This window comes from Arvicola amphibius, chromosome 5 (assembly GCF_903992535.2).
Source record: "Arvicola amphibius chromosome 5, mArvAmp1.2, whole genome shotgun sequence".
In the NCBI taxonomy this organism is placed as follows: domain Eukaryota; kingdom Metazoa; phylum Chordata; class Mammalia; order Rodentia; family Cricetidae; genus Arvicola; species Arvicola amphibius.
In genome coordinates this window covers 25,557,324-25,610,078 of record NC_052051.1, presented here as the reverse complement: position 1 = coordinate 25,610,078, position 52,755 = coordinate 25,557,324, and the positions used below count along the sequence as shown (strand labels likewise).

The window sequence follows — 52,755 nt, the reverse complement described above, 5'->3', positions numbered from 1 at the left end:
GAACTACATCACCTTGTCACCTCCGTCAGAAGGATGGACAGCATTCCTGGAAAACAGTGAGCAGAATATATCCCTGTGACCTTTAAAAAAATGTTATTCCAAGTCAGGTTTGAAAACGCAGGCTGCGCCATCCCATGGTCAGCACCAACAGTAAAGAATGTGCTTCAACAGCAGCTTTGGATGAAGGCTTCCGTGAGTCCACGCCGTTGTCTTCCTTGGTGCCATTAAGGACAGTAGTCCCTGCCTCAGAGCACAGGGCTCCTTAACCACAAACTCAATCTGAACAATGAATGAATCTGACAGATTGGCTGCTTCTCATTCCTACTGTAACTGAAACCACAGCCCAGGATTTAACGTCCTTTATTTTGTGCTTAAAATATACATAGAAAAGAGGGGTGGAGGGAGATTAGGAGAGAAATGATTATTAGACTGTGCTAAAGTAAGCACTTGAAGTTCTAGTCAGAGCTAAGCCCAATGGTAAAGGACCAATTGATGTTGGAAGGAAGACAGCTACAAGAAGTCTATTAAAGCCTAAATGAGCTGTGTCTCATTAGCTCAAAACTGTGTACAATGATCTCAAGAAAACTGGCATCCACAGTTGTCAGGTCCACTGCCACGCAGGGGTGGCCTGAGAAAAGGCGGCCGTCTCTACGCCCGGCGTGATGCAGAGCGTCTACTGGAATCGGGTGGAGAACTTAGGAGACACGGGCACAGTCAGCGGCAACTCACTGGACTTCACCTCCACGGCTGTGTACTTGCGGATCGGATTTGCCTTGTGCACCTGAGGAGGAGGAGAGCAAAACTCCGCTGAGAAGGATGCTGCAGAACTGCGCAGTCGCTTGCTTTGTCTTTTAGAGGAAACTGGTTGGAAAGCTTGATAGAGCCCAATTACAAATTTAAGGAAGGAGCACACATCAAATGGAGAAGCAGGATGTCCTAACAGGTTCCTACTGTCGCTTACCGGGTCCCTCACTAAGAATGTCAAACTCACCCTCAGTGTAGCTTACTAGGGAGAGTAATAGAGCCTTTCTCAACCATGGCAGACAAAGTCACAAGGTAAAAAATTGTGCCAGAGCCTGGAGCAATGGCTCAGGGATTAAGTGAGTGCACTGATTGCTCTTCTAGAGGACCCAGGTTCAATTCCCAGCACCTACAACCATCTGTAACTCTAATCCCAGGGCATCTGTCACCCTCCTCTGACCTCAGAGGACACCAACCAAGCACACACAGGGTGGATATGCATACATGCAAGCAAAACACTTATATAATAAATCTTAAAATTAAAAAAAATAGATGTAATATTTTAAAAAAGGATACCTAATGCCCCCCCCTTTTTAATATTTATTTATTTATTATGTATACAATATTCTGTCTGTGTGTATGTCTGCAGGCCAGAAGAGGGCCTCATTACAGATGGTTGTGAGTCACCATGTGGTTGCCAGGAATTGAACTCAGGACCTTTGGAAGAGCAGGCAATGCTTTTAACCACTGAGCTATCTCTCCAGCCCTCTAATGCCCCCTTTTTTAGCTTCCATGGGTACTCCATGCAAGTGGCACACAGAAGTATGTAGTCAAAACACTCATATCTAAAAATAAAAATAAAAATATTTTTAAAAATCACCAGAGTAAAGTTTTAAGCTTATTTGATTGACTTTCAGTAGTCAACAAAATCAGTCCAAACCTAAAGGCAGAAGAGCAATAATCAAGAAGGCTGCTGGAGTGAGAAGGTGCCAGCCACCTCATGAAGAGTATAAGATTGGGCTGGAGAGATGGCTCAGAGGTTAAGAGCATTGCCTGCTCTTCCAAAGGTCCTGAGTTCAATTCCCAGCAACCACATGGTGGCTCACAACCATCTGTAATGGGGTATGGTGCCCTCTTCTGGCCTGCAGGCATACACACATATATAGAATATTGTATACATAATAAATAAATAAATATTTAAAAAAAAGAGTATAAGATCAATCTTAGAGTTAGCCAGTTTAATGCAGCAACAAGCGGCAGTGACTAATTGTGCTTAGGGTGCTGCAATGACCTACACTGAGAATTGTTATAGAGACAGATTTATACTGGGAACAAACTCAGGTACCTGAAAAAGAGAAAAAAAGAAAAAAGAAAAAGGAAAAAAAATAACATGACGAAGCAGAGGCTGATTTTCGGGGTGTACATAGGAGAGATGGTACTGTTCCCCTCACTCGGCTGTCGGGTAGATATGGGATAGCTTGCCCCAGCTCTACCAGAAAACACAACAGAGATGAGCCAGGGTTTGGCAGTGCACACGCTGCCCAGTCGATTACCAGTTCTCTCCGTAGCCTGGCCAGCTCCTCCTTTTGCTGCTGCTCTTCCTGTTGCCTGGCCTCCTCCAACTGCTGCATTTTCCAGGCTTCCATTTCAGCCGTCCTCTTCTCCAGCTCCTGCCGCTCCTTGGCTCTCCTCTCGGTGGCCAGTTGAAAGGGTTCCTGAACTAGAGAACCGGAAAGGTTCTCTGAGTGCAGAAACAGAGACAATATTGATACACATGCAGTACTTCATAAACCTAGTCCCCCAGGACTAGGCCAAGTGGAGAGGAGAGACTTGGCTAGCACCCAAAAGCCACTGAGGAAGAAGCGTGGAGTAAAGTCACATTACAGACTTGCAATGCTGAGTAGCTGGGAAGGCTTACTGAAATAATTTAGTGTAAATGAGACAAAAGCAAGACCCAGAGAGGTGAACTAGCTTGTTCAACCCTGTGAGCTAAGTAGAAGAATCCCAACTTCCTGCCATGTTGCCAGCTGCCTAAGAAATCACACCCTTCCCTCCTCCACTGGCTCTCTTCCTGGGTGTGACTAGCCTGTGACTATCACTGAAAGGCCAGCTGTGTCTCCCACGACTCCTGTTCTACCAGTTGCCCCAACACAAGACAACTTAAGGGTGCTACTTGGTCCAACAAGAGCAAAAGGCCGGGTCTGAGGGAAGAAAACTGCCATCCTCTCAGGTAAGAATTTCTTGTTGGCATAGCAAGTCCTAGCAACCCATTCTGGCCCAGCCCCCGGTAACACATAAAATACTACCAGCAACTGATTTCTTCTCCTTCTTGGGAACAAAGGGCTCTTGGAAGATGACGGTGTTTGGACGAGCCTTGAAGCAAGCTGCTTCCTTCTGCTGCTTCTGCTCTTCCTCCAGCTGTTAAAAGGAAAGCCCGTGAGACAGCAGCACACAGTGGCTCCTGACTACTGCAGCAGCAGCGCACATTCCGGAGGTTCCGGCTGCCTCGTTAAAAAGCTAGCCCTTCCTGTCCCTTATCTCCTGTGAGTGAGTGGTCAGACCCAGAGGCTCAATTAAATCAGGGTTAGTTTTTGTTTTAAGGAGAGAAAGAGAATAGTGATAGTAGCAAGATTAGTTGACAATTATACCAGCCTATAAGCAATCAATCAATCAATCATGCCTTTAATCGCCTATCACGATATATAAAGATCAATTATATCACATACCATGCTGAGAAAACAGCCTGTCTTATTGAGAACCAATTCTCTCAGCATGATTTTTTACCAAAGCACCAACTTAAGGAAATAGATGAGAAAGGAGTTACAGAAACTCTTAACTAAGGAGTCCTGCACCACCAGGTGACTGCCAACACAGAAGTAAGCAAAATTCAGCCTTCTGGCCAAATGCAACTTGAACTAAGAATAGTCTTTACATGTTCAAATATACATATGGGGCAAATAGGGAGAGAAATTATTTGACAGAAGTCATACATAACCTATTAAACCTAAAATAAACATTACCCGACCTTTTACGTAAAAACCGATGTGACTCCTGGTTTACACAGAATATATTAAAGTAATCAAATCTCTCATCCCAGATGATTTCAAGAGATAGTGGATCTACCTATCCAACCTCTAGTCCCGCCCACTCACTACACACCCATTAACCAACCAGCATTCAGCTGCTCCCTATTCCTACCTGGTGCTTCCACAGCTCCGTCTTATAGGCGCCTCTCTTGTCTGTCTCCAGCAAGAAAGGCTCAGCTTGAGTCACATTCTTTACCTTTTTCTCTGGCAAATTAATGGTGTCAAAATGGGGCAAAGGAAGTGCCTTGAACTTGGGCACCTAATGGAAAAGCAAACAAAAGAGTAATATAAGGATCCTTCGATCAATGCGGAAGTCAGGAAAGCCTATCCCACAGAGGACATCAGAATCTGTTGACAACTTCGGTACCTTCCCACCTTCAAATTTCTGAATAAAATAAACACAAAAACTTCCAAGGAACTCTTGCCAGACATGGCAATGCACACCTATATGTCCAGACCTCCGGGAGCTGATGAAGCAGGATTAGGAGAGCAACGCATCTGCCTAGACTACATAGTGAGACATTTATCTCAAAAGTCAAACAGAACCAAAAAAAAAAAAAGCCTCTTAGCAAGTATGCTGGTCAGCATTTTGCCAGTTTGACACAGCCAGGGTTATCTGAAAGGGGAAAACTTCAACTGAGAAAACATGGCCAAACAAGAACCTTCTTCCCAAGTTGCTTTTGGTTGTGGTATTTTATCATAGCAATAGAAAGCAAACTGAGACAGAGAGAAAGCAATATTTGTTCCTAAGTATGTGCACAAACCTGAAAGACAGGAAGGTAAGTCAGTTCTCAAAGCCACGTGGTCTAGCAGAAAAGCAATTGACCTTTCTATACCCCAAAGAAAACCTAGGTTTTCCTCTTAATCTTTACAGAACTGACTGTCCTTAGCCTCCTTGTGCCAGGCACAAGTTACTTGTCCAAAACAGATTTCCAAAGGGGTCTTGCAAGCATCAGTGGAAAGCAATGGTTTTAATAGTAATTTCATATAAAAGGCATACATATACATTTTTTATTAGAAACTATATTTTCATATACTTAGTAAAAGTTCCCTGAATGCCAAGCAGTGTTGGCGCACACCTTTAATCTCTGCACTCAGGAGGCAGAGGCATATCTAACTCTGTGAGTACGAGGCCAGCCTGTTCTACAGAGCAAGTACCAGGACAGGCTCCAAAGTTATACAGAGAAACCCTGTATTAAAAACCAAAAAAAAAAAAAAAAAAAAAATTCCCTGAGTGAGGTGTGGTGATACATCCCTATAATTCCAGTACGTAGGAGGCAGAGGCAGGACAACCACAGATTCAAAGCTAGTCTGGTCTACACAGCACGACACTGCCTCAAAACAAAAAATAAATAGAGGAGGGAAAAGCTTCCCTTTAAGAGATCAAAGAATAGTATTTTGCAAAATAAAATACCTACCTCCCCTTTCTGCATTTCTTTTATTTTCTTCTCCTTCTGCAACTGGCGCTCTTTGTCGCGGGTATCGAAGGAGAAAGGGCACACCTCCACGTTTCGGGCCTCTGGGATGTGGGGCTTGTATGGCACCCCATAATGTGGCACAGGCTGAGCTCGTATCACGACTGGCTTGTCCTCTTCCTGAGAGAAACTACAGTTTAGAAACAAGACTCCTCCAGACTCCCTGCCCACCCAGAATGGGAACTCAGAAGGCACTGTATGAGATAAGCCACTAACCAATGCAAGTCACTCAGCCTTAGATGTGACTACAGAAACCTAGCTCCCTTTCCTATCAAAGATGGACAATGCCAACTCAGCTGCCACACCACAGGTCACTGCAACGCAGAAACATTTGGTAAATGACAACACAGGTACTCTAAAAATCTCAAGTTCCTCACAGGGATGCTGGAATAACTAATGAGATCCGGCAGGCAAAATGAGGAGCAGAAGAAAGTACTAAGTAAGCATACTTCCACCTTAGACTCTGACTCAGACTGTAGACTCCACTAAAACATGTGACTGGAATTAATGGTTGCCAAACCCAGAATAGGACCAAGTTAGTTGTTTGGGTTCAAGCTAGTAACATAAGATTACCGTGTATTTTAGTTTCCACTGAACCTATAAAAAGGTTTATGCTGAGGTTTGCTATAAAATTACCCTAACTCTGGATATATATAGATAAAACAGGAGATGTAATAAGAAGCCAGCATGATCAATGACGGTTCACATTTTATAGTCCCATGAATCATCACTCTCAGACACCTTTGTGACCCTTGTGTATCAAGGACAATACAATGTAACTGCTTTTTTAAAAGTCCCTCACTGAGCAGTGACAATAATTCAGGGAACTCTTGACCATGTTACAAAGACAGCATGACCAATGCTAGAGGAATGGACAAGCCTCTAGTGCTTAACTTGCCTGCTGTTTTCATAGATTGCAACCCGTTATCACAAAACAGATCAAACATTCATATCATTCTTACAGACTAGAGCTGATTGCCTTTGGGCCCCATTAATTGTAAAAACTCAGATTGATGATGCAGAAGAAAAAGGAAACATCCTCCTCCCAAGCAATCACCTCATCTTCTCTGGGGGGCAATCGAATTCTGTTCTTCAATGCAAAAACTGGTGACTTGGGGACAGTGGCTGGAATCACCTTCTTTTCAGGAACACCCTAGGAGAGCACACAGTTCAATTAAATATTCCAGAACAATTTCCAGTACACAACAAGAAATACTAGAACCTAGGCCTAGAAAATAAAACCCAGATGAGCAGACACTTGCCAACAAGCCTGACCTGCATTTGATCCCTTTACCCATGGTGGAAGGAGAAAACCAACTCCCAAAATTATCCCAATCTCTACATGAGTATGCAAGGACTAACACTCTCATACAAACATCACACACACACACACACACACACACACACACACACACACACACACACACACACAAAAAAAAGGGAAATTAAATGTCTTCAAGTGTTCATGTGCCGAGACAGCAGAGGCCTCCCTCCACTGTGAGCAGTGTCAGGGCCTCCAGGAGCCTCACTCACGGAAACCAAAACTGACCGTGTATAAATCCCGTATATAAAATGGTGCAGTATTTGCATTTAATCGATGTACATCCTCTCATATAGTTTATGTCATTATTATATTACTCATAATACCTAACATGATGAAAATGTGTTAAATATATTTACGTTTTTATTATGTGAATTTATTACATCATACAATGTAGGGAATAGTAGCCAAGGAAAGAAGTTTGCACATGATCAGTACAAATATATTTTTTTCCTAAATATTTTTCCATCCATGCTTAGTTGAATTCACAGATGCAGAACCCATTAATTACAGTTGATTGTACATGCAGAAGTTTATTGTACCTATTTATTTTTTATTTTATGTGTATGAGTATTTGGTTGTACCATGTGATGCCTGGTATCAGAGAGGTCAGAAGAGGGCACTGGGTACTTAGGACTGGAGTGATGGATAGCAGTACACCACCACCTTATGGGAGCTGGAAACCAACCCAGGTCCTCCGAGAGTCACGAGTGCTCGTAACTGCTGAGTCATCTTTCTAGAAAGCCCCAGATTTTTGTTTTCTGAAGATTTCTATCTTCACAGGAAATTCAGTCTGCAGACTTTGTCATTAATATGCTTTCACATTTTTAAAAAATGTGTATTAGTGTTTTGCCATGGGTTTCAGGTCCCCTGGAGCTGAAGTTACAATTCTTACAACAAATCTGATGTTCGGCTACATCCAGAACAGATGGACAGACAGCACCACTGCGTGGTGAACTGCACTAGGATTGTGACATGGGAAGAAAGCCCAGAAGCCAGAGTTCTGCTCCAGCCCAGCTCTGCTTCCCACCTGCATGAAGGCACATCAACAGCTTCCTAGGCCAGAAATTTCCACAAAACAAAGCAATTCAATATCTAAGGACTCATTTAGTTTGGAAATATCCCCTCCCCTTTCATTTTTTTACCTTTCTCTGCATCCAGCCCGGGATACAGGAAGAGTGGTCTGCTTACAAATAAAAAGAAGCAATGAAACCCCTAACAGCAGCCACACAGACAGTTCGCAGAGAAACCGATCCCCATAATTTCAGAAAGGAAGAGGTGTTCTGTAAGAAATGATCTGGAGTCCAGCATCCCTATCAGTAGTTTACAAATCCCTGCAACTCCCATGAATCATACAACCCCTTGGACCTCCATAAAAATAAAACGAACTTTTAAGAAAGAAGAAAGAAGTTTTGGGGGAACCAGTCAGATGGCTTGGGGGTAGAAGTGCTCGCTGCCAAGAATGGTGGCCAGAGAGTTCCATTCTTGGAACTCCCAAATAAACACAAAAAAGTTATGGTTAGCCAGGAATAGTGGTGTACAACTTTAATCCCAGACTTATCTCTGTGAATTCAAAGCCAGCTTGGACTACAAAGCCAGTTTCAGGCTAGCCAGGGCTACACGAGTGGTCCCCGCCCCCGCCAAAAAAAAAAGAAAAAAAGAAAAAAGTTAGTCAAAGCCAATGAGGGCCTCTATTAGACACAAAGAAAAAGCCAGGCGATGGTGCTCACACCTTTAATCCTGGCAGCAGAGTTCGGGGTCAGCCTGGTCTACAAAGTCCGTTCCAGGACAGTCAGGGCTTGTTACACAGAGAACCCCATCTCAGAAAACAAAACAAAACAAGAAAGAAATACAATTTCCACAAACAGAAGTTTCCTTTTTGTTATTTTTACATTTCAATTTCAAATTCCTTGAGGCCCAGGAATGTTGCCATTTGCGTCTGTCTGCCTTCTCTATAGTGTAGGGCAGTGGTCCTCAACTCTCGTAATGCCGTGTGACCCCCTCAATACAGTTTCTCATATTATGGTGACAGCAACCATAAAATTATTTCCTACTGCTACTTCTAAACTATAGTTTTGCTACTGTTATGAATCATAATGCAAATATCTGTGTTCTTTAACAGTCTTAAGCAATCCCTAGCAAATGGGTTGTGACCCACAGGTTGAGAACCTTTGGTGTAGTAACGGTTAGTGATCCAAATTCACTTCCTGGCTTGAAAATCCACCAATCCCTAGGCTTGCCTTGAAATTCCACCAATCCCCACCCTAGAAAGCTCTATCCTGAAAAGCTCCTCTCCCAAGAAACCCTATATAAGCCTGTTTCCTGCTCAGTTCTTTGCTGCTTCTCAACTGAGCACAGGCAGCTACCCAATAAATCTCTTGTGTGAGGTTTGTTGTGCAGTGTGACTTTGTGGTATTCCTTGGCTCCCCACAGCCAAGAAACCCCTCTCAGAGCTGTAATACGTGTAGAGGAGAAACCTCTCCCTCCAGAGCTGTACACTTCCACACAGCACCTACAGGAAGATCTGGGGGTGAGAGCACGCACTCTTCTACCAGGCTCTGACAGCTTTGAGGACAAATGCCTGTCTTATTCCCCCTTTGAGCTCCCAGTGTCTAGCACAGATTATAGATACGAGCTAGTACACATCAGCTTATAATGTCACTCACGGGCTATCTAATGTTAGTGTTATGAGTACTACGAGTCACTAGGTCAGGCACCAGGTAGGATAGAAAGTGAACAATATGACATACAAGTTCCCTGTTCGACTTTCCAGTAGAACAAAAAAGAGACAATAAACAAGTAGTAATTGAAATACATCTTAGTCTTCATCAGTGCTCTAGAGAAACCCAGTGAATGCTACAGCTCAGAGTAAATTAGGGAAAGTCTCCCTTGTAGGAGGTTTGGGAAGGTGATGTGTGGTTAGAAGTGGACAATGTGCATGGACAGATGGCACATGTACAAAGGGCAGCACGGTGGGAGATGAGGCAGGAAATGCCCCAAGTATCCTGGGATGAGCTCTCAGGCCAGTCTCAGGACTCTAGGATCTCACCAGTGACATCATTTCAACATGGACACAACAACTACACAAAACTAAACAAAAAGAACCTGGACAGGAGCTGGAGGGATGGCTCAGCGGTTAAGAGCATTGTCTGTTCTTCCAAAGGTCCTGAGTTCAATTCCCAGCAACCACATGGTGGCTCACAACCATCTGTAATGAGGTCTGGTGCCCTCTTCTGGCCTGCAGGCACACACGCAGACTGAATATTGTATATATAATAAATAAATAAATATTTTAAAAAACAAGAACCTGGACAATCTGCTGCTGGCCCTGGGCCTTTCCAAAAACAGCAGATAAATCCTCTTCCTAGCTGCGCTGACACTGCAACCCGCTCCATGGTATGCCATCCCCGACCAGGTAGCAGCAGCAAGTTCCCATTCCACACCCGCATGTCACGCCCAAGGCTTCCACCACACGACCTCTGCCCCAAGAGCCATTTTCATTTCCGCCTTATGCGCTCTGCTCCTCACGACCATCTTTTCACTGACTTTACCATCACAGGGGTGGAACAAAGAAAAGAAGTCCCCTCTCTAATGTCTTACAGAACAACTTTCCCTTTCCCAAATTATGAGGAGGTTCCCACTGCCAACTGTCTCCTCGGGAGCTGCTCCTCTCTGCACACAGGCAGCACATCGTGCTCACTCTGTCCCCCACAGCCCTGACGGCCACCAGAGGCAGAGCTCCCGCACTGCTGCAGGCTCTGAGAGGCAGGCAGGCTCTTCAGCTGTGCTTCAAAATGCTAGGGCTAAAGTTAAGAAAGCACATCTTGGGTAACAAACAACTTGTTAAAAGGTTGTTATGGGTAAGGCACATATCCTTTTTAAAGCTGAGTTTTCTGAAAAAAGGAGGCTAGAAATAAAATACACCTAAGCCAGTGTAGTGGCCCATGCCTTTAACCCCAACACGTGGGAGGCAAAAGCAGGTCAACCTCTGTTCTCTTTTGAGTACTGGACCGGCCTGGTATCCACAACGAATTTCAGGATAGCTAAGACTACACTGAGACACGGGGGAGAGGGAGGGAACGAGGGTGCCATATTTTTTTAAAAAAAGGCTTTCGGTTAAAGAGGAAATGATGATTATTCCTAGGTAGATCATGGTTTCTATAAAGCCTTGCAAGTATAACTTGAGGTCGCACGGCGACACACAGTAAGTTGCACAATGGCATGAAATCTGTAGTACCGATACCAGGAGACTGATACAAGGACATCTCTGCATTCTAGACGTTTAAGACAAGACTGAGCTACAAAGCAAGACCCTACCTCAAAGGAAAGAATAATTATTTCAACAGTGCGTTGTGTGTTAGTTTATATTTTATCAACTTGAGCTTTTACAGATCCTGGTTATCTATGCAAGGTTCAGAAACCAACCTTGTAGATCCTGAGGGAGGACGCCATATGAAAGGGGGCATGTGTCAGCATCACAGCCAGCACAAGGATGTCACCTCTACTATGTGTCACCAAAGCTTGCCCCTCTACAGAGCACTCTCTGAAGTTTCCCTCCCTCTTCTCGAGTTCTGCAGCCCATTAACTACATCTCTTCCCCAGGCATGGTGGTGAACACCTTTACTCAACACTCGGAGGCAGAGGCAGGTGGGTCTCCGGTGAGTTTAAGGTCAGTCAGTCAGGCCTACAAAGTGAGTTCCATGGCAGTTAGGGCTACACAGAGAAACCCTGTCTTGAAAAGTTACCCCAGAAACCCAAACCCCAGAAAAGTTACATCTCTTTTCAGAACACATCCACCTATGAGTCTGTAACTTTTTTTTGAGTATTATTTACTCACTCGTTGCCTCTTACTAGACTTGAAGTTTTTTGGGTTTTGTTTTTTTTTTTTTTTTTGGTTTTTTGAGACAGGGTTTCTCTGTGGCTTTTGAGCCTGTCCTGGAACTAGCTCTTGTAGACCAGGCTGGCCTTGAACTCACAGAGATCCGCCTGCCTCTGCCTCCCGAGTGCTGGGATTAAAGGCGTGCGCCACCACCGCCCGGCTAGACTTGAAGTTTTAAGACCAACTTCAATCCTGCTGGATCTTTTTGTCATTCTCCAGACTGATACAATGACACCCCGCTCATGTACCAACATGAACATTTGTGAGTGGGTGGATCTTTACTCATGTGCAGAACACTTCTGCCTACACCCACACCTAAAGTATTCTTACCACAACATCTTCCAGGATCTTAGTCGGGCACGGTCTGGAATGAAACTCAAAGTGTTCATCCTCTGATTTTTTCTTTGATTCTCTCTCCTGAATTCGTTTCTCAATTTCCAAATCAAAACCAACAGGCTGAGTGGGAGGTTTAACAGGTATCTTGGGCAAGACAGGGCCATTTTCAAAAATTCTGGGATCAAGTTCCCGAGCTTTGAATTTGTATCTGTAAAGAGGGAATTTAAATAATAAACAAAAAAATGCTTTTTTTTTTTTTGGTTTTTCGAGACAGGGTTTCCCTGTAGTTTTTAGAGCCTGTCCTGGAACTAGCTCTTGTAGACCAGGCTGGCCTCGAACTCAGAGATCCGCCTGCCTCTGCCTCCCGAGTGCTGGGATTAAAGGCGTGCGCCACCACCGCCCGGCTAAAAAAATGCTTTTTAAATTAAATAAAAACTACACAAAGTAGAACAAAACCTATAAATAAGCAATAAGATGATCTACCATGTACAGCAAAATCTCTCCTCTCCATCTCCTCTTCACCTCCTGAGAAAAGTAAACAAGGCAGGTGGGACTATGGAGGCTTGGGACGCCACAATGGCAAGCACCTGTAATCCTAGCATTCAGGAGGTGGAGACAGGGGACCAGAAACTCAAGTTTGGGGCTGGCGAGCTGGCTCAGAGGTTAAGAGCTTTGCCTGCTCTTCCAAAGGTCCTGAGTTCAATTCCCAGCAACCACATGGCGGCTCACAACCATCTGTAATGGGGTCTGATACCCTCTTCTGGCCTGCAGGCAGACACACAAACAGAATATTATATACGTAATAAATAAATAAATAAATAAATATTTTTTTAAAAAAAAAAAAACACTGGCTGCTACTCCAAAAAGCCTCAGTTCCCAACACCCCCAGAGAACAACCATCTCCAACCATCCCCAGTTCCAGAGGCTCTGACATCCTCTTCTGGTTTCACTGGGCACCAAGCACGCCAGTACTGCAGACACTGCATGAAGGCAAAACTCCCATAAATATAAAATTAAATTAAAAAAAAAATCAAAGTCATCCTTGGTAATAGCAACTTTGAGGTCAGCTAGAAATACATAAAACCCTTGTCTAAAAAAAAAAAAAAAAGTAGGGGCAAGCAAGGCTGGTGACATGGTCTGTAATCCCAGCAACTCAGGCTGAGGCAAGAGAATTGGATAATTAGACATACCTGAGCTACAGAGCCAGCCCAAGCAACTCAGTGAGCTCGACTTGAAAAGTTAAAAAGGACTGGGACATAGCTCAACAGTAGTGTTTGTCTTACGTGCACAAAGGCCCTGGGTTCACCCCAATACCATAATGATCGGGGAAGATGTAGGCAGACAAGTTCCAGCCTTTTCTAAGAGGAGAGCTATAAAAAATCCTTTGACAGCCAGGAAGGTAAGGTCTACCTAGACTAGGAATCCAAAATTAAGTTCCACTACTCGCACTTTGGCATTGGATTTTTACCAGCTTGTGCTCCAGGGAACCTCCACATTCCCACCTCAGTCATAGACAGGAGCAGTCTACAGAGCCACCATGAGAAGGAAAACAGCAACCGCTGCCCCCATAGGGCCGAAAGCAAACAGGCAGGCTTTGCTAGCCTTCCTCAGACAAGCCAGCAGGACTCACTGCTGCAGCTTCTCAAGCTCCTCGGCTTCCTGTTCTGCTGCACTTTTGCAGGTCACAACTCTCGCACGGTATTTAGTTTGCAGTATGGGAGTCTGGGGGTCTCTTGAGATCTTGGTCACAGGTCTGGAGGGTAACAAGTCTGTAAAGCAAAATCAAAGACATTTGCTTAGTTCTCCAAAACCCAACTGACCTGTAAATGCTACCCCAACCAGATAGAAAATGGACAAAGCAGAGTGCCTGGCTCTGTGTGCTCAACTCAGCTGATGCCACTCAACCCACACATGTTCCCTCCCTTCTTATCAAAGGGTAAATTCTTCTGCCATCTTTGCACTGGAAACTTAGCTATGCCGATGGAGGTCTCGGCCACTGCGCATGCCTTTCGACAGACAGCAAACTACTTTGCTTGTTGACAATGTTTTATTACAGTTTTCAGACCTTTACAAACCAATGAGAATTCCCAACTTTATAAATTTCACAACAAACATCCGTATCACTTATAGCAAGTCAATGGTAAAGTCAGGCATGATGGTACATGCCTGTAATACCAGCAATTAGAAAGCTGAGGAAGGAGAATCAATACTTGATGCCTAACCTAGGCTACATTTCAACTTCCAAACTGACCTCACTATATAGCTACACCGAGCAGGGAGGCAAAGAAAAGAAAAGTCAGATAGTAACTGGGGAAAGTCAGAGGTAGAGACAGACAGAAAGAGCAAGAGCAACTATCCCGACACATCAGTATTTAGAGCCGCAGTTCTCAACCCTCCTGATGCTGCAACGCTTTAATATAATTCCTCATGTTGGAGGCCCCCAACTATAAAATTACTTTCGGTGCTACCGCATAACTGTAATTTTGCTACTGTTATTCGCCGTTAAGCATGTATCTTTGCTTTCCGACAGTCTCAGGTGGTCCCTGTGAAGGGGTCATTTGACCCCGAAAGAGGTTATGAGCCACAGGTTGAAAACAGCTGATTTAGAGCATTAACAATGCTCACAGAGGGTATTTCCCTGGTCAGTAACAAGCCTGACAATTTTCAATCTAGACCTTATATAACAGTGAGAAAAATTATTATCTGACTCATTTACTCTTTGGAAACAGAATCTGACTATGAAGGTATGGCTAGAAGAAAACAATGTCATGAAGATAAAAAAAAGTCATTATTTTCATAATATAAAATGTCAGGATATAGTAGCAATCTTAAGGAACACTGTAGTTAGGGTTGAGAATGTAATACTTCAGTAGAGTGATTGACTAGCATACACAAGGCCTTAGGCTGAATCCCCAGCACTGAAAAAGAAAACAGAAAACTGCATTTAAAGTAAGTAACTCATGTGGTCACCTACAACAAAGTGCTAAATAATGCCTAATAGGAAGAGAAAATTTACAGATAAGCTCAAAAGCGCACCTTGTTTTGCCCAAAATATTAGCCATATTTGTTTTTGAGTCTGGGTTCTTTGTAGTCCATGCTAGCCTTGAAATCACTATTTAGACCAAGTTGGCCTTGAGCCCCCACCGCCCCCACCTCCCAAATGCTGAGATTAGAAGCATACACCACCAACCCCCCCTTGGCCACATCTCCTGGTAAGTTATTTTACAGTACTGTTTTCTTTTTCTTTTTTGGTTTCTCAAGATAGGGCTTCTCGCTGTCCTGGAACTCACTTTGTAGACCAGGCTGGCCTCGAACTCACAAAGATCAGCCTACCTCTGCCTCCCGAGTACCGGGACTAACAGCGTATGCCACCACACCCAGCAACTATTTTCAACCTGTAGACTTTGTCTTCTTGTAGAAATTTCTTTCATAAAGACAGAAACAAATAAAAGCCTCTCATCTGTCCACCACCGAGCCGGTACAAATGCATCAGCATTTGCACCCGTTCCCCTCACTCTCCGACTATCCCTTTAAACAACCATGGCTGCTGTCCTGAGAGGAAACTTACTCTCGTCCTTCTTATTCCTCAGGTGGTATCTACTAGGGGTTCGTTTGTGGAAGGCTTCGACCTGCTGTGCAATGGGCACATAGGTAGAAACTGCTTCGTCAAATGTTCTTTTCTTTCCTTTGGACAGATTGAAGGGCTTAACAATGGTGCATCCTTTAGTCACTCGGGCCTGTGAAGGGAAGAGCGATTGAGCAAATTAAATGAGATCACAGCCACATACTCAGCCCAGCTGTGGAGCTAGAAACCTTACACTATGAGTCCTTCAGCAAGGGTTACATCAGTCTGTGCAATCATGTTTCTTCTTTTGAAAATCTAGCACTTAGCAAATTGTTTTGCTATAATAGTACTTATGTAGTTTTCCCCAAGTATAGAATGCTTTGAACCAATCAAGAGCAAGTTTTCTTGGAATTCAAAGGGAAAGCATCAGGTCAAGGAGAGGCCTAACTTAGCTCTCTTCACATATACCCTCAACTGATTGACACAAAAGTCTACCCACTGTGGATCATTAACTTCTCATCTACTTTCAGTGAGTTTTTTGGTCAGGTCTCTCTGCATAGCCTTGGCTGGTCTGGAACTCACTATGTAGACCAGGTGGCCTTTAACTCACAAGAGATTCACCTATCTGCCTTCCCAGTGCTGGGATTAAAGTCATGCACCACTAGGCCTGGCTGAATCATTAATTTTGAATGGAAGCAAAATTCAAGGGCACATTTCTAATGAGGCAGCAACAAATTCAGGACTTAAGGCTGACTCGAGCAGTGACAGAGTATGATCTCATCTCAAATAAAAGACAAAGATGACTATAAATGTGAGCAGCTCACTACCTGCAGAATGTTGATTTAGGATCATTGCTTCTGGTGGTGCTCTGCTAATAAAACTAGACACGTTTTCGCACCAGTCATACATATGATGTATGGACACTCATGCAGACAAAACACATGTACACATTAAATAAATAAATAATTTGGGGGAGGCTGGAGAGGTGGCTAAATGGTTAAGAACACCTATTGTTCCTCCAGAGAACCTCGAGTTCAATTCCCAGCGCGCACATCAGGTAGCTCTGACAACCACCTAATTCCAGCTGTCAGGTAGTGATCCCACTTCCTCCTCTAAACTCCGCTATTACCCACACATACATGACACACACTCACAAGACACACAGGTATATACATAAATAAAGAAAAAGAAATATTAAAAGTATTTAAAAATAAAACTTTGCCTGAAGTCAGAAGTGGTGGTATACACCCAGCATCCCATTATTGGGGAGGGGAAGGCAGGAGGGCCAGGAATCACCCTCAGCACACAGTGAGTTTGAGGCAAGCCTGAACAAAATAGAACTCTGTTGTTTAGAAGAAAAATCAAACAGCTGGCTGGAGAGTGGTTCCACAGTTAAGAGTGCCTATTACTCTTTTTAAAAATTAAAAAAAAAAAAAAAAAAAGGAGCAGAACAGTGGTCATGAATTCCTTTAATCCTAGACTTGGGGAGGCAGAGGCAGGAGGATTTCTACGAGTTCAAAGATAGCCTGGTCTACAGAGCAAGTTCCAGGACAGCCAGGGCTACACAGAGAAACTTAACCTCTAAGACCAACAACCCCCACCACAAAACAAAAATAAATAAATAAATAAATAAATAAACAAACAAACTGAGAACAATGAGGTCTGCTCCAGCTTCAGTTTTCACGTGGGCTCTGTCAGATCTTGAACTCAACACTGTAGCAACAAGCTTTTTTTTTTTAAGATTTTTTTTCCCTTCAGATTTGATGTTTATTAAGGTTTTGAAAGAACAGGTCCTAAAACCTTTATGTAAATAACTGACCTCTGGTTCTACCCCAATCTCCTTTATCAATTAGCAAATTTGTCCTGCAGGCTAAACTAGGTGTCAACTATGCTCACATGACCCTAGGTTTATGTCTTTATTTCTGACATTATAATTACATCGTTTTCCCCTTTTCTTTTCTTCCTCCAAAGTCTCCCATATCATCACCAGCCCCATTTCAGATTTATGGACTCTTTTGTTATTAATATTTTGTTACATACATATATATTCCTATATATAACCCACTCAGTCTGTGTTCTGGCTAGTCTCATGTCAACTTGACACAAGCTAGAATTATCTAAAAGGAGGGAACCTGAATTAAGAAAATGCCTCCATTAGATCTAGCTGTTTTTATCTTAATGATTGATGGGGGAGAGCCCAGACCACTGTGAGTGGTGTCATCCCTGGGCTGGTGGTCCTAGGTTCTATAAAAACAAAACAAAACAGGCTAAGCAAGCCATGGGGAGAAAGCCACTAAGCAGCACTCCTCCATGGCCTCCAAATCAGCTCCTGCCTCCGGAATCCTGCCCCGTGTGAGCTCCTGTCCTGACTTCCTTCAATGATGAATAGTGCTGTGGGAGTGTGAGCCAAATAAACCCTTTCCTCCCAAGATTTCTGTGGTCACGGTGTTCTATCACACCAACAGTCACCCTAGCTAAGACAGCCTGCACAATGTAACTCGCATGTACGTTCAGGGCTGACCCTTCTCTTAAAGGGCCAAGGCAGTTTTCTTTATTAATTAACCAATGAAAGAAACATAGACAGATAACTCTCCTCCATCACCTTTGTACTGAATAACCAATGGATGTGCTCGTCCCTGGGAAAACTATTTCTCTAGCTCTCGGCACTCCTTAGTTACCTGTAGTTCTCTGAATAGGACTGAGGCCTGCTGAGCTTTCCCCATCCATGTTAGCATGTCTACTGTGTTGTCCTTGTTCGGCTCATGTTTAGGCAGTCACGTGGGTGAGACTGAATGCATTGTAGCTTCTGACATTCCTAGGAGACACAATCTCACAGCAAGCTCCCTGACCCAACTGGGGTCGGGGCAGCCCTCTCACGCTGTATCCAGTTTCATCAGCAGAGCACCACCAGAAGCAATCATGGCCCCATCTTCACATCTGCTGTCATCATTGTCTTTTATTTGAGATGAGGTCATACTTCCCACACCCTCTTCTACACCTGAGCCTTCAGGTGCTGGACGGAGAAAGCCTCTACAAATTTGCCACACATAATTTTATGTGCTTCCTATTCCATCTTAATTTTTACACCAACTTGGTAGCATGCTTTCCCAGGAGTGATTTGTTGACAGTCACAGTTCACAGGGAATTTGTATCTACTTGATTCAAAAGTAAGCCTCCTTCAATCATCTTATTGTAAATAATGACCACAAATGCTACAGCTGAATCCTACTCAATTAGTAATAAGAATGCTGTTGCCTGGCAACTTACAGGTGATGCAGGATGCTTTCGAAGTTCAGACATGAAATTCATTTCTTTATACTCTTCCTGGTTCTTGGGATTTTGTTTGATTCGCTCATCTGTGAGGAAGTGAAAGTCAACTGTTTTGGTGACTTGGCTCACGGATTTCTTCACGGGTTGCACTGAGGAACAGAGTAACACAGTTAGCATTAAGAACAGAGAACACTAACCCTTTCCACATCTCTTACTATGGATCGAGGTTTTATGTTCGCTGAGTTCTAGTGGGCTTGACGTTCTTTGCTCAGATGCAAACTAGGTAAGGAAGAAGAGCCGGCTACTAGGATGCAGTCACAGCTTGGAGAAAGATAGTCACTCCAATTGCTTTGATAAAGTCATGACCTCACCCCCTTTGTGAAGTGGTGCTAGAGATGGAACCCAGGGCCTCACTAATTCTAGTCAAACACCCCATACCACTGAGAATCCAAGCTTATCGACTGACTTTAAAGGCAAAATTTAACTCATAATCTTTAATACTGGGACCCTATAAACTCCAAAGTCCTTATCCAATAAAGTAAGCAGGAATCTCTAGCTTTGATGCCATCAATACCATTATGCCAGAACAATGCAAAGTCATACTTTCCCTTCTAAATGTAACTGAATTTGACAGAACTATTTTTGTCTTCCACCTTTAAGATGAGATGGATATGACAGGCTAGCAGGCTGACTGAATCTTAGTCCTTTTGCTGACACACAAGAGAAGAAGAGCATGCTCTGAGAACGCACTGGTGTAAGTGGTAAGGTTGAGAAAGAAATCCTGGGATGCAGCCAGTTTAAAATAAATACATGTCTTATGCTGGCTACTCAAACTGGTTTGGTTTTGTTTTGGTTTTGTTTTAGAGACCTCAAAAAATGCTACCAAAATTCCAAGAAGCACCCTTCTAGTTAAGGCCCAGTGAGGCGCAAACAGACCTGGCCCTGCCAGAGCAAGCTTCTTGAACTCCTCATTCTTCTTCCGCATCTCCACCACCTCCTGCTGCATCTTCTGTCTTTTCTCCAGCTCCTGCTCCTCGGTGCTTTTAAGAACCTTCTGCCTAGAAACAAGAATCAGTAAGAGAAGAAAGGCAAAAAGGGTTAAGTGATTCAGAGGATGCAAAAGCTGCTGGGTATAACCTATGATACCTATCAAACCAAAGTCTATCTACTAGAAACCAATGTAGCCTTAATTAAGTAACATTATGAGAAGATGGGTACTTTCCATGAATACACTATAAAATTTTCAGAGAACAACGCAAAACACTAGACACCACCAAAGACTCATGCATTTGTCTATACCAATAATAAGCTTTTGTGCCACATGAAAAACTAAGCTAAAAAGTCAGAAGAGCCACAAAAGAATTCCAGCACTTGGAAGATTAAAACCAGAGAACTGTAAACCAGCCCAGGTAACCTAGCTAGTTCCAGGTCCAGCAGTGTAAGAAGGAAAGAAAAAGCCAGCCAGTGGTGGTATATGGCTTTAATCCCAGCACTGGGGGAGAGATAGGCAGATCTCTAGGTGTTCCTGGCCAGCCCGGTCTACAGAGAGAGATTCAGGGCAGCCAGATCTACACAGAGAAGCCCCATCTCAAAAGACAAAAAATAAAATGCTATAAATAGTCTATCAGCTAGATCTGAAGCAATGTAAAATTAAAGAAGCAGATAAGGGGCTCAGGATGTAGCTTTATAGTCAGAGTACTTACTAACATAAGCAAAATTTAATCTCCAGGACCACACACCAGGAGTGTGGTGGATATCTACATCACCCGCACTAGGGATGTGGAGACTAAAAGAGCAGAAGTTCAAGGTCATCCTTGGCTACTCATCTAGTACGGGTCAGCTTATGCTACAAAAACAACAAAAAGGTGTGACACTGCAAATCTTTTTAATTTTAAAATAAAATTTGTAATAAATATCAACACCCATAAAACCATTATCTATTATTAAACCAGTGGTTTCAAATGTTACGACCCTTGAAGACAGTCCTTTGAGTTGTGGTAACTCCAATCACAAAATTATTTTCATTGTTACTTCATAACTGTGATTCTGCTATTACTATGAATGTCACTATAAATATTTTTAAAAATAGAGGTTTGTCAAAGTGGTTGTGAGCCATAGGTTGAGAACTATTGTATTAAAATATGAATGAAGGGCTGGAGAGATGGCTCAGTGGTTAAGAACATTGCCTGCTCTTCCAAAGGTCCTGAGTTCAATTCCCAGCAACCACATGGAGGCTCACAACCATCTATAGTGAGGTCTGGTGCCCTCTTCTGGCCTGCAGGCACACACACAGACAGAATATTGTATACATAATAAATAAATAAATATTTAAAAAAAAAAAAAAAAAAAAAAAAATAAAATATGAATGAAATTTTCCAGAAAAAAAAACTGAAATAATCTCTTGGCAAATGAATAAAACTGACCCCCCCCTCCCCCAAGTTGATTACTGACTGTAAAACCACGTATATTTACTGGGTAAAGGATAGGAAGCTCAAGGAGGCCTGTCCACTGAGATGGTAGGAACTGGTGCTGGTCTTGGCCTGTGAGGGTTTTTTGTTTTGTTTGTTTTTTAGCCCTGATTTTCTTGGCACTCTGTGAACCAGGCTGGCCTTGAACTCAGAGATCTGCCTGCCTCTGCCTCTGCCTCTGCCTCCCAAGGGCTGAGATTAAGGGCGTGCATGTTTAAACCAGCATCTGTGTGAACATCTGCTTTCCATCTCGGCATCCTGCGGGTCAGACAGCTTCCAGGGGTTTCCCCAAATAGCAGGTATGTACTGTACTTACTCTAAAGTTTACACTGGGGAAAGAGATTTACCTTGCAGGTGGAATAGCAGGCACAGTACGTCTGCCCTTGGCTTTCTCTAGACTTTCTCTCTCCTTCTTTCTGGAAGTACTGCCTTCTTCCTCTTCCTCTGGTTTCTTTTTATGAGACCTTGAGTTCAAAATGAATAAAAACAAATAAATTCCAGCTTCCTAAAGCACACCCTCACTTGGGGACTAACAACTGAAGCACAAGGCTCTTCGGTCCATCCTCAGATCACACACAGCACCAGCTCCCACAGAGGTCGGAGACCGACAGTGACAGCAGTCAACCTTCCTGACGGCTAGGATCTGTTTCTTAGTAAACTCAGAAGTAGAAACAATGTAGCCAGCTATAAGTAAGCCTTGTACTTGCCTTGGCAGCCCCCCACTGCAACTGGGAGATCCAAGTGACAATCTGAACAACTAAGATAAAATTTAAGATACAGTCTCTGGAGAAGACCTCACTTTCCTGAGTGAGTGACATCCTGCTCCCTTTACAATCTACCCTCTTGAACATGGATGTACCGTCCACAAACACAGCAGCTGCTTTCTGGCAACAGCTCAAGCAGAATGAAAAAAGCTAGGATGTAAGAGCTAAAAATCAACACAGAGACATCTGTGAAGCAAAAAATTTAGTCACTTTAGAATTTTCCTTGTGGTGACACACATTCCCAAATAAATAAATCATAATAATAAGCATGAACATCATATATTCTGGTCAGTCTTTGCCATAGAAGAGCACTGGGATCAAACCTGTAAACTAAGATTTGAGCATCTCCAGAGGGGACACAGGAAACAGCTTAGGAGTTTCCCAATCTATAGCCAGCCGACTGTAGATGGACCCATGGGTAACTTTAATAACTCAGCACTCTCTGCTCAGGAGAGAGACCTACTGCACAGGACAGAGGTCTACAAGGCCAACGGTAAAGCCTTGGTGACTTACATTTTCATTCTTTTGGGAGGTGGTAGGTCACGGGCAGGAGTGGTGCATCTCTTGGCTTTCATTTCAACAGGGGCATGTTTTTTGTCTTTGTGCTCCAAATCCTTCTGAGCAGAGAGTCTAAGGGATCTCCTATGATGGAATTGACACAATTTATCTTATGATGAATACATTTACTACAGATATACAAATGTTCTTCAGACAGTAAAAGTTTGTCATACTGCAAAGCCAATAAAACATTTATTATCCATTCTCTAGTAACCTAATGTTAGTGAGAATTTGCTATTTCCAACCATAAAAATTCTGGTATTCAAATTTGCTGGTGGTTTATAAATTAGTCCTCAATAAAACCGACATTTAAAAACACCAGCAAAACAGACTAAATAGGGTCATGCTGTTGTAATCTCAGCACTCAGGAAAGCTAATATAGCAGGATGGCAAGACCTTGTAAAGATAAACCTGAAATCAGAGCCCTGGGTATGGAGGTAGATGCCTTTAATCCCAGGGTTGAAGAGGTGAGGAGGGGAGCTTTGAGGTTAGCCTAGTCTACAAATTGAGTTCCAGAACAATCTTAGCTATACAGTGAAAGCCTGTCTCAAATTTTAAAAAATACTAACTCTATTTGAATGAGGCTGGGATGGTTCAGTGGGAGAAGACTTGGTTAGAAGGACAAGAAGGAAAGATCTAGGTTCACTTCCCAAGGGAGATGGGGAAAGAGCACAGAGAAAGTGGGACGGTTAAGATTAAAATATAAACCATAGGAAAAGGGAAATAGAATAACAACATCAACAACAAAAGACAGTAACCAGAAAATAAAGCAGTGACAGATCTAACCAGATTAATAGTTATAATATAGTAATATAAATACAAGCTGACAACATTTCAAATAAAATAAAAATTAATGAGACCAGGTTTTTTGAGGGGATTTTTGATTTTTTGTTTTGTTTTGTTTTTTCAGGACAGAGTTTCTCTGTGTAGCTTTGGTGCCTGTCCTGGAATCAAAGGCGTACACCACCACTGCCTGGCCCCCGAGACCAGGTTTTTGTTTTTTTTTTGGTTTTTCGAGACAGGGTTTCACTGTAGTTTTAGAGCCTGTCCTGGAACTAGCTCTTGTAGACCAGGCTGACTTCGAACTCGCAGAGATCCGCCTGCCTCTGCCTCCCAAGTGCTGGGATTAAAGGCGTGCGCCACCACCGCCCGGCTTGGTTGCTTTTTTTCTGTTTGGGTTTTTTATTTTGTTTTTGAGACAGGGTTTCTCTGTGTAGCCCTGTCTATCCTGGAACTCACTATGCAGACCAGGCTGGCCTCAAACTCAGAGATTCACCAGTCTCTGGCTTCCAAGTGCTGGGATTAAAGGCAAGTGTCATCATCTCCAAACTGGGATTTTTGTGGGGTATTTATTTATTTTTGGTTTTTCGAGACAGGGTTTCCCTGTAGTTTCTAGAGCCTGTCCTGGATCTAGCTCTTGTAGACCAGGCTGGCCTCGAACTCAGAGATCCGCCTGCCTCTGCCTCCCGAGTGCTGGGATTAGAGGCGTGCACCACCACCGCCTGGCTTGTGGTTTGTTTTTTTTTTTTAAAGCAAGAGTCCACTAACTGCCATCTACAAAACGTTAACTGTTTGTGATTCTTTAGTTACTTTAAAAGTTCCATATGAACGGCAGGGTTGGGGAGGCAGTCAGATGATTCAGTGAACAGAAAAGCTTGTGTCCAAGCCTGACCCCAAGTTCCTGTTCCAGGAACCACACCATTGAAGGAGAGAACTAACTCGAACTACTATCCATATGCATAATGGCATACATATACAACATATGTGTGAGTGTGTATGTGTAATTTTAAATTTTTAAAAAAGTTTTTAAAGATTTATTTATTTTTATTTGCTTTGCATTGGTGTTTTGCCTGTATGCACGTCTGTATGAGGGTGTTGAATCCCCTGAACTGGAGTTACAGACAGCTGTGACCCGCCATGTGGATTCTGGGAATTGAACCCATGTCCTATGGAAGAACAGCCAGTACTCTTAACCACTGAGCCATCTCTCCAGCCCCATAATTATAAAATTTTAAATAAAAGCTGGGCATGTAATCCGCAATAGAAAGTATGCTTAGCACAAATGAGAGTGGTTCAAATTCTAATGTTACAAAATATTAAGAATAAATAATAAAAGGCAATAATAGAATAAAAGTAAAAGAATAGACGATATATATAAACCTGATCATGAGAAAGCTTCTGTAATATTCAGAAACAAAGAAAGGCATTTGAGGGCTGAAAAGACGGACTCAGTGGTTACAAGCAGTGGCTGCTCTTCCAAATGCTACAGGGTCAATTCCCAGTACCCATATGAGGGCTCACAACTGTGTATAACTCCAGTTCCAGAAGATCTGGCATCCTTCTGACCAGGTGCCATAAATGAACATGATACACATAAATAAATGTAAGCAAAACACCCAGACACATAAAATAAAATAAATGAAATCTTTTAAAAAGAGAGGAAGGTAACTGACATCAGAAAAACATAACCTGTCAGGAGGGGGTGGCGCACACCTTTAATCCCAGCACTCCAGAGGCAGAGCCAGAGGCAGAGGCAGGTGGATCTCTGTGAGTTCAAGGTTAGCCTGGTCTACAGAATGAGTTCCATGACAGCTAGGACTGCACAGAGAAACCCTGTCTCAAAAAAAAAAAAAACAAAAAAGAAAAAATAAGAAAGAAAATCATTTTATTCATACAAAGCTTTTAAAATCAAACTGACGAGTTTGAATCTGGCTTTGAGACGAACTTGCCTTGAGCAGGCAGCTAAGTACATATGAGCTCCTACCTACAAATTAAACCTACAAGCTCCAATCCACCAGCACTGAACGAACACAGCAGTCTAACAGCACTGGCACAGGCATCGATCGCAGTTACTTTACTGCTTGAGCAGTCCAGTAAGACCCACAACTTTCGTGCCCACTCTTACCTCTGAGGCTGGACAGGAGTTTTTCCTGATACAGTACCCTCTGCAATCACGGAAGAACACACATCTGATGGAACGGAATGGTTTTGAAGATTTTCCTTTTCTGCCTCGTTATAGTAAGTGTTGTCAACTATGAGAGACCAAAAACCTAGTTAGACTACTGCAGAAGTGTCCTAAAATACCCACTTATAAATATATTAAAAGGGCTGGGCGGTGGTGGCACACGCCTTTAATCCCAGCACTCAGGAGGCAGGGGCAGGCGGATCTCTATGAGTTTGAGGCCAGCCTGGTCTACAAGAGCTAGTTCCAGGACAGGCTCCAAAGCTACAGAGAAACCCTGTCTCGAGAAACAAAACAACAACAACAACAACAACAAATCATATGGGGCTGGACAGATGGCTCAATGGTTAGGCACATTTGTTGTTCTTTGGGAACCTGAGTTCGAGTCCCTGTACCTACATGGTGGTTCACAACCACCTGTAACTCCAGTTCCAGGGTTTCTGACGCCCTCTTCTGACCTCCATGGGCACCAGGCATTCAAGTGATGCACATATGTGTGTGTGTGTGTGTGTGTGTGTGTGTAGGCAAAATACTCAGACATTTAAAAAAAATCTAATTTTTTAAAAAAAAGCATGCCTGCGTGAATTCAAACAATAAATATTTTTATTTTTTAATTTTAATATTTTAATTAACACCCCACAATCAATACTTAAATCTCAAGAAAAACAAATACATGTGTATATATGTGAGTATGTGTGCATAAGCATGTTTGTGATGATACAGAATTCTAAATTAAAATCATATGTATGCCATACAAAAATATCATTCCAAAGCATGAAAGCTTTAACTTAGGTAAAGTTATGCAGAAGGCCTGCTTATAAAAGCTATTTTGCTTATACAACACATACATGCATCAAATTATCACACTGTACCCTATGCTTATCAATTAAAAAACAATTTTTAGGTTGGCTATGATGACCTAAAGACAGTCTGAACTACATGAAACCATGTTTAAAAATTTTAGAAACTAAAGGTCTGGGATGCAGCCCAGTAGTAAAGCATTTGTTCACCATACTCAAGGCCCTACATTCAATCACCAGCTTAGCAAAAAGGAAAAGAAAAAACAAACAAATGCCAGGAAACACACACACACACACACACACACACACACACACACACAAGAAAGGAAGCTTATACACTATCATTATTCATGAACCTTAGTGCCAAATTCTTTTAAAAATGTAGCACTCAATTATTAGCACTTATCAACCATGCATAAGGTCCTAGACTTAATACCCAGTAGTAGGGAAAAAAAATCTCCCAAATGAATCCTAAATGCATATAAAAAGAAAGCTACAGTCGGGTATGATAGTACCTACAATGTCAGCACGCAAGAGGTGAGGCAAGAAGAGCACAAGTCTGAAGCCAGCTTAAGCTACACGCAGACCTCTTCTCAGGTAAAAGAACGGCACATGGTGAGCTGTACATCCACAATGAACTGACTCCACCCACTCACTGGCAAACCAACAGTCTCTGCTGACTCCCTCAGAGCCACAGCACTAATCCCCACCGGCTGTGGTCCAGGCTCTTGTCTAAGCAGGTTCTCCTTACCTGCCTTCAAAGGTGTGACACGGCCTTGCTGAACTTTGGCTTTTCTCATTCCCTGAAAAAGCTCTCCAATTCCATTCTTCCCAAGAAATTTGTTCTCCAAGCTGGCCTTCTCATCTGTGAAATAATCAGTAAGGAAGCAAAACAAAGAAGAATCAAGCATTAAAATGGGGAGTAAAGTCCATTGCCAGCACCTTTAGCGCAAACACAATTCTAGCAACTAAAGGAAAGGAATTTGCAGTCAGGGACAGACTGCAAATTCTCCCCAAAGCACCTGCAACATCCAACAACATCTCACAGTTAAGAAGAAGATTTTGTACTCCTTTATCTTTGTTAAGATACACAAGTTAGGGCCACACCAATATTATCTGGCCCTATCTACCACTTAAATGCATCACATTCTCCTTGAAGAAAACTTGTAGCCACCAGGGACTGTAAAATTACAAAGAACAGATTCTATTCCCAGAGCGTGGGGTGTGTGAGAATGGAGCAGAGCAAAGTTTTCTCAAGGAGTTTTATCTTGAGTTCTGCTGTGACTAAAGCTGGTACAAAAACAATCTGTTCCAGCAACAGGAGCTCAGGGAGCCCCTGAATAACTACACTGTGCACGGACATTCTGATTATAACCACTGGAAAGATGGGGCAAGATGAAAGAAAACAAGAAAGAAATACACTATAGCTAAGGTGATTTTCTAAGTACGGGATTATTTTTTTTCTTTTAAATTTTGCATTTAAACTTAATGCTATGCTAATATTCCCTTTCTGTGGATATGGGGAGGATAAAGAAAAACTTGTAAAAAGAAATCTTTGGACAGTCTGGGTGTTACCTCGGGGTTGCAGTGCTATGGGGATGGTAAAGACCGCTCTAAGACAGCAGGCCAGACTATCTGTTCTTCCTTCCAACAGAGCCCTCTGCTGAGAGTAACACCGAATCCCTTCCCCAGGAGAATACCAGACACCACCTTATTTGGACTCTGCATTTTAAGTGGTAAATGAAGTTGCACTCAAACACACATACCCATGTAGGGGACAGTCTATGCCCAAAGGAGGGGGAGGGAATCTAGTTATTTCTTTAGAGTCTCTTGCTTTTTAATTTGTTTAATTTTATTAATTTATTTTTATGTGCATGGGTTCTTTTGCACACACGTGCATGCCTGGAGCCTATGGTGGCCTGAAGAGGGGATCGGATCACTGGGGACTGGAGACATGGACTGCTACTATAGCAGTTAGTTAGGAAGAATAGCCAGTGCTCCTAATGCTGAGCCATCTCTCCCAGCCCTTCTACCCTTGAAGAGTCCTCAGTGCAAACAAGACACTCACCCTTAAATAAACCGGCAGAGAAAGCAGCAACTTACCAAACCAAGAGTCTATATTTTCAGTATCTTCTTCGGCATCCAAAGATGAAAAGTTGATAAAGTTGGTGGGGGCATCAAAAGAGTAAGTAGTTTTAACCTGTGACATTGCCCCCACTTAACGCAGAAGAATCAGCTTTTCCCAGGAGTGTGACACTCTACTCAACAGATCGACTTCTGAGGAAAGAAATGGTTGCAAAAGATTGGTTGTTCATCGATATTAATTATTGCTCTCTACCAACTACTTTGGTTTAATATTTTCGATTTAGAAAATCATCTGGGGAGCTGGAGAGATAGCTCAGCAGTTAAGAGCACTTCTAGAGGACCCAGATTCAATTCCCAGCCCCCAAATGGCAGCTCACAACTGTCTGTAACTCCAAGATCTAACACCCTCATACAGACATACAGGAAGGCAAAACAACAATGCACATAAAATAAAAATAAATAAACTATAAAAAAAGAAGAGGAAGAAAAAGAAGAAGGAGGAGGAGGAAGAGAAGGAGAAGAAGAAGAGGAAAAGGAAAAAGAAGGAAGAGGAGGAAGAAGAGGAGGAGGAGGAAAATAAATCACTTGGCTGGAATTGGGCATGGCAGTACAGCCTTTAATCCCAGGATTTGAAAGGCAGAGAGGCAGGAGAATCTCTGAGTTCAAGACCAGCCTGGTCTACATAATACATTCCAGGTCAGCCAGGGATACATAGTGAGACCCTGTCTCAAAACATCCCCCCCCCCACACACACACACACAACACCCCCCCACACACACACACACACACAGCATCTGAAAAATAGACCTCACTTTGTCAAATCCACCTACAAGTTAGTTGCTTGTTAGATTGTGAGATACTTGTTTTTGGAATTAGAAAGTCATTTTGGGACTATTGAGATGATTCAGTAGGTAAAGGTACATGCCACCAAGCCTGATGACCTAGTTTGATCTCTAAAAGCCACTTGGTGGCAAAATAGAAAACTGACTCCTGCAAGTTGTCCTCCATGCACACGCTGTGGCATGCATGCACACCCAAAAGATAAATAAATGTACATTTTTTTCCTTTTTAAAGAAAGGCCAAGTTTGATGAGTGCCTACATCCGCCATTCACTGTTGGATGTTGCACTCATTAATTTTCCCTCTGTTTCATTTTCTTGTTTCTAAGCCTTTCTCCCCTTTTCTCTCTGTGCCTGATAACCTAATGTCTGAAACACATCATTAACTTTTACACCTATCGACAAAAATCTTTACCCAAGTCAAACTAAATCTCTAGAAAATGTTATGCAAAACCACAGAGTTTTAGTTCTTCTAGGATAATGAGCATCTAACTGTGTATCAGCTGACTTCATAAACATTTCTGGTACACTGCAGGTTTTGAAGACTAAAGCCAATCTAACTTGCATATCAGGGTGTTTAGCAGAGAACCTTATGTATAGAAGAGAGAAACATGGTTTTCCCAAGTACTGGTTTTCATTCCTTAAAAATATTTTAAGAAATAGAAATATTGTACTCCTGGGTTGGAGGTGTAGCTCAGTGGTGGAAAGCAAATTTAGTATGTATGAAGAAGTGAGTTTGGTCTCTAATACAGAAGGGGAAAAACGAAATTCCCTAGGCATGAAGAAAATGAGTTAATACACATCAAAGCCACAACATGCATAAGTAAACAATACAGACCTAGGCCGGGCGGTGGTGGCACATACCTTTAATCCCAGCATTCGGGAAGCAGAGGCAGGTGGATCTTCGTGAGTTCGAGACCAGCCTGAGCTAGACCAACAAGAGCTAGTTCCAGGACAGGCTCCAAAGCTACAGAGAAACCCTGTCTTGAAAAACCAAAAAAAAAAAAAAAACAAAAAAACAAAAAAACTTCTGCATTCCACTGTGTGCAAACCCACTCTAGTCCTATCTATGTAACGAAATAGTTGAAAGTAGTCTGAAAAATAATCACTGACAACTAATTGCCTATAAATCCCATTAAACTGTTTGTCCTAGAAAGCATTCTGAGACAGGCCATCAGGGCACAACATCTGTAAAGCCAGCACTGCTTACTGAGTCCATGCCAGAGCTATATAGGGAGACCTGGTCTAAGGAAAACAAAACAACAGCAACAAAAACCTCTCTAAACTCCTATAAAAACTAATTAAAACTTCATGCTTGCCAGGCACGATGGCACTTGTCTTTAGTCCACCAGTCAGAAGGCAGAAGCAGGTAGATCTCTGTGAGTTTGAGGCCAGCCTGCAGTTGCAGGACAGGATCCAAAGCTACAGAGAAACCCTGTCTGGGGAGAGGGAAAAATTGAACCAGTGCCAGATGTAGTGGCACACACATGTAATCTCAGTATTGAGTAGGTAGAGGCCAAGGCTAATGTGTACTGTGAAATAATCCTTCTGTATACTGTGAAAATGTTGTTCTCATTGTTAGTAAAAAAGGTGATTTCTACTAGGCAGGATTTTCGGGGGAGAGAAAATGCTGGGAAGAAGGGCAGAGTCTGAGGAGTCTTGAGACAGACACAGAAGAAGGTTGAGAGATATCAAAATACAGTTTGGGATCATAATGCAAGTTATGATAGAAAGTAAATTAGGTACAAGACTTTGGACTCACCAAGATAAGATGCATAATGGAGTATGTTCTCTGAATTCATCAAATGCAAATGGACTAGACATTGTTGATGTACTTATTGCCTATATATATTATATATAGTTATTGTACTTATTGTATATAGTTTTTCTTATATTAGCTATAACCTTTTTTAAAAAATAATTTATTTCTATTTTATGTACATTGGTGTTTTGATATGGGTGTCGGGTCCCCTGAAACGAGTTGTGAGCTGCCATGTGGGTGTTGAGAATTGAACCCAGGTCCTCTGGAAGAAGCACTGAGTCATCTCTCCAGCCCCTATAACCTTCTACTAGACAAAAAAGGGGAAATATAGTGACATTTTGTTTATGATCTAACAAATAAAGCTTCCTGAAGATCAGAGTGCAAGAAGCCTCACTAGTCAGCCGTACAGGCCAGGCAGAGATGGCACACACCTTTAGTCCCAGCAGATACACTAGTTAGCCATAGAGGCTGGGCGGTGGTGGTGCACACCTTTCGAACCAGCACTAGTGAGGAATATAAGGTGCGATGAAATAGGAATTTGCTCTTTTTCAGTTTGAAGCTTTCATAGAGGTAGAGCTCGCTAGTGGTTGGCTGCTTTGCTTCTCTGATCTCTCAGCTTGAACCCCAATATCTGTTTCTGGGTTTTTATTAGTAGTGCTATAAGAAGCAACATGGGAAGTTTACTAATGAGGTAAACGAGCCTCAGGGCAGCACATAGATGAATAGAAATGGATTAATCTAAGTTGTAAGAGCTGCCTGGAGACAAGCCTAAGCTATCAGCCGAGCACTTATAACTAATATTAAGTTTCTTTATGTTGATTTGGGAGCTATTGCCGGGACAGAGAGAAACTTCACACAAAGACCCTGTTCCAAAGTACACACACACACACACACACACACACACACGGAGCAGGTCTGGTAGCTTACACCTAGAATCCCATCACCCAGGAGGCAAAGACAGGAGGACTTACAAGTTCAAAGTCAGACTGGTCTACATAGTGAGCAAGCAAACATTACAGTCATATAGCTGCTATCCCAACACAACTTGAATCTGCTTCACATATTTTACACAATACTCCATGGCAATAAATTTGAGCAGATACCATCACGTAATCATGTGTAAAAATTATACTCCATTTTTAGAATTTTCCCCAATATTTTCACTTTAAGAATACTTCTAACTGGGCAGTGGTGGCATGCACCTTTAATCCCAGTTCCAGGACAGGCTCCAAAGCTACAGAGAAACCCTGTCTCAAAAAAAAAAAAAAATCAAAAACAAACAAACAAACAAATTTCTAGGAGAACATTTTTATAGCTAATATTCTATACATATTTGTTACTTTTTCTCTAAAATAATACTCAAGAGGTAAAGGTGCTGAGTCAAGGGATGTTAATGCAGACTATTAAAATGTTCCTCAGAAGAGGAGGGGAGTGTGCCAGGTCCTTAGCCCCATCCACCACCAACTCTATGCACTGGCAACTTGCATATTGGAGGTCTGCAAACTACACCACTGCCCCATACTCTGAATTTAGCCACCCAACCTTCATTACTGCTCAATGGTTTGGCCAGCATTTCCTTAACTTCTCAGTGACCTGAGTAATGAGAAAAATATTTCTGGGTTTTATAGTGTCTCAGAAATAATTGTTATAACAAATAACATAGTCAGACGTAGTGGCACACACCTTTAATTCCAGCACTTGGGAGGCAGAAGCAGGCATATTTCTGTGAGTTTGAGGTCAGTCTGGTCTACATAGTGAGTTCCAGGACAGCCAGAGCTACATAATGAAATCCTGTCTTGAAAAAATAATAGGCCCAGGTAGTGGTGGCACACACCTTTAATCCCAGCACTCAGGAGGCAGAGGTAGGTGAATCTCAGTGAGTTCAAGACCAGCCTGGTCTACAAGAGCTAGTTCCAAGACAGCTCAGACTGTTATAGAGAAAAACCCTGTCTTGAAAAACCAAAAGAATAAATGAAAGAATGAATGAATGAATGACAGGATTTTGTTTGTTTTTGGAAACAGTTCCTGGCTGTACTGGAACTCACTCTGTAGAACATTCTGGCCTCAAACTCAAAGAAATCCACATGCCTCTGCCTCCTGAGTGCTGGGATTAAATTGTGTATCACCACTGCCAAACAGGCTCCTGCAGTAACATCATTATATACACCATACAGTTTCTTCTCATGAACCTGAACTCTTTTTCTCACCCCTTATAGTTTTTTGAGACAGGGTTTCTCTGTGTAACTTTGGAGTCTGTCCTGGAACTCACTTTGTAGACCAGGCTGGCCTCAAACTCACAAGAGATCCACCTGTTTCTCCCTCCCAAATGCTAGGATTAAGGGCGTGCTCCACCACTGCCTGGCACAGCTTTAATTCTTTTTTTTTTTAAGATTTATTTTATCTAGTTTACAGTATTCTGTCTGTGTGTATGCCTGCACACCAGAAGAGGGCACCAGATTTCATTACAGATGGTTGTGAGCCACCATGTGTTGCTGGGAATTGAACTCAGGACCTCTGGAAAAGCAGCCAGTGCTCTTAACCTCTGAGCCATCTCCCCAGCCCCAGCTTTAATTCTTTATAACAACATTCTCTTTGAGGACTTAAGAGTAGAAGAAACATGATAGTCTCAATTAAAAAGAACTATAGGTAACATCTGACTTTTGTAGTTTATAGATAATGATTAATTAAAACAAACAAGGGTAGGGCTGGAGAGATGGCTCAGTGGTTAAGAGCACTGGTTGCTTTTCCAGAGAACATGAGTTCAATTCCCAGCAACACATGGTGGCTCACACTGCCCTCTTCTGGCCTGCAGAGATACATGCAAGAAGAAAACTGTATACATAATAAATAAATCTTTCTCCTCCCCCCCACCCCCGCCTACTCTTGTAGCTGAGGATAATCTTGAACTCACAGAGATCCGCCTGCCTTTGCTTCCTGAGTGCTGGGATTAAAGGCGTGCACCACCACTGCCTGGCAATAAATAAATTCTTTAAAAAATGAACAAACAAGGGTTTGCCAAAAGTCACATGACAACACTTAAAACTGGTTAAAAACAACTGCAGGAACAAAAATAGCTACTAGAGATGCCAGGCTGTAGTAACTACTAAATCTTTAGTGCTTCTAAGGCTCATTTACAACCTTGTAAAGCTTCACTTACAGTCCTCATGCTGGAAAAGGAAGCTAAGGATCAGAGACTATCCAGCCATCCAGGCTCGTTATGCTCCCAGTGGCAGCACACTCTGGCAGCCCTCACTGGTCACTCAGGAATCAGCAGTGCTGGGAGGGTCAGGTCTCTATCTGCCCTAAGCTAGCCCTTCACGTTTTCCATAGTCTTTTGACTTGAGAAGGCTCTTTATTATGCCATTCTAAACTTTTCATTCGCCTTTATTTCCGCTTCATCATTTGTTTGATATTGATTTTGTTGTTGTTGCTGCTGCTGGGGTTTTTTTGTTTTGTTTTTTTAAGACGGGGTCTCACTATGTAACTCTAGCTTGCCTGGAACTTGATCTGTACAACAGCGATGGCCTCAAAAAATTGATCAGTTCTCCTCTGCCTCCAAAGTGCTGGGATTAAAGGCATGCAACACGACACCTAACTTTTTTGTTGTTCCTGGTAAGGGTGGGGGTAAAGACAGGGACTTACATAGCAGATTGGCCTGGAACTTGCTATGTAGCCACACATACACAAAATAGATACAAATTCATACCATATAAATAAATACATAAATAAAGGCAATTTTTTTAAAAGGCCATTAGTGAAGGATTTTTCAAGCAACAGTTAAAATCCTGTGGTTGAAAGAGGGCATTTTCTGCTCTTTTGAACAACTATGCTGAAAGACATGGGAAAATCTTAGATTCCCATGATCTCAATGCCTAATTGAGGTCACTGGGAACACGTCCCAGGCAGGACTATAATGAAGACAAGCAGAGCTGAGGAAGGAAGACGGGAATGTAACAAGCCACAATTACACTTAGCCCTCTGCAAACTATGACTTCAGCAGCTCTCTCGAGAAGCCCGTGATCACTCTACAATTTCTATTTTTTTGTCCTTTATTCAAGCCTCTTTCCTTTTCTTTTTTATTTCTTCTTTTTTATTTATTTTGTAATTCTTATTTATTTTTATTGTATATGCATGGTGTTTTCTCTGCTCATATATCTGGGTACTACCTGTATGAAGTGTCTGCAAGGCCAGAAGGGCAAGATTCACCTGGAACTTAGATGCCATGTGAATGTGAGCTATCAAACCCTCTGGTAGCAGCCATGTTCTTACCTGTTGACCCATCTCTCAAGTCCCTTTCCTACTCTTAATACCAGACTTAAATCTATATTAAACCCCTTTCTAACTCAAGCCAGGTGTGACACTTGAAAGGCCGAGGCAGGCAGATCTCTGTGAGTTCAAGGCCAGGCTGGTCTAAAAAGTGAGTTCCAGAACAGTCAGGGCTACACAGAAAAACCATCTCAAAAAAACCAACCAAACAAACAAACAAACAAACAAACAAAAGAGGGACGGGAAAATGACCCTGATTCCACCAAATTAATTAATTAATAAAAACCTGAAAAGTGTTCAAATCTAACCTTTCACATGCTTTTGTTGTTGTCTCTTTGGCTGGCCTAATACCTCCTGTCTGAGCCTCTATGATTTCAAAAAAATCAAAAAAGAGGAAAAAGGCAACATATTCATACATCCACATATATAGATGAAGAAGGGTTAGTAACTGAGTCTGTGCAGGAGCCTGGGAGACACAGAGTAGGAGAGACTGCACTATAAAGCTCTGTGCTCAGAGCCGGGCGGTAGTGGCGCACGCCTTTAATCCCAGCACTCGGGAGGCAGAGGCAGGCAGATTTCTGAGTTCGAGGCCAGCCTGGTCTACAAGAGCTAGTTCCAGGACAGGCTCTAGAAACTACAGGGAAACCCTGTCTCGAAAAAAACCAAAAAAACCAAAAAAAAAAAAAAAAAAAAAAACCCAAAAACCTCTGTGCTCCTTGAGAATATGCCTTTTATTATATGGTGTCTACCTTTCCAGCTCAAAGGGCTAGTGAGGTGAGCAACATTTACTCTCCTCTAAGTTTGCACTTCAGAAAAGACTGAATTCCAGGAATGTTTGCTGAATATTCTTGATAATCTGTCCGGGTCTGATGCTAGCCTGGACTCTCAATTATTTCTCTTGACCAGACCACAATATAAACTATCTCTCCCTGGACCGGCATGGAGGTGCGGGGATAAAGGCACAACTCACATGGCTTTATCGGGAGGGAGATTCTCAGTGATTCCCTCATGAAGTCCTGAGTTTACATCCTGAAGAATTTTTCTCGTTTATTCTCCAAATAGTCTTTATACTGAAACTTAACTTAGGGGAAATACATTAGCATTCTGTCTCCTAGGTAATCAGGTGAATGGCTTTCAGTCACATCCACAACTACCTGTCTGCTGTGTATGCTAGCTGTCCTGTAGGTTTGAATTGGCATTTTTATCAGGCGTCCTCCAAATTACAAAGAAGGAGCAAAAACATCCTGACCTTTTGTTAGGATGTGAAGGCCTGTCTGGTAGGTAGGCTACGTAGCCATCCTCAGGTGGTGCCTATGGCTTTAGAGCCTGGCTGCCACACCATATAGAAATATGGGCCTACAATAATCCAAGAATAATTACAATCAACTGGTTTTTTGGAAATAATGTTTTCCATTTATGTGATCCATAAGTTGACCACTACCTTGATTTGTTCATTACATTACATATCTTTCTAGTATTTCCATATATAGGTTTTCTTAAGATTTATTTATTTATACATTTTAAGTATGAGTGCTCTGCCTGCATGCATGCCTGCATGCCCAAAGAAGGCATCAGATCCCATTATAGACATGTGAGCTGCCATGTGGTTGCTGAGAAGTGAACTCAAGACATCTAAAAGAGCAGCCAGTGTTCTTAATTGCTGAGCCATATCTCCAACCTCATCCGTTTTTTCCCCATTTGTATGAATATTTTGCCAGCACATACACATATGTGCACAACATGCATGCCAGTTGCCTGCAGATGTCAAAAGAGAGCATCAGATACCCTGGAACTGGTATTACAGAGAGCTATGAAATACCATGTGGGTGTTGAATTCAAACCTGGGTCCTCTACAAAACCAGCAAGCACTTTAACCACTGAGCATTTGTCCAGCCCAATTGTCTATTTTTTAAAATGATTTATTTATTTGTATTGGTGTTTTCCTACATGTGTGTCTGTATAAGTGTGTTAGATTACTTGGAAATGGAGTTACAGACAGTTGTGAGCCACCATGTGGATGATGGGAACTGAACCCAGGTCCTGTGGAAGAGCAGCCAGTGCTGAGCCATCTCTCTCTCCAGCTACCACCTCCAGTGGTCTTTTTTTTTTTTTTTTTTTTTTTTTTTGGTTTTTCGAGACAGGGTTTCCCTGTAGTTTCTAGAGTCTGTCCTGGAACTAGCTCTTGTAGACCAGGTTGGCCTCAAACTCAGAGATCCGCCTGCCTGTGCCTCCCGAGTGCTGGGATTAAAGGTGTGCGCCACCACCGCCCGGCCAGTGGTCTATTTTTTAAAACACTCTTTTTATACTATCTTTTTGTCTAGACTGGCCAACTCAGGAGGCTACCCTGCCACTCTAGCTGGGCATGGTGTACATACATACACCTATAATCCCAGCACTTAAGACCCTCAAGCAAGAGTACTGCCTCAAGTGTGAGGTCATCCTGGGCCTACACACTGAGGTCCAGGCCAGCCTAGGCTACAAAGTGAGACTGTCTCAGAAAAGAAAAACAAAAGAACAACAACAAAAAAAAAAAAAAAAAAAAAAAAAAAAAAAAAAACCACTCTGCCTCTTCTCAAAGTGGGCTCAAATTAACAACTATATATCCATTATTCCTTGAGAACTCTCATCCTCTCCATTAAAGGTTGACAAAGTATACGAAGAAAACCTAAAGAAGGGGTTGGGAAGGAGCCTCAGTGACAGAGTACCAGAAGAGGAAGGAGGGACCAGCACACAAAAGTGAAGTAACAAACTGTGTAAATCAAGATAGTTTCATAATACTGCCTCACCACAAACAAGTCAAAATATCAAAAATTAAAGTCTATTAGAGCCTAGTGGGATACCGCAGAGGTCAAGGCTAAAGGCAGCTGATTAAATGAGAGCCCCACAAATGGTGGGAACTGGACCCATCCTGCACCCCTTAATCAAGATTGAATTTCTGTCAACACATGTCTCACTGAAGGGTGAGGGAAGGCACATATGTCAACCACATTCCCTTAAACAAATCAAGCTGCCAAGCAAGAGAATTAGCTTCATATTTCAAAATTATCTAAAACTACCACAGCGCAGGCCCCTGAAAAATTACAGATATTCTCAGTAGAAAAATAACCTTCACCTGGGCTTGGTCACACTTTAATCCCAGCACTGGGAGCAGAGACAGGTGAGTCTGAGATAAAGGACAACCTGATATACATAGTAGCAAATTTCAGGTCAGCAAGGACTACATACTGAGTCCTTGCTTCTACAAAAGAAATACATGAAAATTAAAAAAAACAACAACAACAAAAATCAGCTGTTTTGTTGGTTCCAGACAGGGTTTCTTTGTATAGCCTTGACTGCCCTGGAACCAGCTCAAGAAAAACAGCTTTTAATGAAAAATAATCCTACAGGAAATCTGAGAGCACGGTCTGCTCTTCCAGAGGTCAGAGACTTGATTCCCAGCACCCACATGGTGGCTCACAACCATCCGTAATTCTTTTCCTAGGGATCTGATGCCCTCTTCAGGCCTCTATGGGCACCTGGCAAGCACATGGTATACACACATACTTGCAGGCAAAAAACCCACACAAAATAAAATAAAGTAGAAATAATATTCTTTTTTTTAAACATTTATTTATTATGTAAACAATATTCTGTCTGCATGCATGCCTATAGTCCAGAAGAGGGCACCAGACCTCATTACAGATGGTTGTGAGCCACCATGTGGTTGCTGGGAATTGAACTCAGGACCTTTGGAAAAGCAGGCAATGCTCTTAACTGCCATCTCTCCAGCCCCGTAGAAATAGTCTTTAAATAAGAAAGCCAACTCAATATGGTATGCATGAACCAAGCTATGTATGAACTAGTTCTTTATAAAACTGCCTGTTACATATCACCCCTCGTATCGTATAGACCCTCCCCACCTAACCAAACCAAACCAAACCAAACCAAACCAAAACACTGAAAAGATACACATGTGTAATCCTTTCTCTTTAGGTACAGACAATAGAGCCAGGCTGTGGTGGAACACGCCTTTAATCTCAGCAATCAGGAGGAAGAGGCAGGCGGATCTCTGTTAGTTCACAGACTGCCTACAAAAGAGTTCCAGGGCAGGGCTGGAGAGATGGCTCAGCGGTTAAGAGCACTGCCTGCTCTTCCAAAGGCCCTGAGTTCAATTCCCAGCAACCACATGGCAGCTCACAACCATCTGTAGTAAGATCTGGTGCCCTTTATTGGCCTGCAGAACACTATATACATAATGAATAAATAAATCTTAAAAAAAAAAAAAAAGGTCCAAGACAGCTAGGGCTGTTATACAGAGAAACCATGTCTCATAAATAAATAAATATGTATCCCCCAGTTTTTTAGGGGGAAGAATAGGTGGAGACAAGCCCCCATGAGGAGGACTGCCGAACAGCGAGTGCAGCCTGTCTACGTTCATAGGAAACTCGCCTCAAGCTGCCTCTAGTCTCTTCACTCTCCCCCAAACCCAAAATAACTGGCCTTGACAAGCTCTATAAATCAAAACGGGCAGGTTCTGAAGGGCTGGGGAGCAGCACAGAGCATATTCTAAGCAGGCCTGAAATTGCAGGTCAGCGGCTCCTAGCAAAACAGGCGGATGTGAGGTCAAGCGCCTCACCACCCAGTTGTGAGACAAAGAGGAAAGCACGAGCTAAACTGTTGGTAATTCAAGAGCCAACAGAAGCCGAGGCTTCAGTAGAGGCAGTCAGTCAAAACAATCTCATCCAGGCACTGGCATTTCCTCACCAGCACCCTCTCCCGCCTGCACAGGGGTGAGGGGTCTTACATTAACACATACTTTCATTTTACCCAGAGATGAAACATTCACATATTTTTCCTTGTACACAAGGGATTAGAGAAGAGTCAATAAATAGCAACATATCTAACACCTGGTTTTGACTAGTAGTCAAACGTACAAACTAAGCCTAATGAACCTAATGAACCTAATGAACTTGGTTCCCACATTTGCTAACTTCTATGTTGAAATCTGATCTGTTTACAGCAACAGATCTACGGAGCTTCCAAAACTGGGTCCATTTAAGAACCAAAATCAGCAGGGCAGTGGTGGCACACGCCTTTAATCCCAGCACTTGGGAGGCAGAGGCAGGCGGATCTCTGAGTTTGAGGCCAGCCTGGTCTACAAGAGCTAGTTCCAGGACAGGCTCTAAAGCTACAGAGAAACCCTGTCTCGGAAAAAAAGAAAAAGAAAAAAGAAAAAAGAAAAGAAAAGAAAGATCCAAAATCAATCCTTTAGCATTCCAGCACTCAGAAGTCAGCACAGGACACACTAGACACTCGTTCTAATTCACCCAGAAACACCAAGCAAATGTATTTTCATTTCTTTTTCAAACTTACCAATTCCAGAAAGACATGGTGTCACCGTGAATGAGCAGTTGAGGCAGCAGGACAACCATCAGTTCAAGGCTAACATAGGATACACAGTGAATCTGAGGCCAGCCTAAGCTATCTCAAACAAGATAGCACAACAGAGATGATCAGTGGGTAAAGGAGCTTGCTGTGCCAGCCTGACAACCTAAGCTTGGTCCCTAGAATCTATGGTGGAAGGGGGAAAACCATTCCTAAAACATCCTCTGACCACACACACACCATGGTACTCATGCCCCTAACTGCATGCATGCATGCACACATACACTCATGTGCGCATGCGCGTACGCATACATACATACATACATACATACATACATACATACACACACACACACACACACACACACACACACACACACACACACTCCCACTCTCACACACAAAAAAATTGTAAATCATATTTTACTGAGTTTGCTTGTTTTGAGACAGAATCTCTCTATGCAGCCCCAGCTGTACTAGAACTCACCACATAGACCAGGCTAGCCTAGCCTTCAACTCACATAGATGACCTGCTTTCCAAGTACTGGAATTAAACACATGCACCACCACACCTGGCTCATGTTTACTGTTTTAAAAACTTTTATTTGTGTTCATATTAACAAGACACATCCACTCAGGGCTTGCTCTTTTCTGCCACCACTTAACAAGCGCTGGAATTATACAGGATGTGCCACCAAGCACAACTTGTTCTTTTGTTTGTTTTTTAGTTTTTTTGAGACAGAGTTTCTCTGTGTAGACCCAGCTGTCCTGGAACTCATTCTGTAAACCAGGCTGGCCTTGCATTTAGAGATCCACCTGCCTCTGTCTTCCAAGTGCTGGGATTAAAAGCGTGCACCATCACCGCATCTCTAAAAGGTTGGATAGTGAGTGATTTTACTTCGTTTCCAAATTTAAGGAATTTCTTTCAAAAATATGTACTGGCTTAAAAAGACATACTTCAGTTACGTAAACATTGATGAAGCTGATTTACTAACACTTCTTTCACTCCTTCGCGTGTACCTCACCATGGATACACACCTGCCCTGTAGTTAATGGCCTCCAGCCCACGTCACAGATGACCTTCTCAGGCCTCTTCTCAGTATCCATAGCCCACAGACACTGCTCATTAAGCACCTGGAAACAGCAGGTGTTTTAAAAGGATAAACTTTAAAAATTTTGGCCAGGCAGTGGTGGCACACATACATTTTTAATTCCAATCTTAATTCCATTTTTAATTTTAATTTGGGAGGCAGAGACAGGCAGATCTCTGTGAGTTTGAGGTCAGCCTGGTCTACAGAGAGAGTTCCAGGACATCCAGAGCTGTTACACAGAGAAACCCTGTCACAAAAAAAAAAAACAAAAAGAAAGACAACTCAATCAAGTAGTGACTCTGATCGCAGCTGCTATATCAAACACAGAGTCCTTACTTGAGCACTGAGCAGATTAACACATCTCCAGGTAGGCAGGTATTGATCTAGCAAATGCCTTTTTCCCAGTGCTTGTCCATAACGACCACCAGAAGGAATTTGCTTTCAGTTGGAAATGCCAGCAGTATACTTTTACAGTTTTACCTCAAGGATATAGTAACTCTCATGTCCTAACTTAGTTCGATTGCACATTGATACACTATACTGTCAATTATGTTGACTGGACCAAGTGAGCAGGAGGTAGCTTTGGACTGGTTGGTAACACATATGCACATGAGAGGATGGAAAATAAATCCAACCAAAATTTAAAGGCCTTCTACTTCCGTGGAATTCTTGAGTTCAGTGATGTGGAGTATGCAGAGATATCCCTTCTAAGGTGAAGGAGGAGTTATTATAACTACCCCCTCCCACCACCAAGAAAGAAGCACATTCAGGGGCCTATTTGGGTTCTAGAGATAGAACGCTCCTCACTTAGATGTGTTAATCTTATACCAAATTTTACTAACTTTGAGTGGGTACTGGAACAGGACGAGGTTCTTAAACAGGTCCAGGCTGCTCTGCCACTTGGACTATATATATGATCTAGCAAACCTGAGCGTTCTTGAGGTGTAACTGGCAGTAGGAATGCTGTTTGGAGCTTTTGGCAGGCCCTATAGGCGAATCACGGAAGAGACCTTTGGCATTCTGGAGCAAGGCTCTACCATCATCTACTAGTCTAGTCTGCTTAGGGGAAACTGAAAGTTCAGCCACGGGCCATCATGCAACCGGAGCTAGCCATCACGAGCTGAGTGTTATCTGACTCAGCAAACCATAAAGAAGGACATGTAGAGCAGCAATCAATATAAGTAGTGTAAATGTGAGCAGGCCTGAGCAGGTCCTGAAGGCACAAGCTAGTTACATGGAAAAGCTGCCCAAATGTCTACGGTTTCTACTCCTGTTACAATACCATCTGCTGCCAAGCATGCGCCTATAGCCTCATGGGGTGTTCACTATGATCAGTTGACTGAGAAAAAGGAGACTAGGGCCTGGCTTACTGATGGTTCTGCATGTTATGCAGGCACCACCCAGACATGGACAGTTGCAGCATTACAACCCCTCTCTGGAACCATGCAAGACACTGGGCATAACTTTGGGCAGTACTCATGGTCATACATTTTGTCTGGAAGGAGAAATGACTAGACATGAATTCTTCACTGATTCATGGACTGCAGTCAATGACTGTACGGTCAGGGACTTGGATTGTGAAATTGATAAGAAGACGTCTAGGGAAGAATTATGTGAGTAGATTTCTCTAAATGGGCAAAGATATTAAGATACTTGTGTTCCATGTAAATGCTCATCAAAAGATGACTTCAGATAGGCGGTGGTGACACACACCTTTAACTTCAGCACTTGGGAGGCAGGGACAGGCAGATCTCTGATCTCTGTGAGTTTGAAGCCAGCCTGGTCTACAGAGCTAGATCCAGGACAGCTAGAGCTATCACACAGAGCATTCTGTAGATAGTCAACCTCTTTCCCCAGCCATCCCTGTCATGGCCCATGAACAAAGTGGCCATAGTGGCAGAGATGGAAGTTGTCATGGGCTGACCTGGCGACAACTGCTGCTGAGTACCAGAGCTGACACTGAGCCCCAGATATGGGACCATTCCCCGGAGTGACCAGACAGTGGCCTGGTGGCAGGCTGACTGTACTGAACCACTTCCTCCATGGAAAGGACAGCATTTGTCCTTATTGGATACCTATTCTGGATATGGATTTGTCTTTCCTGCATGTAATGCTTCTACCAAAACCACTATCCGTGAGCTACACAATGCCTTACTCACCATCAAGGTATTCAACAGTATTGCTTCTGATTAACTCACTTCATAGCCAGAAAAGTGCGGCAGTGGGCCCACAATCGTGGCATCCACTGGTCTTATCATGTTCCCCACCATCTGCTAGCCTGAGAGAAAGACAGTTACAGTGCCAATCAGGTGGCAGCAGCATGGAGGGCTGGGCAGGGTTCTCCAGAGGGTGGTATTTGATTTGAATCAGCATCCAATATGTGGTAGTTTCTGATCTACAGTGCAAGTTCCAGGACAGGATCCAAGATCCAAAACTACAGAGAAATCCTGTCTCAAAAAAACAAAAACCAAAAAAGGAGTGGGTGGTGGTGGGATAGTTCCACATTCACTATCGCCCCCTAGTAACCCTCTAGGAAAAATTTTTTGCTTCCTGAGCCCTCAACCTTAAGTTCTGCTAACCAAGAAGTTTTGGTTCCAGAGTGTATAGTGTTCTTGCCAAGAGCCACAGCAAATATTCTATTGAACTGGAAGTTCAAACATCCCCCTGGCCACTTTGGCTAAGAAAGGAATAACAGTGTTAGGAGGGGTGACTGATCCAGATTACCAAGGGAAAATTGGATTGCTTTTCCATAGTGGAGGTAAAAAAAATATTTATCTGGAGTACAGATGATCCTTTAGGGCGTCTGTCTATTGGTGCTAGCATATCCTGGGAGACTACAACAATCCAATCCAGGCAGGATGAAAAAGGGCACAGACCCTTCAAAAATTAAGGCCTGGCTCACTCCTCCAGGAAAACGGCCAAGAGCTTGCTGAAGGAGGAGAAAATACAGAAAGGGTATTAGAGGAAGACCAGCTAAAGCCACGTGACCAGTTGTAGAAATGAGGATTACAGTTGACATGTTTCTGTCATATTTTGTTAAGAATGCTTCTGTACAGTTGTGTTTTCTTTCCTCGATCTCTTTATCATACAATGCACATCAGTTAAGAGATTATCAGTAGTTATCATATTAAAGTTTTGAGATCCCTAAAGAATGTCCCTCATGGGACATTACTATCTATTCTAATATTCATAATGCATTTATAGAGTATGTTGGATAGTTATGATGTCAGATGTTAATTATAACCTGATTATTGTTTTCATTTGGAAATTAATAATGACATACATGGTTGTGTCAAATTGACAAGGGGTCAACTTGTGCTAGCTACTTGGTGGTCAACTTGACTACATGGAGAATTAACGAAAACCAAGCAGCTGGGTACACCTGTAAGAGATTTTTTTTCTTAATTAAATAATTTGAAATGGGAAGACCCACTTTTAAACAAAATCTCTTGAGTGGAAAAACACATCTTTAATCCAGATCTTTTTTAGGTGGGATTCACCTTTTAATGTAGGCCACACCTTCTGCTGGCCACCTAAATAAAGGACATGGAAGAAGGAAGCTTGCTGCTTTGCCTGCTGGCTCCCACTGGCATTAGAGCACACACTGTGGCAGATACTGGAGACCAGCTGAGACACCCAGCCTCAGGGACTACTGAACAACTACTGGATTCTTCCTTGGTAGACAGTCACTGTTAAAGCAGCTAGACCACAGCCTGTAAGCCATTTTCTAATAAATCCCATACAGACATCTTCAATCTATAAACTCTGTTCCTTTAGAAAATGCTGACTAATACGGCATCTTTTTATTTATGTTTAATTCCATCTTTTTTTCTTGTAAAGAACAATTGGGCTGCTGATTTACATGTTTTCGTCTCAAATATAAATCTATCTACACAATAACTCAGGCTAGTCATTCACACCATTATCAATCCTGCTTCCTAAACGATACCATGGCAAAACAGTAAGTTTGTGAAAGGGTACACAATTTCTCCTGTTCTTCTCTCTAGTTTAAAAAACAAACTTTTAGCTGGGCAGTGGTGGAGCATGCCTTTAATCCCAGCACTTGGGATGCAGAGGTAGGCGGATCTCTGTAGTTCGAAGCCAGCCTGGTCTACAAGAGCTAGTTCCAGGACAGGCACCAAAGCTACAGAGAAACCTTGTTTCGAAAAACAAAACAAAAAACAAACAAACAAAAAAAGCTTTTTTTAAATATTTTTTTTTGGAGACAGGGTTTCTTTGTAGCTTTGGAGTCTGTACTGGAACTAGCTCTATTGACCAGAGGCTGGCCTCAAACTCAGAGATCAGCCTGCCTCTGCCTCCAGAGTGCTGGGATTAAAGGCGTGCACCACCACCGCCCGGCTTTAAATAAAAAAAATCTTAAAGGGAAGAAGCTGGGTATAAAGACTCACACTGTAGAAAACAAATCCAAGGAAAGCTAAAGGAAAAAAATATATGAAGGAAATGTAGAATTCAGTCCTACTTTTCCACATAGCTTTCTCTTGACCAAATTTAATTGTACTTGCCAAAATAATCTGATGAGAATTTCATTCTAGAACATCAGCATAAACCTGACCAAAAGAATGTTTTTACTGAGCCCGGCAGTGACAATGTACCCTTTTAATCTCAGCACTCAAGAGGCAGAGGCAGGTAGATCTCTAAGTTAGAGGCCAGCCTGGTCTACAGAATGAGTTCCAGAACAGCCAGAGCTACACAAAGAAACTCTGTCTTGAAGAAAAGAAAAAAGAAATGCTTTTACTTACATACTAGAAAACCTCAAATTTGCCAACCCACTTAGTAAGATTGAGTTTTCCACACTTGCTATTCTACTGTAAACTTTGCAGGCCTTCCTATGCATCCAGTTCATAGACATGCAACCTGATTGTTCTCATCCCCGTCTAGCCAAACCCTGCTTTCCAAGAGTCAGTTTATGTTCCTGTATGAAGTCTCATCCATCTCCTTCACTTCTAAAGTTGCCAGAACCCTTACAAAACAATTTATTTACATAATAGTAACTTATCCAGTTTCTGTCTTAAAATTAAATTGGTAGAGTTCTTGCTTGGCATACACAAAGACCCAGGCATTGAGATCCCAGCACCACATAAACAGAGTGTGTTAGTGCAAACCCAGCACTCTGGCAGTGAAGGAAGGAGGATTAGGAGTTCAAGAACAGCCTATGCTACATATCTTCTTTCAGATCCATGTGGGCTACAAGAAGACCCTGTCACAACAGTAGTAATCATTATCGTCATCACACACACAAAAAGGACAGTACCCCAGTACTCCCCCTACCACGAGCAAGGTACTGAGTTCAGACCCCAATACCACACACACACAGAAATCAACCATTTTGTTCTCAAGTATACCATAAAGCCTTGACTTTATCATGTATCTGTATACAAACAGTATCTAAACATGAACCAACAAAGGCTCACAATACACTCTCAAAGGTCAATCAGTTGGTTTTGCTGGCTAAAGGCCACAAAAATTTTGAACCAAAAATAGCAACTTGATACTATTGAACAGGCACTTAAACCAACAGAGGGACACATATGGTTTGGGGGGTGGGGCTTGACAGGTGTAATACACTGAGGCCACACACAAGAATATTCTTACTATTCTTACTAGCCAGGCATAGTGGCACACGCCTTTAATCCCAGCAGTTAAGGGGTAGAAGCAGGCATATCTGTGAGTTTGATGTCAGCCAGGTCAACATGAATTCTAAGACAGCCAGGGATGTGTAGAGAGACCCTCTCTCAACGCAACAACAAAAAGAATAGTTTTACTATAGTGGCAAATAGTTCTTTAGTAGTTTGTATTTTTCTAATATGAGAAAAAGTTAAATAAAGGCAAAGGGTGTGAAGATACAAGGTAAGGATGAGTCAGGAAGTGCAGAAAAAAAGAAAAGAGAGTGGGAGACGGAGGGAGGGAGAGAGGGGGGAGGGAGGGGCAGAGAGCAAGCAAGCAGAAATAGTTTGGTGGGAATCTTTGCTACTGAGAAAATTATATGCGATTACAAATCAAGAAAATAGGGGGTAAACTCAACCCACAATACTATGTTAATACTAAAGGATACAACTTTCCTTCTCCTCCAATCTATAAATGTTCCAGGAAAGGAAGCTAAAAGGGCGGAAAGACGTAATGCCTCGATACAAAGGGAAAGGGGAGTAAGGATAACATAAAATTAATTTTATATCACAAACAGAAGACAATCAAAATAAAATTAACTCTGCTTCAACCGTGTTGGCAAACAACAAAATTACTTTCCTATCTCGGATAAACGCAGTTGGTGGCGATCACATCTCTTTTCCTCCACCAATGCTATTTAATGGCAGGGCTATTTCCATCCACTGGGCCTCGCCTTCCCTAAATGCTAAGAGCGCTTAATGCAAAGTTTAGAGCGGAAATTGGAGAGCAGTGCTAGCACGAACAGTCGTTACCAACTAGGGCCTGACAGCCTGGAGCAACCTTTGCTCCGGGGTTTCCAGGAATACCGAGTCCGAGTCCGAAGCTTTACCGCAAAGTCCGGTCGCCGGAGCCCGCGCGCTGCGTAGGCTTTCAGGGCCTGCCCCGAGGATGCCCCTACCCTCTCGGAAACCTAGAGAAATGGCTCCCAGTGCACCGCGACTCCCCCTTTCCCATCACTTACCCGGCTTCGCCTTGCACCCACTTATCTAAGAAGCCACAGCCGCCCGTCCGCCTCGGGACTCAACCGGTACGGTTGAAAATTTGAACTCGGGCACCCGGTCAAATGCACCAATCAGAGGGCCGGGAACAGACAAACCCCGCCCTCTGATTGGACTTAGGAAAAAAATGCAGCGACGCCGGAAGTTAGGAGGCGGGATCAAGCTGACAACTGGACAGAGAGCCTTCAGGGAAATGTCTCTTGCACGTGTGGGCGCACATTGAAACTACTACAAAACCCAGAATCCTCTGCTCTTATTTGGTTTTGTTGTTTGGAGTTGAGATGGGGATACAAGGTTGTTTTGTTTTGAGGTAGGGCCTTTTGGAGCCCAAGCTAGCCGAAATTCTCAGTGTGACTGAGGCTGACTTTTTTTTTTTTTCGAGACAGGATTTCTCTGTAGCTTTGGAGCCTGTCCTGGAACTAGCTCTTGTAGACCAGGCTGGCCTCGAACTCACGGAGAACCGCCTGCCTTGCCTCCTGAGTGCTGGGATTAAAGGCGTGCACCACCGCCACCCGGCAACTTTTAAACTCTTTTTCCTTTTGCTTCCCCCACCTCCCAAGCACAGGATTTTCAGGTGTGTATCATCATGCTAGTCTTGTTCCTACTTAATTGGGAGAATTATTACTAGACAAACTGAAAAAAAAAACTTAAGTATATAACGGCGGCTAAATATATAACACATACTAGACCTCATAGAAGGAAATTTTTTACTGGTTTGTTTGATTGGGTTTCTCTAGATAGTGTTTCTCTGTACAACTATGGGCCCATAAGAGACATTTCCTTTTTTGTTGTTGTTTTTTGGGTGTTTGTTTGTTTTTGTGTTTTGTTTTTTTCAAGACAGGGTTTCTCTGTAGCTTTTGGAGTCTGCTCTGGAACTAGCTCTTGTAAACCAGGCTGGCCTCGAACTCACAGAGATCTACCTGCCTCTGCCTCCCAAGAGCTGGAATTAAAGGTGTGCATGACCACCGCCCGGCTAAGAGACATTTCTCCAACAGTCTTTTCTTGTCTGCTTCCAGTACTGTAGACTCAGCTGTTGACACAAAAAAGTGAAGCCACAGAGACAGCATCATGGCAGCAAGGACAGAGGCAGTGGTGTGGCAGTGGCAGCAATAACTGAACAGCCTAGAGGCCAAGCTAGCTACAAAATAGGCCAGGTTGCCCACTGCTCAACAGCTGAAGAAGCAACTGAGCAGTCCAAGAGTTCGGTGTGTGGCTCACGCCTGTAATGCAAACACTTGGGAGGTGAAAGTAGGAGGATCAGGAGTTCAAGACCAGCCTTCACTGCCTAGTGACTTTCAACCAAAGGCAACATCAACAAGAGCATGCAGAGAGGAAGAAGGGCTGTAACAGAAGAGAGACAGCAGGGGAGGGAAGAGAACTAAGAGTGAGGGGAAGAAAAGGCTGTACGGAGTCAGAAGAGAGACTGCAGACCCTGCTTGCTGGAAGAGTTCCAGACAGTAGTGAAGTCTTTGGAGCCAAATGTCTCAGACCCCAAACCAAGAGCTGTGACACTAGCCAGGATCAAGGCTAAGGAATTTCGACTTCCTAGACCTACACAGTCATAATACCCTATGCTGTCAAGGACCAAGTCAATTGTATGGTTCAGACCTGCCTGGAAGTTGCAATGCCAGTCACAGCAAATGGTTAAGGAATCATTTCTTCCTAGGCCAATGCATGGATGTAACATACGCAAGGCCTGAATGAGAACAGTAACACTAGAGGGTACTGCCTGCAGCGTTCCTGCCTGCCTCCTGCCACGCAAATATGCTACCCGGGAAATACAAACCTGTAACAAACAAACCAGAAAGCACATTTAAAAAAAAGAAAGAAAGAAAAAGGAAGGAGGGAGGGATGAAGAAGGGAGGGAAGAAAAGAAAGAAAGAAAGAAAGAAAGAAAGAAAGAAAGAAAGAAAGAAAGAGAAAAAGGAAAGAAAGAATTTGTAGAGGGTGTAGAGAAATGGCTTCCTTTCACTCTTCCAGAAGACCTGAGTTTGATTCCCATCACCTTTGTCAGGTGACTTATGACCACCTATTCCTTCTTGGCAGACAGACAGACATGTGGATTTCTTTCTCTTTCTTTTTCTTTTTTCTTTTTTGGTTGTTTTGTTGTTGTTGTTGTTGTTTTGAGACAGAACTTCTCTATGTAACAGTCCTGCAGGTCTGGCTGTCCTAGAACTCACTGTGTAGACCAGGCTGGTCCTGAACTCACAGCGATCCACCTGCCGCTGCCAGGATTTAGCACCATCATGCCCAGCCACATGGATTTTTAAAAAATAAAAATAATCTATGTGACACAGGACAAAATTCAACAGAAAAAAAAAAGTGAAAACAGGCAGTTCTCAGCAGAATAATACCTTCATACATCAAAGACATGAAAAGAATCTTGCCATGGTAGCACACTCCTGTAGTCCTGGCTCTCAGGGCTTGTATATTCCAGGCCAGCTTGAGCAACACAGCAAGACCCTGCTTCTGCCTCCCGAGTGCTGAGGGTACAGGCTTGCCCCACTTAAAAATAAGCATCTGTACAGTGCTAACTGTTAGATCTCGAAAGCAAAACAAATGGCCAGTGTTAACTGAGGTGCCTATTAACATAACAAAGCGGACGCTGGCTGCCAGTCTACCTGTTACAGGGTTCTCCTGGCTGGCATACCCCATCCGCTACCCAAAATTCTTCAGCCCAGGGACTGGCTGGGTTTTTCTTCCTCTCCTTTCTCTGATTCTTATATAACCCAGCCATTTTGGCTGTGCCAGTCTGTTGACCTCTCTGCCTCTGGCAGCCGGTGTTGGTTCCTGCTCTCCTGGCCTCTTGGCTTCTGGTTCTCTGCTCCTCTTACATGGCCCAGCTCGGTCTGGTCACTAATAATAATAGAGGGGCCAAAGGGATTGCTCGGTAGTTAAAAGCACTGGCTGATCTTCCAGAGGACTGGAATCTGGTTCCCTGTATGCATATCCAGAGGTTCACAATTGACTGATTGACTGTTACTTCAATTCCAGGAGATTTGACACCCTATTCTGACCTCCTCATTTATACATACATTAAAAAATAAAAATAAGTGTGTGTGGGGTTGGAGGGGTGGCACACACCATTATTCCCAGCACTCGGGAAGCAGAGGCAGGCAGATTCTGTGAACTTGAGGTCAGTCTGGTCTACAGAGCGAGTTCCAGGACAGGTTCCAAAGCTACACAGAGAAACCCTATTTTGAAAATACAAAAACAAACAAACGAATCTAAAGTCAACGATCTTTTTAAAAGTGAGGGCAGAAGGGCTGGAGAGATGGCTCTGTGATCAAGAGCACTTGCTGCTCTTCCAGAGGATCTGCATTTGATACCCAGCATCGACATGGCAGCTCACAACAATCTCTAAGTTCACTTGTAAGAGATCTTCTTCGGCTTCCACAAGCACCAGGCATGCTCATAGTGCACAGATATGCATGTAGGTAAAGCACCTGTACACATTAAAAATAAATAAATATAATTCAAAAAGTTTAATTTTAGGGGCTGGAGAGATGGCTCAGAGGTTAAGAGCATTGCCTACTCTTCCAAAGGTCCTGAGTTCAATTCCCAGCAACCACATAGTGGCTCACAGCCATCTGTAATGGGCTCTGGTGCCCTCTTCTGGCCTTCAGGCATACACACAGACAGAATATTGTATACATAGTAAATAAATAAATTTTTTTTTTGGTTTTTTCGAGACAGGGTTTCCCTGTAGTTTCTAGAGCCTGTCCTGGAACTAGTTCTTGTAGACCAGGCTGGCCTCGAACTCAGAGATCCGCCTGCCTCTGCCTCCCGAGTGCTGGGATTAAAGGCGTGTGCCACCACTGCCTGGCCAATAAATATTTTTTTAAAAAAAGTTTAATTTTAAGTAGTGGTAGAATTTAGGGGTGGGAAGGCAAAGATGTGGTCCTTCACCTACACAATAAAGCCCTGAAGTTAGTTTTTAAAAAGAAAGATCCCAGCATTTGGGAGGCAGAGGCAGGCAGGTCACTGTGAGTTTGAGACCAACCTGGTCTACAGAGTAAGTTCCAAGACAGGTTTCAAAGCTACAGAGAAATCCTGTCTCAAAAAACCAAAATCAAAACAAAAAAAAAAAAAAGAAAAAAAAAGAAAAGAAAAAGAAAGAAAAATAAAAAAGTAAGTAGTGGTAGAGAAAGGTTTAGCTATTTTCCAGGAAAACTGGCATGTATTAAAATGGCAGCCATGCAGCAACGGGATGGCCAGGAAGAGTCCTAGTGAGGACCCAGAGTTGTCAGTGTAGCAGAGACAGGGGCCACAAATCACACCAATGATTCTTTGTGGTGAACACATCCACGTAGAAATGTGTGGATAAAGGAATTTACTGTGTGACTCACTGTGCCACACTACAGCTTCCAAGAAGAGATTATCCCTTTCTTCCTTTTTCTTTTATTGATATTTATTGAGCTCTACATTTTTCTCTGCTCCC

At 42.8% G+C, this 52,755-nt stretch overlaps 1 protein-coding gene across 2 annotated transcripts; it reads right to left on the bottom strand.

Annotated features, from left to right (window-relative positions):
• Positions 1–343: 343 nt before the first annotated feature.
• On the bottom strand, positions 344–48,367 carry Tpx2 (TPX2 microtubule nucleation factor). Of its 2 annotated transcripts, none has more exons than XM_038330638.1 (17): positions 48,278–48,367; positions 28,329–28,502; positions 26,977–27,090; positions 25,369–25,495; positions 22,419–22,547; positions 21,489–21,605; positions 19,610–19,731; positions 18,671–18,822; positions 15,407–15,575; positions 13,469–13,607; positions 11,833–12,046; positions 6,360–6,455; positions 5,246–5,422; positions 3,940–4,086; positions 3,048–3,159; positions 2,295–2,482; positions 344–781 (listed from the first exon to the last, which is right to left on the bottom strand). In XM_038330638.1, the coding sequence occupies exons 2-17, from the start codon at positions 28,432–28,434 to the stop codon at positions 674–676; spliced, it is 2,217 nt and encodes a 738-aa protein (XP_038186566.1). In that variant the 5' UTR covers positions 28,435–28,502; positions 48,278–48,367; the 3' UTR covers positions 344–673. The 2 variants fall into 2 exon arrangements, with proteins under 2 accessions (XP_038186566.1, XP_038186567.1); XM_038330639.1 differs by having other exon boundaries at positions 2,295–2,461.
• Between the last annotated feature and the right edge of the window lie 4,388 nt (positions 48,368–52,755).

What these genes read in the sequence shown, in the direction of transcription:
- Tpx2 (XM_038330638.1), bottom strand. Translation starts at nt 28,434, where the DNA reads ATGTCACAGGTTAAAACTACTTACTCTTTTGATGCCCCCACCAACTTT. An exon ending in CCTGCTATTCCACCTGCAAG is followed by an intron (nt 19,732 to 21,488) that starts GTAAATCTCTTT and finishes TCTTGTTTCTAG; the next exon opens with GCAGAAGGTTCTTAAAAGCA. An exon ending in GGAGAAGAAATCAGTTGCTG is followed by an intron (nt 2,483 to 3,047) that starts GTAGTATTTTAT and finishes TTCTGCACTCAG; the next exon opens with AGAACCTTTCCGGTTCTCTA.